The 72,089-nt window shown below is 40.1% G+C and overlaps 3 protein-coding genes and 1 non-coding gene across 4 annotated transcripts; 2 read left to right on the top strand and 2 right to left on the bottom strand.

Moving 5' to 3' along the window:
* Nucleotides 1-21,434: 21,434 nt before the first annotated feature.
* Nucleotides 21,435-21,779, bottom strand: LOC141628170 (uncharacterized). Its single transcript, XM_074441343.1, has one exon. The coding sequence runs from the start codon at nt 21,777-21,779 to the stop codon at nt 21,435-21,437; it is 345 nt and encodes a 114-aa protein (XP_074297444.1).
* A 522-nt stretch (nt 21,780-22,301) lies between these two features.
* Nucleotides 22,302-24,209, bottom strand: LOC141628169 (uncharacterized). Its single transcript, XM_074441342.1, has 2 exons — nt 23,688-24,209; nt 22,302-23,195 (listed from the first exon to the last, which is right to left on the bottom strand). Exons 1-2 carry the CDS (start codon nt 24,207-24,209, stop codon nt 22,302-22,304), a joined length of 1,416 nt encoding a protein of 471 aa, XP_074297443.1.
* A 27,256-nt stretch (nt 24,210-51,465) lies between these two features.
* Nucleotides 51,466-51,574, top strand: LOC141636713 (small nucleolar RNA R71). The gene has a single exon (XR_012541305.1). It is a non-coding gene; the product is annotated as a small nucleolar RNA R71 (small nucleolar RNA).
* Nucleotides 51,575-55,826: 4,252 nt separating this feature from the next.
* Nucleotides 55,827-69,675, top strand: LOC141634190 (putative clathrin assembly protein At2g01600). The gene is made up of 15 exons (XM_074446447.1): nt 55,827-56,165; nt 56,255-56,324; nt 56,415-56,512; nt 57,902-58,040; nt 58,153-58,280; nt 62,249-62,341; nt 62,522-62,572; nt 63,063-63,128; nt 63,228-63,293; nt 65,867-65,947; nt 66,033-66,113; nt 66,218-66,391; nt 67,135-67,207; nt 67,321-67,439; nt 69,089-69,675. Exons 1-15 carry the CDS (start codon nt 56,079-56,081, stop codon nt 69,431-69,433), a joined length of 1,671 nt encoding a protein of 556 aa, XP_074302548.1. The 5' UTR covers nt 55,827-56,078; the 3' UTR covers nt 69,434-69,675.
* Nucleotides 69,676-72,089: the final 2,414 nt, after the last annotated feature.

The following is a 72,089-nucleotide window of genomic DNA, read 5'->3' as shown; positions in this document are numbered from 1 at the left end:
TTGGTATTTGAAGGAATAGTGGATTTGGAATCTTCACCATTCGTTGTTCTCTTTTGAATTTGAAGGGGCGGTTTTTATCGCCGTCTGTTTTGAAGGAAATAGCAAATTTTAAATTTTGCTATCATATTTTTGAGTGACGGTTTATGTGCCGCCGTTGGCATTTAAAGGAAATAGTGAATTTGGAATCTCCACCATTCATTGTTCTCTTTTGAATTTGAAGGGGCGGTTTGATCGCCGTCTATTTTGAAGGAAATAGCAAATTTTAAATTTTGCTATCATGTTTTTGAGTGACGTTTTATGTGCCGCCGTTGGCATTTGAAGGAAATAGTGAATTTGGAATCTCCACTATTAATTGAAGTGACGATTTATGTGCCGCCGTTGACATGTGTAGGAAATAGCGAATTTGGGATCTTCACTATTATTTTTGAAAATGACGATTTTAATTGCCGTCGTTCGAATTTTGAGGGAAAATAGTGAATTTTGATTTCACTATTTGTTGTTGTATTTGAGAAATGACGGTCCTTGATGTCATCATTAAAAATTTGAAGTTTGTTATGGGAAATTGGGTCAAAGCCCAAAATTTCGCTGAAAAAGCAAAGGGAGGCCTGATTGAGGCGCGAGCCACCTTGCCAACCAAAGGGGCTTCCCTATTTTTGTGTAAAAGACGCGAGGTCTGGCTGCATCCCATTCCTCATTCATCTTCAACCTTCGAAAATCCATCAAAAATCGCCATTGTTGGACCTTTGCTCACTTCCATTCGTACTATCAACCGTAATGTCATCTCAAAGTATGTATTTCCTCTTGAATCCATTTGAATTTGTTGGTCTTTAGCTTGATTGAATTAGGGCGAAATTTTACCCTAGAAAATTGATTTGGGCGTTTTTGATTGAGCCCGTTTCGAGTGAAATTGATGATTGCATTAGGCTAAAAACCTGTTTAGAAGTATAGGGGTGCTTTTAGTTTGCATTTTGGTCCCCGTTCCCACCCCCTATGCTCGAAAAACGTGAGTGAGGTGAGAAACCGTCTCATCTCGCAATGCCAAGTTTATTTGCTTGGGTAGTGGGCCCCACTAGGTTGCATTGTAGTCGGGAAAAGATCATATTTGCCATTATGGACCTTTGTTGGGTATTGTGGGCAAAATTGAAATTTTTGCCTTTTGTGACGGTCTTATGTCTGACAAAATAAGCGTCTGTTTGAGCTTGAATTGAGTCAGTTTGCCTTGAAATGGACCTTATTGGTAGTTTAGGTCACCTTGAGGTGTGATAAAATCATGTTTGCCTTTTTTGCGGTCGTCTTTGAATTTTTGACCGGTTTGTGCTCAAATTGGCGTATAAATTGCCTTTCTGAGCCGTAGAAAAATTCCTCACTGCATTGGGAATGTATTTTTGGTTGTTGGCGGACCTTGTGTGGGTCTTGAGATGCCATTTTGGTTTGTTGTTTTGACTCGTCTTTTGCTTGAAAAGAAGGGCGAGTCGTTTTTTGTGGGTTTTTTTGTTTTCTGTGAATTGTTTTTGTTTTGTTTGGTTGGGTTTGGGCGAGGTTGCCCTAGTTTTGCTTTGCAGGTTGTTGTTTTTGTTTTTTTAGATTTGTCCATTTTATGCCGTCATGATGCCGAAATTTCGGTTGACGTTCTTTTGTTTATTCTTTTGATCGCAGGGTACCATTTGGGAGCTATAGGGTCCGTCGTGGAGGCATTGGAGGAGGAGGAGGAGGATGATCCCGGAGGAGCTGCAGTGACCGAGGAGGCTGCCGGATTCAAGGCGGTGGTGGAGGATGCTTCCGTAGAGGAGGAGAGGCGGCTGATGTGGCCGGCTTGTCCTTTTCATTGTGGCTCATAGACAGGATGGCTGATGATTGGGGGTTAGCACCGGGGTGGTGCATCGCATCATGGTTCTTTGCCTCCTTATCATCCGAAGTCTGTCAGACACTGTCTTCATTTTTGTCGTGGAGCAGGAACGAGGTATTACCATAATGGTAATCACCTCTGCTTCTGTTGCTGGTCCTCTATTTCTTGTGTTGCTCCCTTTCTTTTCTGTTTGAGAGGATAGAGAGTGCTTAGTTTGGTAGGTAGCGGATAGCCTCCATTTCGTTGTCTTAGGCCAGTGTCTGTATGATAGATGTCTGTACTGGATCCTATTTGTGCGGTCAGTTGTCCGTATCAAACGTGTGTCGATGTATTTTGCGTGAGGCGGTTTGTATAGATGTGTTTTTGGATTGTAGCTCATTTTGTGATTTTTGGCTTTTTTTGTGTTGTGTTTCGGAGGAGCGTTGTCGGCCGTCGATTCTCCTTTTGCTTTGCACCGGTTCCTGCATCGTTAGTGTAGAAAACAGGCAACAGATAGCACATATGCATAAACGTAAACACGTAAAAGCATTTGAACAAAATTTAACCAAGATGACTCGAAGTTAAAAATTGATTTTTGGAATTTGAAATGAATTTTGAAAATTTTTGCAACAAGTCGTCACTTTTGGATTCCAAAAGGAATTAATTTGAAAATTGAGCAATTAACTCGTGTCTTGAATTAAATTGCATCAAAAATTATTGAAATTGATTTGTGACTCGAAAAATTTCAAACTCAACCCGTCACGGATGAACTTTAGAAGACAAATTTTATGAGTGTATTTGATTTTTGAGGTCAACACTCGAATTTGTGAGTGCTTGAATTTTGAGGAAAATTGATGTCGTGTTATCAATTTTCGATTTTATTTTGATGGAAAATTGTGAAAAAGCCGAAAAATTTTCGGAATTTCGACTGACATGGAAACGATCCGTCGCGGATCGGGGCGACTAGCCCTTCCCCTCTTAAAAAAATAAAGAAAAATCCATATGTTTAAAGCTGCGTCATGGAAACCGTGTCGAATTTCGTAAAACGCGAAAGTAAGGAAATGTGAGTGTGAGGAAACACAAAATGTCCTGGATAATTCCAAAGAGGCGCGAGCGTCCTGGCGGGAGGTTTGAGGTGTCAGGAGAAAACACAAGTTGAAAGAGACAAGTCAACAGCGGGAATCCTGGGGAAGGCCCAAAGAGGCGCGAGCTGCTTGGCGATGGAAGCCAGCTCTCCCTTTTTTCTGAAAAATGCGCTGATCATTTTTGTATAAATAGTGATGTTCGTGCTTCATTGTTTCATCATCCGAAACACAAAAAAACATCTCTACAAAACTTCTTATTCTTCTTCCACAAAAATATTTCCTGAATGCCTTTGAGAATGCATTGCGACAATGGTGTTGGGATTTGTCGCCTCCCGAAAAGTATCAACTCATTTGCATGGGAGTTGGTCAATTGTTAGTGCTCCATCAAGTCAAGGTGAAACCTTCACTTCTTGAAGCATGTTCTCGGTTTTGGGATTCGAAACACCATGTTTTCGTTATCCCGAAAGGTGAAATTTGTCCTCTTGCCGAAGAAGTTGGAGCCATTGGTGGGTGGCCGGGTTGTGTTCCGGTTCTTCCTCCGACTCGGTTGTGCTACAAGGAGAAATTCCGTTCTATGTTGGGTTTGTCGACAAGTCAAGTCAACTTTCTCCTCGCTCCTCATGGTGTGGATATGTTGGCTCTTATCAACATCTTTTCAAACCGATTAGATGCCAATGTCTCGGAGGTGGCTAGGAAAAGGGCTCTTACCTTTTGCCTTGTCCATGTGTACCTCTTTGTTGATGTTTTGAATAAGGAGAGGCCAAAATGCTATGGTAGCATGACCCTTATCCATGTGGTTGAGCAAATGGAGCACGGTAGAGATCCATCGTGGTTGGTGCTTGGAGAAATCATCCAAGCTTTGGACAAGGAATGCTCTTATGGAGAAGCTCCCTCCTTCGGATCCCCAAGGATCCTTCAAGTGTGGATACTGTAGAGGCTAAGGTATGTAGAGCCTCCGGTTGATTCTTCTTCTTATTCCTTCCGCTACCTTACTATGAGGAAGAAGTTGTACTCGGATAGTTTTGCTTCCACCGACGCTTATTGGGCCGCAAGATTGTCGGAGGAGGGTGGTCCTCACATCCGTTGGGTGGTGTCATGGTGGCACTTGAGGTCCTTCACGGGGTTGCCCACTTCGAGTGCTAGTCCTCGGTCCTTGATGGTGGTGGGTTTGAAGGTTGTTTCCTTCATTCGTCCCGAAAGGCTCATGAGGCAAATGGGGCGTCAACAAAAAGTGCCTGCTCAAGATACTCTTGTCCAAGAGAATGTTTTCCGGAACTCCGAGCTTGTGGAGTTCTTCGAGAGATGGTGGGCCACTTGGCCGCTTTGGGAGGTACCAAACCCCGTTGCCACGACATGGGTGACTCCCGCTTATGTCAAGTGGTCACGTGCTCCGTCCTTGGAAGAGAGGTCCAAATTCTGTAAGGACGAGGTTGTCAACTTGAAGTATCGAGAGGTTGGCAAGGCCAAACGTGACTTCTTTGAGGAGTATGTTGATGGAGCTACCCTCAATGTGATAAGACCACCGAAGAGGAGAAGCTCAGGTCCCAAGAACATGGTGGGCCGTGCATTGGATCGTTTTGGGTCGAACATGGGGTCTTGTGCTAGACCGGCGGCCGTCGCCGTTTTAGATCCGTTGAGGATCCGTTCCGAGGAGGAAGTCCATGCTAGGTGGGCCAACAAGAAGAACAAGGGGAAGATGTACCCCGAGGGAAAAGGCAAGGAAAGAATGGAAGAGTGAAGACCGCCATTACCCGTTTTATTATTATGTTGTATTATTGTTGTGAGTTTTTATTATGTCGTACTAGCTAGTTATTGTGTGTTTTGTGCTAGTTTTATTATGTGAGGTGTTTTAGTTGACACCTTAGCTTTGATAAGTTGTAGACTCGTCGAGCTTTATTTGTTGTTGAAATTGTAATCCCTCCCATTATTAATTAAATAAGAGGATTGCTCGTGTCAAAAATTGTGAACGTTTGTTTCTTCCATCCATTTTGTAAGGGAAATTCGACTTGAATCGTCCTAAACGTTTGCACTTGGGAAAGTGGGATTTTTGTAGGAAGGGAGAAAGGCTTATTTTTGTATTTTGTGGAGAAAAGGGAATGTTGTTCCCTTTCTTTTTTTGATGGGGATGTTTTTGTATGTGGGGGTTTTTGTCGTATGGGGATGGTTGCTTTTTTATTGTGGGGATGGTTGTATCCTTATTGTGTAAGAAAGGACTGCCTACGTATTCACCTGAATAGGTGAAATCAAACCATGATCGTAGTTCAAAATGCTTTGTAAATTTTTTATTGGGTTTTGTGGTTGTATCCCTCAGGTATAAGAGGGACTGCCTACATATCCACCTGAAGAGGTGAAATCAAACCATGCTCGTAGTTCAGGGGTTTTTTGTTTTAGTGCAAATGGATGTTGCCTTTGACAGATCAAAGGACATTCGAAACGGGTAAGGTGCTGGAACTCAAACTCGATAAAACATGCAATATCAAATCAGAACGCGTTGAAGAACTTGACTTGAAGAGGGTGCTAGTGGTAGAACTAGGCTTGGGTTGTTGGTTGCTATGGTTCAAGGGTAGTATCTCTTGAGTTGGTCTAGGTTGGTCGGGTTTGTAAAATCCTCCCCATCTAGGTCACTCAGTCTCACTGCGCCTCCCGAAAGCATTTTCTTGACCAGGTATGGCCCGACCCAGTTAGGTTTGAATTTTCCCCTCGTATCGACGGGCAGCGGTGCTCGAACTGACTTGAGGACCAAGTCGCCCTCCTTGATGTTTCTGGGTTTGACCTTCTTGTTGAATGCCTGTTGTATACGTTGTTAGTATAGCTGGACATTATGCAAGGCGTTGAGTCGCCGTTCATCTAGAAGAGTGAGTTGCTCGTACCTTCGACGGGTCCATTCCGCCTTAGGGACTTGACTCTCCAGTAGGATGTGTAGAGAAGGGACCTCTAACTCTACCGGTTGAACCGCCTCCATACCGTATGCTAGGTAGAAGGGTGTGTCGCCTGTCGGTGTTCGAATGGAGTTCGGTATCCCTAGAGTGCGAATGGGAGCTTGCTCGGCCAATCGCGGTAGTTCTCTTCTATTTTTTTGATAATGGTTACAAGAGTTTTGTTAGCGGCCTCCACCGCTTCGTTAGTTTGGGGATGGTAGGTGGATGATCGATGTCGTTTGATCTTGTATTTGTCCAGCAAGGTCTGAGTTTCCGCCCGGAAGTGAGAGCCTTGATCGCTGATGATTTCATGGGGTACCCCATACCAACAGATGATGTTGTTTTGGATGAACTTGGCCACTTGTTTGGCGGTCAAGACTGCATATGACTGTGCCTCTACCCATTTGGTGAAGTAGTCGATGACGACAAGGACGAAACAATGCCCCTTGGTGCCCACCGGGTTGAATTTCCCGATGATGTCGATGCCCCAGGTTGAGAAAGGCCAGGGTGAGGTCATTGTGTATAAAAGAGTTGGTGGTATGTGTTGTATGTTGGCGAAGATTTGGCAATTGTGGCAATGTTTGACGTAGTTACGGCAATCGGCTTTTATGGTGGTCCAGTAGTAACCTAGCCGTGTGATTTTTCGAGTAAGCATCATTGCGCTCATGTGAGGGCCACATTCTCCATCGTGGACCTCTCCTATGACTTTTTTAGCTTTGTGATGGTCAATGCAAAGGAGGAGAATTCCTTGGGGTGTTCTTTTGTAGAGTTGATTTTGGTTTATCAGGAATTGTGATGCGAGTAAAAGGATGGCTCTTTGTCCTCTTTGATCAGAGTTGGGAGGGAATTCGTTTTTGGTTTTGTAGTTGAGGATGGCTTGGTACCAAGGTTCATCATGGCTTTCCTCATCGCCGTTGATGGCACAAATGTGGGCTGGTTCGCTCCTTCTCTCGACACATAGGGGCATTGATGTCATGTCGTCAGGTATGTTGACGAGCGCGGAAAATTTTGCCAGGGCATCAGCAAATTGATTTTCCTCTCGTGGCAAGTGGAAATACTCGATTTGGTCGAAGAACTCGGCCTCTTGATTGATCTTTGCTCGGTAGGGAACTAAACTGTCAAATCGGATTTTCCATGATCCGGACACCTGATTGATGATGAGTGAGGAATCGCCGTGGACCCTCAATCTCTTGATGCCAAGTGTGATGGCTGCTTCTAGGCCGATGAGGCATGCTTCATATTCAGCGGCATTGTTGGGGACGGCGAAGTCTAGTTTGACTGAGATCGGAACATGTTCTCCCTCCGGTGATATTAGAAGGATTCCTACCCCGAAGCCTCTCAGATTAGACGCACCGTCGAAGTATAGGTCCCATGCGTCGGAATCGGCACAAAGGATGTCTTCGTCAGGAAGCGACCATGTATCAGTCGTTGGATCCTCGTTGATGGGATTCTCTGCTAGGAAATTGGCAACTACTCTTCCCTTGATAACCTTGAGGGGTACAAACTTGAGATCAAACTCGGACAGCATGAGCGTCCACCTAGACAGCCTTCCGTTTATTACGGGTTTTTCGAAGATATATTTGACCGGGTCCATCTTGGAGTAGATGTGGACCGTGTAGCTGAGCATATAATGCCTCAGCTTCTTTGTTGACTATACTAGGGCAAGGCATGTCTTTTCCAGTTGGGTGTTGTGACACCCCCATACTCCAAGTGCCTTACCAAGACCACTTAAGGTATAAGAACGTCACCATCCCGGCTACCCGAGGCAATGATAATCAAATGACAATGAAGAAACATAATTTAAATAACAATATAGTTTAAAGTGATTACATAATCAAAACTAAAACTCTTAAACTGAAATACAAGATTCTCAGACAGTCTACTGCTAAAACTATCAAAGCTATAAAACATCGTCTGACACAGCGGAAGACTTCTAACTGCCACGTGATGACTCATCCCAGCTATCCCATACGCGTAATATCATACCTGCTCAATAACTGCTCACCACCCCCAAAATCACCATAGTTTTTAAAACATTTAAATGGGGTCAGTACTAATTACACAATACAAACCAACATGAAGCAAATACCAAGCAGCTCAATCAACACATCAATCCCCAGTCTCTATCATCAATCTCCACACAACTGACTACACACTAAAGTGTGTAGCCCGGCCAGAGTACCCATCACAACAGGTACTCCACACCGCTAGTGGGGGACCGCAGCCGTTTCCACCTAAGCCCCGCTCATCTCATCGAGCGATAAACCCATGTTCCTTAATGTGCACATCCCTCCAGTGGCGGGTTCCACAGGAGGCGAATCAAGGGCGTGAAGCCACTCCCGCAAGTGACTCCACTCAGCCAGGGATGCACCCCGAAGAACACAGACAGATACAACAACAGTCAATGACAATAAACAACAACCGTCACAACACCAACAATTACCAACAACCAATTCATGTACGATAATTACTCAATAACAATAACAATCACCACACAAACAAGTAACTAATACTGAGTAGGGAAACCCTACCTGGAATGCAACACAAACAGCAGACGATCTAGCATCTGTCTCAAAACCTTTCCTCTACGAACCCTCCTCCTATACACATAATCATAGAAAACCCCCAATCCTAAAATTAGGGTTTAAACAACCTTAACCAAATGCTATAAAAAAATGGTACGTAGGACTTACCCTTGACGCAAGGATCACAATGATACAAAGAACGATGAAATCTGACCTCTCTAGCTCCGGGATTTGCCAATAATGCGAATAGGAAGAACAACGTAGTTTGCAATCTCTTTTGAGTGTATTAGGTTTATAAAAAGTGTTTATGAAAGATGACGGTGTAATATAAATACTAATTCACATTATTAACAAAACCCATTGAGATATAACCCGTTAACCGACTTACTCGATCGAGTAACTAACATACTCGATCGAGTGCCACCTACTCGATCGAGTACCAAGGCTACTCGATCGAGTACCCTACAGGCAGAACATTGATTCGTAAATCAAAATATGCTTACTCGACAGAGTAAGCCCCACTCGATAGAGTACCCAGAGACTCATAAAACCGTAGTATTACAGTCTTCCCTCCTTAAAAAGAACTTCCTCCCCGAAATTCAACCCATACTCAAAACAAACACACAAACTCAACCAAGACACAACAACATAGCTAAGAACTCAAACGAAAACACAACCTATAAAACATGAACTCTCAACACCAACTCCACAAACTACGTCTACCTCCACAACATGACTCACGATATCGTATCCACCACATTATACCCTCTCTCGACACTAACTCTATACACTAGCAACTACCATCCATAAACGCTGCTAGCTCCGTTTCACTAACATATTATCCACCTGCAAATCCAAAACCAAGACACCCATAAACATCAAACGGAATGTTACATTAGCTCCGTTCTTCGCCGTCGAATGTTTGTGCTAGCATAGCTCCCATGGCTGTGTTGGTAATAGTCAGATATAGGGATAAAGGAATCCCCGGTTGAGGTGGCATAAGGACAGGAGTTTTGGATAGGATTTCCTTTATCCTATCAAAAGCCTTTTGACAGTCATCATCCTAATTAGTGTGATCGGAGGCGCGAAGCTTCTTGAATATTGGTTCACAAATCATGGTGAGCTTGGCAATGAAGCGGCTGATGTATTGGACCTGACCGAGAAATCCTCGAATCTCCTTCTCGTTCCTAGGCCGAGGCATTTGTTGAAGGGCTTTGATTTCAGTTGGATCAATCTCAATGCCTCTTTTGCTAATGACATGTCCCAAGAGTTTTCCAGAGGTGACCCCGAATGCACACTTCTGAGGATTTAGTCTCATGTTGTATTTCCGCAGACGAGCGAAGAATTTCCGAAGGGCGTTGATGTGGCCGTCCCGTTCTCTTGATTTGACAATCATGTCATCGACATATACCTCTACCTCCTTATGCATCATATCATGTAGGAGAGTGGTAGCGGTTCTTTGATAGGTTGCTCCGACGTTGATGAGACCGAAGGGCATGACTGTGTAGCAATATGTACCCCACTATGTAGTGAAAGCGGTCTTGTGCTTGTCTTCCTCAGCCATTTTAATCTGGTTGTACCCGGCATACCCGTCCATAAATGATAGGAGAGCATGTCTAACAGTGTTGTCTACCAGAATGTCAACATGTGGTAAAGGGAAGTCGTCCTTTGGACTCGCTATGTTCAGATCCTTGAAGTCGACGTAGACTCGAATTCTTCCGTCTTTTTTTGGTACGGGCACAATGTTGGCCACCCAGTCGGAGTATTGAGACACTTTGATGAAACCAACCTTGAACTGTTTATCCACTTCTTCCTTGATTTTTAGGCCCCATTTAGGATGCATCCGGCGTAGCTTTTGTTTCACAGGTTTGCCTCCGGGCTTAATGGGTATCCGGTGCTCTGCAATTTCCCTGTCAATCCCGGGCATATCTCTGTAGGACCAGGCGAATACGTCCTTGTATTCGTGGAGGAGGTCAACGAAATGTTGTCTTTCCGAGGGGTCCAGGGTTGTCCTTATCCTAAGTTCTTGAGGTGTGTTGTCGGTTCCTACGTTAATAGGTTCGGTCTCCTCAATGATGGGGGTTCTGGTTTCCCGTTTGTCAAGTTCTTTGGCTAGGTAAGGTGGGTAGTCACTCAAGTCAAATTCCTCATAGTCATTCAGAATTGCATTGTAGTTAAATTGAGACGAGTCATAAGCAAACTTAGCGTTAATTAAGTTGACACGAGCGAAAACCTCGGAGAGGACAGACATCTCGTGGTCAGTCAGAGGCGACACAGCAGAGGAGGTGGCCCCTGGAACAGGCTCCAGGTTGTCACCTTTTACGGGAGTGGGGGTGACCCTAGTAGACTCAGCCTCTGAATCAGCCACGACCTTATGATAAAATAGTGGAAAGGGGACCTTGACTGGGACATCAGGAGTGTTAGGAGCTATGACAGACTCTGACTCCGACTCCGACTCAGACTCAGATTCAGATTCTTCTCCACTTCCTTTCTTGAACATAAGGACTTCTCCAGTTGTGATCTTGAGAATGCGGCCTTGGCGATCGGTCCATTTGACGGTCTTCCTCCAGCCCTGTGTAGCTTTCTCAAGGTCAGTGTCGGATATCAAGGCGGTTGAGTCGAATTGATTGTCCTTCAGGGCAATGTTGATGATGTCCTCATAGTCGAGATGCTTGATGTTATCTTCTCCAAAAAGGAGAGTGACATCTTGTCCGTCGAGGAATGACGACAGCTTAGACTCGGTATTCAATTTACCGTACTGTCGCTCGACCCATATTCAATTTCTTGCAGACAGATAGGGGCATGACGCTGACGCTGGATCCTAAATCACAAAGAGCCTTATCAATAACTAAATTGCCTATAACAGGTAATAGAGAAGCTACCCGGGTCTTTCATTTTAGGCGGAGCCTTATTTAGAAGTAAATTACTAGACTCTTCCATAAATAAAACCGTCTCAAATTCACTTAGCTTTCTCTTACGCGTCACAATATCTTTCATAAATTTAGCGTAAGTAGGTACCTGGGTAACAAGTTCGGTAAAAGGGACAGTTACCTGGAGGTTCTTCACAACGTCCACAAACTTACCGATCGTCGCCGACCTTCGCGCCCTTCCTTGGACTACTCGGAAGGGTACTGTAGCAATGAGTGGACCCGCGACTTTCTCTTTACCTTTATCGTGCGTGTGGCTCCACAAAGCAGGGGAAGATGACACGGTAGCGGAATTAGATATCAAAATAGGGTCTCCGCTGCTTCTGGTGCTCGATCGAGTACTTTCCTCACTCGATCGAGTGGTTTCATGTTGGCATTTACTCGATCGACCATTTTCTTCACTCGATCGAGTGATTTCTTTTTCAGGCTTACTCGATCGATCACTTTGTTCACTCGATCGAGTGATTTCTCCGACTATTTCACTCGATCGAGTAAGAATATCACTCGATCGACCATCTATAATTTGGGCAATACTCGATCGACCACTTTTGTCACTCGATCGAGTGATTAGATGAAGAATTTCACTCGATCGAGTAGAATGTTTACTCGATCGAGTGTCTGGACAACACGCAGCAAGGATATCGTCTAGAAATTCATCCAAATCATCATTCAGGGTATTATTAGATGTCACAACCCCGTCTTCTGGTATTTTTGGCCCCTCATGAATAAGGCCACTTTGGAGATTCGTTGCATTAACCGGATCGCATGTCAGTAGAAGGTTGGCTTGGTCTCTCACGAGTGTCAATTGCGCGACTTGTTCTCTTAATTCCACAATAACAGTTTCATTCTTGCTACATTTCTCCCCAAACTGTTGTGTTAAGTTCAACATCAAGGATTTCAGTTCGGCAATTTCCTCGTTTGAAGAAGGAGAGACCGGTTGCGGAGCTGGCGTAGGAGTAGAAACATTCTTCATTTCTTCATATAATTGAGAAAAAGGAACTCCTTGCTTGTATTTCTGGTAAGTAAGGACGCGCTCTATACTTGCCAGGCAATCAATAGGGTCATACCCCTCCATGCCACATCTACCACATATCTCCACATGCTCATTAATTGAACAAACCTGTGCGCTCTCACTCACAGCCTCCGTAATCTCCACATTACCTAGACTTTTGCTAGGACTTTCCACTGCAGCTGCTACCAACTCGTTAACTTGCTCACTACCTCGGGGATTTCCATATTCTGCAACATGGATAGCCATCTCTTCAATAAGACACCACTATTGGTCATCTTCCACGTTTTTAGTGAATCTCCCCTTAGCTACACTATCAAAAATAGCTCTTTGGTTTCGATATAACCCATTATAGAACTGGGTACAAAGGAACCAACGCTTGAAACCATGGTGGGGCACAGAACGGACAAGCTTCTTGAACCTCGTCTACGCCCCGTCCAAGTCTTCAGTGGGTAGTTGCTCAAAAGAAGTAGTCTGAGCTATCAAGGCATTAGTGCGTTGCGGTGGGAAATATCGCCTGTAAAAGGTCAAAGCAAGAGAACTCCAGCCGGTTACACCGGCTGCTTCCCTATCTAAATCCCTCAACCATTCCCGGGCATCATCAACTAAAGAAAAGGGAAAGAGAGTTCCCTTCACTTTGTCCTGTGTCACCCCAGCGGCAAGAGGAATGGTAGAACAATACTCTGCAAACAGCTCTATATGCCTGCATGGATCTTCTTCAGGTACCCCCCTAAAGAGATTTCTCTCGACCAGCTGTATGTATGATGGGTGGATTCCAAAGGTTCCGGACTCAGTAGTGGGTAGTAAGAAACCTTTTGGAAGGGAATCCACATTGGGCTTCGAATGGCTGGCTATATTAGGCATCCTGGCAAATAGAGTTTACAAAGCGGAGCAGGTATGACGATGTTCTCTTATAGAACAGATAACCTGCAAAACAAATGAAAAACTTCGCAAAAATGAGATCAGTCTCAAGGAATAAATTCCTTGAGACGAGAGACAAACTCAAATAAAGCAACAAAATTGCGCCACCTCCCCGGTGACGGCGCCAAAATTTGACAGGGCAGTCGTATACCTATCAAAAATAACCAACTGGCTCTAACTAATATAGCTAGGGAAGTCGGGTCGATCTCCACAGGGAGATGGGAAAATGTCAGCTTTGTCTAAGTTCGTCACGGTAACCAAATTGGGGGTTTTAATTGGGTTGTTGTTCTAAACTAATGAGAATGAGAAAGGGAAAAAGGCAGAGAAAAAGGATTAAGCAGATAAAGAAAGCAGCTAAGATAGACGGTTCACCATGATCATTCGGTCAAGTAATCTAGGTCTCGGGTCAATGCAAGTATGGTCCGAGGAGCAGTGAATATCTCCTTCCGGTCTCAATTCGCCCTAAAGCACAAATAGCTTAGCTTCCGCCCTCACTATAGTGCCCTAATGTCCGCTACGAGTCTCACCCTTTCCAACCTTTCGGTCCAGGTCAAGGTTTACTATGATTTAAATGCCTAATTATGTCGACTCAATTAGACATATACAAATAAGTGCAGCGATTAACAACAAGGACTACACAAGCATTAACCTAATAATTCAATCGCTATCCTTTCATAATCATGGATCCCCTAGCCTTAGCAAAAAAGGAATTAGCTACACATTACTACCGAGTTAACAATAATAATATATAGATAACAAGAATTAAACATAATAAAAATAAGAATGAAAGATTAAATAAAACATTAATGGAAGCATGTGAGGAGAAGATAGAAATAAAATGATAAATACGATTAAGAAATAAAAGGAGAAAAAATACCAATTACAAATCCGAATCTGAGTAGCAAAGTATAGAAGAAAGGTAAAAGATGAATAAGCAGTAGAAATCGATCAAGTAGTAGTGAATAGGATGAGGAAGAGTTACGCAGTCTAGTGTATTTTGTAGCATCCCAAAAATCTTCCCCTTAAACCTAATCCTAAACTTAATTACAAAAGCCCATACGAAATTAGGCAGAAAAACTCTATTACTGGCCAAACCACTCGATTGAGTGGTTATAAACCACTCGATCGAGCAACTAAGCGACAAACCCCTCGATCGAGTGGAAATAAACCACTCGATCGAGTAACTCCTTGTAATGTCTTCTCGATTGAATACTGGGACTGCTCGATCGAGTAACCTTCAGTATATAAAGCATTCGATCGACTAGAAAAGTAGTCGATCGAGATATTTTGGCACGTTTAGGCACTAGACACCTTCCGAAACCAGTTCACGCGTCTTCAAAGTGATAGATTCCAAGCTTCGGCTCCTTGTTCTCCATAAATGCATGCAAATGGGATGAGTTTAGGCTCGATTTATCTCCTCTTTGGTTTATTCCTGCAATTTACATAAAATGAACCAAAGTAGAATATTCGGGGGTATTTGTAGCTAGATGCCACGTAAATAGTACAGAAATGCATGTAAAAATGAGGTAAAAACCTTATATAAAATACACGCATCAAGGGGAATGACATTCACCGCGGATCCATCATCCACAAGGACCATGGGCACATTCTTCTTGAGACATTGTACGGTAATGTGCAGGGCAAGGTTATGGTTGGCTCCGAAGGGAGGGATATCTTCGTCGGAGAAGACGTCTGGGTTGTTCAAATCAGGGGCGTCCCTCGTCATGTGCGCCAATATTTCTTCAGGGGAAGAGGTTGAGGGCACGGTAAGTTTCCTCAAGGGTTGCAGCAAAGCATGTCGATGCTCAAAAGATGTCGCGATCAGTTGCCAGATCGAGATCTCGGCTTTTGCCTTCTGAAGCTGTTTGAGGATTAAATTCTCAGGAGCTCTTGGTTGAGTGTCTACGTCTGGGACGACTTAGTCGTTCGTTGTTGGGACGACCGTTGGATTGTTAGGGTTCTGATAGGGGCGTCTGGGCCGGGTAAGATGACCGATCTCTTTCGCACGTTTCTCTTTCTCTGGGACAAGGTAGACATCTTCAACATTATCTCTTCAGATGCTATTGATTTTAGGATCTCGAAGGCACCTTGGAGGGGTATTCCTTGGTGGGCAGTTTTTGTGAGGGATATTTTTGTGAGGGTAGTTTTTGTGAGGGTAGTTTTTGTGGGTTTGATTATTGTGAGGGTGATTATTGTGAGGTGCATGCCAGAATGGTTGCGGGAGTAATCTATCCTAGTGAGGGTAGTTTCAGGCGCTCGGGGTACTCTCCCTCGGGCGTGGTGGCGGAGGATTGAAGATAAGTCGACGGTAGGCATCGTCAAGTCGGGTGATCCTTTCGGAGAGACTGGCCTGGCTATGGCTTCCTCAACCTGTTGGAACATAGTGAGCATAGTGGCGGCACTGAACACGAACACCCCGTCTGATGGATCCTTTTCGAAAGCGTTCACCTCGTCATCAACTGGCAGGATGAGGTGAGAGCAGTCCAGAGTTGGCTCATCGTTGGAGATGGCGTGGATTCCCAGAGTATTTGGTTTGTTGTTTGGCTTAGTCGGCGGGGGTAAAGGTAAATCCCCTTTCTCAATCATGTCTTAGATGATGTGTTTGAGTTTGAAACAGGTTTCTGTATCATGCCCTTTCCCTTGATGGTACTGACAATAGGCATTGGGGTTCCAGAAGCGGGATTTCTTAGCATCGGTCGGATCCGGGGTGGGTCCGATTGGTTGTAGCTTTCCCTGGTCCATGAGCCTTTTCAGGGCACTTGCATAAGTTGACCCTATATTAGTGAACATTCTCTGGGGGCGCTCAACTCTCTTAGCAGATGGTTCAACGAGATTGACCTCACCAATTTTGTTTGTTTGGCCGTAGGGATAGGATCCGGTCGAGGTGGATCCTTGGTAGCCTCTGCCAGTGGTCTTGGCTAGGACACCCTTTCGGAGGTCGTCTTCAATGCGTGTCCCCAGAATTTGTAGATCCTGGAAGGTCTTAATATTTTGGTACCTTAGTAAGTTGGCGTACACTTGGTGGAGATTGTTGACGAACTTTTCCACCAAAGTTGATTCACTCGGCTTACTGACCAACTGAGTACTTACCCTCCTCCAACGGGTTAAGAACTCGGTGAACCCCTCCTTGTCGTTCTGGGTAAGAACCTCGAGAGTACGGGTATTGGCTTGGATTTCAACATTGTCAGCATATTGTTTGGCGAATTCAACTGCGACCTCATCCCAAGTAGTAAGGTTTTTTCGATCAAGGGAGTAGTACCATTGGCGAGGGATCGGTTCCAGCGAGGACGGAAAGATCCGGGTGAAAAGTTCATGTTTGACCCCCTTAATGGCCATGTAGTCTTTGAAGACACGGATATGATTGAGCGGGTCCTCCACTCCTTTGAACTTACGTACGTCAGTCAGGGTAAAGTTGTCAGGTAATTGATCCCCAACAGGTTCGAACCTTCGGTTGTTCTCAAGATGGATATTGTTACCCCGAGCTAGGAATTATTCTTCCAAGAGCTTTAGCCTCTTCTCAGATTCAGTCAGAGGTGGAGCATTATGTTCTCCAGTTTCCTTGTTTTCCATGGCGTCGATACGGGTCTCGACGCGATCCAGGGTGACCTTAAGAGCGGTGAGCAGGCTGGCTAGCTGATCAGTCGTCACATCTCTGTTGTTATCGTTGTTGTTGTTGTTGTTGACAGACGAAGTTGAAGACAAGGCCATGACTCTGAGGCAGAAAAACGGCTCACATTATAACTCAATCCGACACGGTTCAAAGACTGAACGCAGACAACACAAAGGACAAGACAAAGATCAGACTCAACAAGAAGAGGGTGACCGTGTGTGGTTCCTCGGTGCTGACTCGATTTATGACGTGACGGTGTTGACCGAACTTTTGACACAAGTCCAATGTAACGGTGTGACGTCATTGGACGGGTCTCGTGGTGAGACGACTCATAAGTAAAGACCCATAAGTACGTTTGCTTCGACTCGATAGACACGAGGCAGAATTGGAATGGTGGACTGAAATTTTCGAAAATAGAAATTTTCAAAAAGATTCATTTGTCACTTTATGGACGGCTTCTGAAGATAGAGATCTCCGCAAGTCGATCAGTTGAAAGGGTTGTCTTAAGTTTATTTGCAAAAGACGGTTTGAGTTTGAGTCGGCTCGGAAAACAGTGTATCGTCTCCCAAGACGGTTTTTAAAATTCAAAATTGTATGTTTTGAAAATTGAGTTTGAAATGTTTGAAGAGGTCTCGGGGATGGTGCATGGTCCTCGGGATCTCAAAAGTGTTTCGAGAAAAGGGTGTGTACTTTTCTCGGGTTTTGAAAGAGCCATTGTCGGCGGAAAATGGGTTGAAATCCGTGTCTAGATGCGGCGATTATAACGGCGTAAAAAGATGATTCGAAATGGTTGTAGAAAACCGAGTTTGAAAATCGTCATTACGACGGCCTAGAAAGGCGTGTTGAAATGGTTATAAGAACAAAGTTTGAAAATCGTCATTACGACGGCACAAAAGGGTGTTTTTTTGAAAGTTTTGAAAATGACGCGGAAGGACTTATGATCAAGTAGCATATAAGCACTCACAGTTCATTATATTATGCATTATGCTGACACGGGTTTTGGCTTAGAAGGGTGGGTTACACACCAAGCAATCAAACCCCGATTTGCGAGAGGGATACCAATCCAAACAAAATGTGTAAGGAGGGTGCCCTAGCCTCGTGCTCGAATTGAAAGCTCTTTAACGAAACAGAAATGTGTAACGTCAATGGTATGCTTGACTCAATCGGGATTCGAAACGCGGGGATGATAAAACTCACGCCGACGAGATGAGCCAATTGGTCGAAAAGGGTTAGGTTGTGGGCCCGGACAGGGAACCCGACCGTGACCGTAATATCAATTAATGCATTCCAATCAAGACCCCGTTCAAGTCTCACCATCTAAGGATCACAAAGACGTAAGTGTCCTAGTTTTCCCCAGCAGAGTCGCCAATCTGTGGACATAGCCACCTACACGCCAAGTCAATCTGTTGGACGTATAGCGGTCTTTTGAAAGCCACGCTCGGCGGCGTAAAAATGATTTCGACCGGATCGTTTTAGATTGGTCGGTTTCGTCTCGGTAAGGGTCTCGAAACGATTAGAGATGTTCGGAGTCCCCACCAAGCATTTGTGGGATGCTTGGAACCCGTTCGAAATCCACTTTATACCTCGGTCAAATCGAAGCAAAAAGCAGCGTTTGACATAGGTACTAAAGATAAGGAAATCGTCCCTCTTTAGCATCCTATCTCTAGAATGACTCTTGTACGCCCTGGGTAAGGTCGTCCACTATCCAAAGTTTCTGAGTAAGAGGTGAAGGTATGTATTGGGAAGCCCTTTAATCAGACACCCAATCCCGCCCGCGGTAGCGGCCTCTACTGATCGATCTTGATTGGTTGAATGCAAAAGGATAAAACGGTTTAAATGCATGGATGCGCATCCAATAATTTAAACCTAACATGTGAGAGCTTTCTAAGTCGGTTGATTTAATCCAAGTATCAAGTATAAGATGTCGAGTTGGATTTATGGTTGATTTGCATGCAAGACGGAAATTAAACATCCATTTACCAAATTAGGTTTAGGGTGCATAACGTGATCCGTTTGTCTTGGTAAAGCGTTTTGCAAGTATGATTTTGAATAAGCAAATAGTCATCTGATCCGTCCTATATCCGGGCTAACCGGAGTCGGGATCGTCCTAGACGAGTGCTGGAAAGGGAGCAGGTCCTGTACCAGACGGCTACATGAGGCGCGAGCCAGCCGGCGGTACAAGGGGCCTCCCCTGGTTTTGAAAATGAGAAAGAAAAGGCATGCTTGAGGCGCGGGTCAACCTACGGTTATATGCCGTATTCTGGCCATTTAGAAAACGTTATAAAACGTGTTGGAAAATGGGTATTTGAACCCGATTTGACTTGAAAGGGTCGTTTAGACCGCATTTGTTGATTTGAGGAACGAGACTCGAATAATCATCATTTTTTTGATGATATTCGGTGTCGGGTTCGACTTGACAAGCTTGACATGAATAATTTTGAAAACAATTATGAACTAATTGTTTTAAGTTCATTTGGATGTAATTAGTCGATACTCATCATCGTACCCGGATTAAAATCCGGCATGGTATGTAGAACCAAGGATGACTTTGTGTTGGGGACTAATATGTTTGTTTCGAAAATGTAAAGAAGTGATGAAAGGCTTTAAAATACCTCCCAAAAATGTAATAAAAGGCTTTAAAATACCTTTTAAATGTTATTAACCAAATATTATCACCGAAACACGGATTTAACCGTCATGGTATGAGGAACCAAGGGTGAAAAATGTTTTATGGTTAAAACAAATGAAATAAAAAAAAGGGTTTGAAAATATTTGAAACGGTAAAAACCGATTGCAAATACGAAAATGAATTAAATGGGAAAGACGAGAACAAACACGGTTGAGTTCTGACCTGGACACCCCATTTAGGCGCGGGCAAGCCGGCGAACTAAGGGGCTTCTGTATCAGGCAAAAAATCAGTTTTGGCTCGTTTATTCCATGTTTTGGTTCATGTTATGCATGTTTTAGCATGTTGTATTCATGAAACAAATAAAAACATGATAAAAGAAGGATTTTTACACCCTCATACTTACATGTTTGGTTATGGCGAGAAACCGTTTTGGTAAGTAAAAAGAGTGTTTTAAGATTAGTGACGGTGTAGTGGTCGAAGTGATCGGTCAAGTGATTTAATGCACGATGACGGTACCAAACAATGTGTAAGGCTTGTATTTACGATCGGTAGGTCGTAAATACGCGTCGGATTGTGACTTAAGAAGTCGAGTCGAGAATTTTAAGAGAGAAAAGAGGGGGCGGACACTCGCGTAAGTTCTCAAATGGGGGAATTTGAGGGGTATTTATAGGAAAATAAGTGGTTGTGTGAATTTTGAGCGACGTGGCCACCTGGGCTGCTCAAAGAGGCGCGAGCCACGTCGCGGGTCTTCGAGTTGTCTTGTCGCTTTCACACAAGAGCAATCATGATTTGTTCTATCCTAGGATTTGTAGTCATATGTTTGGTACTTGACCATACATAAATCCGGGAAATCTTAGCATAGAAGGTTTTGAAAGTTTTGTTTTTGGTGGTTGACTCGGTTTGACTCGTTGTTGGAGTCGGGATTTGAATTTTTGAGTTGGTTTTTGGTCCGGTGTCGGTTTTGACCCTAGTTAGTGTCATTGTGACCCCGTCGTCGTGCATTAAACACTCCAGGTATTTTTGAAATGTTTTGAAATGTTTTATTTTCGAAATCATTTTAAGTTTTCCGACGTAAAGTTGTACACAAACTATCGATCAAACGCCGCGATTCCAAAGCATGTTATAGTCCGATAATCATCGGGTGTTTGTTGGAGTCTCAGCAGATACTGGGTATCTACAACATCCCAGATTATTGCAACATATTTTTGAGAAGTCTCTACGAGCAACGGCGTACATTTCTCTAAAGCACAAAATTGCACTTAACAAGATCAAGACAACATGGTTTAAAGAGACATGTTTTTTTATTTGGAAGTGTGGCTGCGCTCAAGCTACATGTTCACTCAAGCTGCCTAAGTACCTGTAAAGCAGAAAGTACTTTACAAGATCAAGCCGACGTAGTTCATAAGGAGGGTTGATGTTTGTTTAGAGGTGTGGCTGCACTTGAGCTACATGTTCACCCAGATTGCCTACGTACCTGTAAAGCACGAAGTACTTTACAAGATCAAGCCGACGTAGTTCATAAAGAGAGATGATGTTTGTTTAGAAGTGTGGCTTCACTTGAGCTACATGTTCACCCAAGCTGCCTACGTACCTGTAAAGCACGAAGTACCTTACAAGATCAAGCCGACGTAGTTCATAAGGACGGAAGGATTTTTTTTTTTTTTGGTATGCAGTTTAACCTTTTTCTTAAGAGCTTTGGTGTGCAGTTTACGCTCTTGCTTAGGAGCCTTCACTGTTAGGGTTTAAGAATAGTAACGCTTCAAAAACTTCCCATTGATTAGGCCTATACGAACGTCATCTTCATCCACAATTTTGTAAGCACCATTTGTGTAGACCTCCTGTACCACGTATGGACCATCCCACTTAGAGGTGAATTTACCAATTGGCTTGTGAGAGGTGATGATTGGCCTTCGTACTGCAAGGACGAGGTCTCCTACTTGGAAAGATCGAGGGCACACCTTTTTGTTGAATACGCGTGACAATCTTTATTGATAGCACTGGAGTTTTTGTTGAGCTTCTAATCTTTTTTCATCAGGAGCTTCCAACTCTGCTAATCGCAATTTGTCATTTTCGTCATCCGTGAGTCCTTCCTGAATAGCAATGCGTAAGGAAGGGATCTGCAACTCCAAAGGCAACACGGCCTCAACTCCATACACCAACGCGCACGGGATTGCTTGAGTAGGTGTTTTGCATGTGGTACGATATGCCCACAACGCCTCACCAATTCTTTCATGCCAGTCTCGCTTTGACTTTGCTACTACTTTTCTCAACAAGTTGCAAAGGGTCTTATTGAAGGCTTCAGCCAGACCATTTGCAGAAGCATTGTACATGGATGACTTGTATTGTTTGAACTTGAATTTTTCTCCCAGACTTGTCATCAGATGGTTGAAAAATTGTTTCCCATTGTCAGTTGTGATACGTTGAGGTACACCATATCTGTAGATGATTTGGGTTATAATGAAGTCCACAACATTTTCTTTCTTCACTTCCCGTAGTGTGATGGCTTCTGCCCATTTTGAGAAGTAGTCAGTGGCGGCGAGGATATACTCGTGTCTATTTGAGGCTTTTGGAGTAAGTGGTCCCACAAAATCAAGACCCCAAGCTTCAAAAGTCCATGAAGAAACAGTGGGGTGCAACGGCTCTGGCGGTTGGTGTATGAAATTTGCGTAGAACTGACAAGGTTCACATTTTTTCACGAAGTCCATACAATCTTGCACCATGGTTGGCCAGTAATACCCCATTTTCTTTACACGATCATGAAGTTTAGGCCCAGATTGGTGAGCGCCATAAATACCAGAGTGATCTTCATGCATTGCTTCAGCAGCTTCGTCCTTGCTTAGACATCTCAACCATTAGCCTGAGAAAGAACGTCTGTAGAGTGTCCCTTTATAGTGAATAAACTTTGGAGTACGTCGACGTATCTCAACCTTGTGTCTGGGATCATCAGGTAATTTTTGGTGGTCCAAGAAATCAATGATAGGTTGACGCCAATCATCTTCTTCGGCTGTGTAGACGCATATCATGTTGGTTGTGTCTACATTTTCTTCCCCTTCAAGGAAAGATACTGCCCAACGGTTGCAGACTGGGACTTGCATAGACTCTTCTACCCCCAGTGCCAAAGTGGCTGCAATATTAGCAAGCGCGTCAGCCAACTTATTGGCACTCCTTGGCACATGACCAACATGGATGTCGTCAAGTTGATTCAGCAGTTGTAATGCCTGTTGATGGTAGGGAATCAAGTCTTCCTTTTTCACTTCATATTCACCAAGGACTTGATTGACCACCAGCTTTGAGTCTCCATATATGTCCATATCCCTGACACCTATTTCGATCGCCATTTGAAGGCCGAGTATGAGAGCTTGGTATTCTGCCATATTATTTGTGCACAACTGAGTGAGTGTAAAGGCATATGGCATGAGATGATTTTGTGAAGTTACGAACACAACTCCAGCTCCAGCTCCATCTTGCCTTGTAGCTCTATTAAAGTACATCTGCCATGGAGGTAGAACGTCCATGTAGAAAATTTCTTCTCCTGGGAGGTCATCTGAAATTTCCCACTCTGCTGGCACTGGATGATTAGCAAAGAAGTCGGCGATAGCTTGACCTTTCACAGCCTTTTGAGGCACGAACACCAAGTCATACTGCTTAAGTAACACTGCCCATTTCGCAAGTCTTCCAGACAAGACTGGTCTTGAGAGTATGTACTTTATTGAATCAGCTTTTGAGATCACCCAGAAGTTGAGGCACTACATGCAGACGCATACCATTGCCCCCAGTGAGCGTTCTTGTGCTGCAATGTAGAAGACAAGTGGCTTTCCTGGAATTAGTGCCCCCAGAACTGGCGCATTGGCCAAGTACTTCTTGATGCTATCAAAAGCATTTTTGCATTTTTCATCCCATTGAAATGGAGCATTCTTTTTCATGAGATGGCTGAACAGCTGGCAACGCCCGGCTAAGTTAGAGATGAACCTTCGGATGTATGCCAAACGTCCTTGCAATCCACGCAACTCTTTCAATGTCTTTGGTTCCGGCATTTCGTTGATGGCTTTGGTTTTTGTTTGGTCAATTTTAATGCCTCTATGCCTGACCACAAACCCCAAGAACTTCCGAGATGTGACGCCAAATGCACACTCGAGTGGATTCATCTTGAGTTGACACTTTCTAAGTCTTTCAAAGACGGTTTGAAGGTCTTTGATATGGTCTTCTCTTTTCTTTGATTTGACCACCACGTCATTAACATAACACTCTATTGCATTATGCAGCATGTCATCGAAGATCTTTTGCATTGCGTGTTGGTACGTAGCGCCAGCATTCTTCAATCCAAACGGCATAACCGTGTAGTAGAAGATTCCTTTTGGGGTTCGAAAACTTGTTGCTTCTTGATCTTTAGGTGCCATATATATTTGATTATAACCAGCAGTACAATCCATGAATGAGAGTGCTTCATGACCAGTGGTTGCGTCAATCATCAACTCTGTAACTGGCAAAGGGAAATAATCCTTCGGGCATGCATCATTAAGGTCTCTGAAGTCGACACATATGCGCAATTGTCCATTCTTCTTTCTTACTGGGACAATGTTTGCTATCCAGGTAGAATATTTGACTTCGCGAATGAAACCTGCTTCTATGAGTTTGTTGACTTCCTTTTCTATTTCAGGTGCAAGCTCTGCCCTAAAACGACGTTGAGACTGCTTTTTGGGATTGGTGCCCTTCTTGATTGCTAGGCGATGAACTGCAATTTTTGGGCTGAGTCCAGGCATCTCTTTATAGCTTCAAGCGAAGACATATTTGTACTCGACCAACAACTTGTAGTACTCCTCTTCTTCTTCTTTAGTCAGCAGAGCGCTGACATAAATGGGTCGAGGATCTTCATTAGTTCCCAAGTTTAGTTCCTTGAGTTCATCTACAGTAGATTGTCCCTCGTCTTCAAGTGTTTTAGGGGCCTCGTTGGTCTCAACTTCTTCATTCTTGTCAGGTATCTCTTCTACTGTGATGTGATATGACGACGTTGTAACTTCTAAATCTCTTGGCTTCTTTGGACCAGAGGGACGTGAAGATGAAGGAACAGGCTCTTCAACACTTTTTGACTGGCTTGTTAGAACTAGTACGCGCCTCCTTGCCTTGAGTGGCTCATGCTAGATGATATCCACTACTTGCATACGCTTCATGCGAGATGGTATTGCGCTTCTCAAGTCATCACTTACTCTTACTTCCTCTTCATTTTGTTTTGCAGAAGTTGAGAGAGGACGGCCCTCATCAAAATTATTCTTGGGAGCCCCTAGTCGACTGAAGACCATTTTTGATGGAGTGCCAAAGCGATCATAGATTGTGCATTTCTTGCTTGTGTGCAACGAGGATGTTGATGTTCTGACTTCACTCTCACCTTGATTGCCCAGCTTAGCGAAAGCAGAAGTGTGTTTAATTGAAGCACTTGGCTTTCCCAGCCTTATAAATACATAAGGACGAGACTTTCCTGCAGTCGGACTTATTCGATCAAAGACTGAAGATGAATGTATCTTTTCTTCTTCTTTATTTTCTTAGACCTCTTCAACTGTGATGTGTTGAGAAGATGTAGTAGCCCCTTTTTTACAAGCACCAATCTTCATAGGCGCAGGAGATTCATATCCGAGCCCGACCCTGGTCACCATGAAGCTCCCATCTTGCTTGAATACTTCATGTTGCGCTTTGTTAAGACCGTACGGCTCAACTTCTATAACTTTGCCGAGAGGAGTCGGATTTGTAAAGTCATACCCAGCCTTCGTCAGTAGCTTGTAAGCATTGGAATCAAATATCCTCTTATTTTCCTCACTTGATGATTGACTGGATGAGCAGATGAAACCAGTTGGAAGAGGTCTCACAATTTTCGTTTGAGATGAACTTGGCAGAGGTGTAACAACTTTGGCCACCCATTCCTGCTTGATCACCTGACTTGAATTTTTATCCTTAGGCTCTGTCTTTGGGGTTAGACACTCTGCAAAAGGACTCTCTCCATCTTTGCGGCGAGACTTCGGGATGTAGCGTAGTACAGGTGGTGTAGTTTTCTGCGTCGTCTCTTGCTTCTTGGGTGATGCAACAAGAGTAGGTGTTTTGCTGGCCTTGTCTACATCTTTCTTAACATCATTTTATTTAGCAGGACTTGCAGTTTCATCTTCTTTGACGATGTTCTTTTCCCGCTTACCTCCTTTTCCTGTTGAAGAGATGGTGGTTGGCATGAACTCATTGGAAGTACCATTCTCTTCAAAGAATTTTGTATCAGCGAAGAAAGAGTCGACCTTAGAGAAAGGTTTCGCGTCTCCGTCTATTTTCCTTTCGCCACCACGATAATACTTCAAGCATTGATGGAGAGTTGAGGCGACAACTCCATTCTCGTGCTTCCACGGTCGTCCCAGCAATAGTTTGAACGATGTCTTGCCATCCATGACATGGAACAATGTGTCGGAAGAAAGATCACCCATGGTAAGATTCGCGCGTATCATGCCAACCGCGCGCTCCCCATTCAAGTTGAAACCATGAATCATTGTTCGACTACTGGAGAGTTCATCCATCGTGATCCCTAATTTGTTCATGGTGGCTTTTGGCATGAGATTGACTCCTGATCCTCCATCTATTAAGATGCGTTTGACCTTTTGCCCCCGGATGTACCCGGACACATAAAGTGGCATGTTGTGAGGTTTGGATCCATGAAGTAAATCCTCATCTGAAAAACTCAAGGCTGCATTGCAGGAGACGTGTCCAGTTGATTGCTCAGGAGGATCTATTTTGTCTTTCATCTTGCCCGCATACAACTCAGGTTCCTCAAGTCCTTGAATGATCAGCTGACGCTTCTCTTTAGGTGGATGAAAGATTTGCTTCCACCCCATATTTGTAGGAAGGGCATCAAGAGCAGCCGTTATTTCGTTCTCCTTTTTAGAATGAGACCGTTGTGATTATACCACATCATCTGGGCCTTCTTCCTCTATCTTCTTTTTATCACCACCTTCCGTAGCTGAGACGGTGCACACGGTAACCTTGTTTAAGAACTCTTGTGGAAAGAATTCTTTTAAGGTGACGGGACTTAGTGGTTCTTGCTCAAGTACATCGATAGGCAAGACATGTGGTTTGACCACTGTTTTGGACTTTTTCTTTCCCTTCGTCTTGCGAGGTTTCGTCTTCTTTGATTGTTTTCTTCGACGGTGAACAGGTTGCGCTGTCTGCCTTGTTTGTTTCTTTGACTTCTTGAACGTAACCAAAGTCCAACCTTCATCGTCATCTTCATACTTATTCTCCTCATTCTTATCCCAAGAAGGTAGTTTTTCTTCCAATGACATTGGAGGTAGCGACGGTAATGACCCTTGGATCCGTAATGCCACAGGCTCAAAACTTCTGAACTGCAACATATACACACACTGTTCTTGCCGTATAATTGGCTCGTCAGGTTGGTCCAAGACTACGGTAGTTTGATTTGTGGTTACTGTGTCATCCAAGTCAAGAATGATCTTCCCTTCCTTGGAGAGCTGCATGATCTTCTCCTTGAGTGTGATACACTTTTCAATTGGGTGACTCACCACCGTGATAACGATGATGAATTGGGATCGTTCGTCTTGTTTGCTTGCTCGGGCGCTTGGACTCGCGCCAATTGTATAACCTTCTTCTCTAAGAGGTCATCGAGCATCCCGCATAAGTCGAACTGGGAATGGGTATTTCTTAGCCTGCAACTCTTTCAATGTAGGCCTGTCTCGTTGGTAGTTATAAGAGAATGACTCTTTCTTCTTTTCATACTTAGGCTTTGACGAGATTTTCACAGGTGCACTGCTGGTTTCGATGACCATTGTCTCCTTTATCGATGACTTAGAGCCCTTGTCAGTTTTCTTGAACTCCTTCTTTTCACTTAGCGCCTTGGAAGAAGTTGGTCGAGCACTGCCATGTTCTTTGATTCTGATCTCCATGTCATGGGCACGGGCAGCCAGGTCTTTGAAGCTCTTCGGCATGATCCCTTTCAAGATATAGAGAATGTCCCAGTTCATCCCGTTGACACACATTTCAACTGCAGACGTTTCACTTAAACGATCCTTGCATTCCAGAATCAGCGCACGCCACCTGTTGATGTAATCGACGACAGGCTCGTCTTGCCATTGAGTTGTTTTTATCAACTCGCTCATGCTGACGACGCGCCTAGTGCTGTAGAATCTGTTGAGGAATTCGTCTTCCATGCGACCCCAGCTGTCAATTGACTCAGAGTCCAGATCTGTGTACCAGTCGAACGCGATCCCTTTGAGAGAACGCACAAACTGCTTCACCAAACGATCACCTTCTGTCCCAGCATTGTTGCATGTCTCGACGAAGTGGGCGATGTGTTGCTTTGGGTTCCCATTCCCGTCGAACTGCTGAAATTTTGGAGGCTGATAACCAGATGGCATGCGTAGACTGTCAATCCTCTTAGTATAAGGCTTGATGTAGCGTCCACTGCTTGTTGAGCTATCATCTAACTGACACTTGATCGTCTTGGCTATTAACTCGTGTAGCTTCTCTTCAGTGAAGGCGCTAATATCATTGTTTGGCTTTTCCCTTTCATCCTCACCAACTTCTTTATCACTGTTGACATCCATGTCGGTGTCATCGTGCTCGCTGTCGTCCTTCTTGTCACGGAGTGCCACCACCTCTTTTTGGAGCTCATCAATTTTCTTGTTCTTTTCTTCATTCTCCTTCATCATCTTTTCAAGGAGATCATTCATTTTTTGCATTCGATCCTCAAGAGTATCGCCACTTATCACCATGAATGAAGCAACGTTAGGAGTTGAGGTTTCTTTCTTCTTTGGCGACGCCTTGGATTTGGAAGGGGAAGCCTTTTTGTCAACCTTAACACTTCTAACCTCCTCGCGTGAAGGAGGAGAGGCAGCCAGGAGTGCTGTAGCGGCAGCAGCTATGGAGGCGACGGAGATCTTGCGCGGCCTTGTAGGGACGTGTGCAGAGCGTAGACTGGCAGCAGCAGCATTGACAGCAGCCTTCTTCACCATTCTTCTTGTGGAGATGCCAACTGACTGCGCAACAGAGGAGGTAGCAGCAATGGGAGTACCCTCGAGGATAGCTGCGTAGGTCTTCTTGGAAGCACTGGAGGAGATGCTTTGATTGGTAGACATCTTCTTGTTGTGGTAGACTTGATTAAAACGGCAGTAGAGATGAGAGGTAGAGACTTTCACGTCGGGTTCACCAAAATTTGTAACAGCAAATTTTGTATCGCAAAATAAATGTAATACAAAATAGGAAACAAATGAATTTTATTAATATCAGAAAGTTTATGTGTACAATCTCTAATGTATCCTCTGATTCTAAATGTCGTAGTAGATTACGTAAACACTGTTTGTAGTAGAGGCGCGAACGTTGTATTTGAATGACACCTGTAGAGGTGGTATGCACTCTGTAGGAGGTGTCGATTTGTATTCTTGAGAGGGTCACTGCGAATTGTTCTCTCTTGAATGTTGTAGCTTGAACTTGAATTTCTTGGGCAGGCGGCACAGTTTTGGTGTGCTTGTTGAGTGCTTGCAGAGGTGTCTTGTAGAGAGAATTTATAGAGCTTTTGTGTCTTCTTCTCTCTGAAGTTTATGATTATGATTTCTCTCTCCTTTGAAATGAATGAAAATGGCTCTATTTAGAGTTTTAATTCCCCTTGGTGGACTTTGACATTCACATGCTCATTTATGGGTTTATTAGTGAACTTGGCCCAAATTTAATCTTTTTCGGGTTTAGTAATCCGGATAACCCATTTTGTAATCCGAGTCGACCCGTATTTCATTTAACCGGGGCAAATTAATTAAATCGAGCTAAAATTTAGTATTAACTTAGATTTATTAATTTATTTTATTTATTCGACACATTAATAAATTTTCTGTATCTACACCAAGCTCAGGCTCGGCTCTACTCGTTAACACCCCTATCCCTAAGCCAATGATCTACTCTAATCCTATTATAAAGTTTGTGAAGATCCACGTATTATTCCATCTAACCATGTTGTGGACTTCAATAATTTGATTTCTCATGCTATATACCATTGGCTGGCACCTTGTTCGTTCTTTTTACTTTCAAGGTGACACTTGCACGCTTAGTTCGGATAAATTCTTAATAAAAGGTAACACAATTCTACCGATCCTAATATTATTATTATTGTTCGAGGTTGTGTCAATAACGTGTTAACTGTTATTAATTTATTACTACTTCTTGTGTACCGAACTTTTATTTGAGATGAATTATTATTGATTGTTATTTATACTTGATCATTAATAATTGGTTTAAGTTAATTAATATTTTTATTGTCTTGTGATACGGGTTTAGAATTGATCTATTGGATACCATGAGACAGGGCTGTCTGGGAGATTTAAGTGGCCCTGTGCGAAATCTCGAAAAGGGGCCTTAACTAATACGACTAGTAATACACATACTTTTTTTTTGAAACAATATATATTTTTTTACGATAGTACAATTTTTTTTTTAAGCTTAGACCTTAACCATCACTAAAATACTCGAAATATTGCTCAAAGAGTGAATTGAAAAACCACAATCGATGAAAAATTATCAAAAAACAAAAATATTGCCTATGGTGCATCACTCCAGGGTCTTTCCTAATATTTCGGGATCCTATAAGATATTTATAAAATAGGCCCTTATTATTATACTCTATATTCCTATGAAATAATAAATTAAATTTTAAAATAAGTGCTTGAATTTTTTTAGAAACAACTACCAATATTTTTTTCAAATTTGGTGCAAAACAAAATAGATATATATTGAATAAATAAAGTTTCCATCATCAAATATCATAATAAAGGTGGCAACGTGGGTGTAGTACTTCTAGGTGGACACGGTTTCAAGCCTTGGTAAAGGCCTTTCATTTCACTTTTACAAATTAAAACTACAAAAAGTGTAGCTAATGTGAATCGAACACGAGATGTACAAGGAAGTAATAAGATATCCATACGAGCTGAGATACAAGCTTCCCAATATTATTAAAATACGCTAAATGGTATATATAGGTGAATTAGAATAGTTGCAAGAATAATTGGGTCCTTTGAAATTGAGGGCCCTGTTCCACCGCACGGGTTGAACACCCCTTGGGTCGGCCCTGCCATGAGAGTTTGGGATATGTACAAAGGATGTCTTATGTCAATGGAGTTTGGGTTTAATATAAGATACTGTGAATGCGTTTATTATAGTACTCTTGGTTGTGAGATAGTTTGCAAATAGAATGAATTAGCAAGTGCAACATGAACAAAGGCTTTGTTAAATTTACTACGAGCACCTGTTCTTCGAGTTCTTATACAGCGAATGGAATTGACTTGTAGTTATTGTCGTTTATGGTAAGCTTGGATATTTTCCGATTTATATTTGGTTGGTAGCGTATTTAAATTGTCTTTTTTTTTTTATCTTGACATGAGGGTGAGTAGCTTAGAGTTTTACTCTAAGTGTTGAGCACGGTCCTTTGAACCTTTGATGATATTGAAATTGAGATGGAAATTGGTTATTGGTATTGAGTTAGTTTCGGGGCCTTTGAGCCAAGTTATGTTTACGGTCGAGAGTGACCATGGTTATTGAGTTATATTATTATGAGATTGAAATTGACATTGAGATGGATATATTGTTTAGCGGTTTTATCCGCCAGTTCACTCACCCCTTGTCTTTGTCTTAGGGTCAACGATGAGAATACGATATATGGTTACATTGGATTATTATATTATGAGATAGAGTAATGAGTGAGACGGAGTAATGAGATGAGACTTGGTTAACTATTGGAATAAGAGAGTGTTATATTATGGAATTAGAAGGGAGTTGGTTTGTTATGAGTTATCGGGGACTGTATTTATTATTCTCTCTGTTTATTTCTATTTTTACGTGTCTGTGTTTCCACGCCATGACCAAAAACTATTCTGCTTATATTGAGGTATTATCTGTTACTCAAATTTTCGGCTGACGTGTTTTCTCCCTTCTGGGTAGGGATGTCAATTTCACCCGCATCCATCAAAACCCGATCCACCCGATCCTAAAAGATGGATGAAAACCCGATTTAAATGGATGATGGATGGATGACGGATGAAACGGATGTGGATGACGGATGGGTTGGATGAAGAAATTCCACCCGTCATCCACCCGCCATCCATCCATCACCCGATTTTATTATTTTTTATTTAATTTTTTTTACATATAACACATTATTAAGATATAAAATATTTAAATTTTCATATTTTTCTACTCTCAATATAAATATTTTGTAAGCCTACCCACTAGAAAGTTAAACTAAATTAATTATCTAACTTTATTTTTGTAGAGAAAAAAAAAACATCATTTTTTTAAACTTGAAATTATAAATGCACAACACCCGTTTATCACCCGATCCACCCGTTTCATCCATGGATGATGGATGGATGGATGACGGATGATATGTTTCACGGATGACGGACGGGTTGGATGAGATTTTGAAAAGACGGATGGATGACGGATGAGGCTTCACCCGACCCGAACCCGATCCATTGACATCCCTACTTCTCGGCTACTTGTCATGGGGATAGTTCCTTTCTGTCTTCTGGTTTATTTCAGGTTACTTCCGCTGCAGTTCAAAAGGATTTTATTTCAAGTGAAGATTTTTATTAAAGACTTTATAAAGTTTTGGTTCCATTTTGTATTCTTTTATTTTTAAAAGGATTTGTAATAAGAGACTTTGTATATTAATTATAATATCTCGTATTTTGGCCAGTTTTGTATTTAAACTAGGTAGTATCCCGCGCTTCGCGTGGCCTGTTTTAATATTTTATGATTATAATTGAAGAAAAATTATATAATTTATATATAACCTTCAATATTTTCTCTTATAAATATTTTTTTCTCAAATTTAATATTTTCAGGTTTAACTTCAATGTTTTAAAATAAAATACATAAAAGCTTTAATTAAAACTAATAAGTGATAATTAATTATACATGATCAACGTTTTATAAATAAATTTGTGACTGGTGGAATATCATATTAATCAAAATACAATTTATTCGAATAATACAACAATCAACAATAAGTTCTCAAATTATATCATTTCACGATACTTTATGTCTCAAATTAATTAATATTTATTCAAAATGATGTGAAAATAATTTTATGTAATTTTTATTTTTTTATGTACAACATGTGACATTTATCTATCAAACATATAGATTTCAAACTCAATTTATTCAAATATTTTGATTGTGTCTTGCATGTAATATGTGTCAAACATATCTATGAGAAATTTGCACCTTTTGTTTTTTTAAACAAATATATATAATGATGTTTAAGAGTTTATTACCTGTAAATATAATAGGATTGAACTTTCTCAAATATTATTTTTTGATGTTTATCTTCAAAGACATATAAAATATTTAACTAAAAGTAATATGGAGTATTTGGTTAGTCAATAATCAATATTTTATATTTGACTTATACATATTTAATTAAAGATATTAAAAAAAATGTAACGTATTTTCTATTTTTTCATATCATTTATAATACTATATTACTCAATAATCATTACTTTTGTTTTGATTATTCAAATGTACTCGCGATCACGATGTACATACACACTCGTGCACATACTCGTTATCACACTATTGAAACCTATCAAAATCTCATATGTATTCAATTTGTCCAATATAATTTTTTTTCATTCTCAGACTATAAAAACTTATCTCTTAGTAGTTTTTTAAAGTTGTGTTTTTAATATATACAACGACTCTTCCAAATATATTTTTCTTAATTAATTTAATAGTCTAAGTTTTATAACTTTCTCAAAATGTTTCTTTACGTAAATGTAAAACATTGTGAGACACTAACTTTAATCATCTCTACATATCAAAATAAATATTTTAATAAATATAATGAAAATTATACTCAATTGAAAGCATTTTTCACAATGAACGTAATTATTTACATTTTAGATTTTTTATCAAAATAACTTTTTAGTAAATTTAGAATCAAATCACCGTAATTATTTAATATAAATTTTATAATAAAATTTATTAAACTATAATTAATACTTTGCTGAGATTTATATAGCATTTATTATGTTTGTATTTAATTTCAGCTGTAATTAATACGTGTATTTAAGGTTGGGTTGACACGTGGCGCATCACAACGTTTCAACTCAGTTTTATATATATATATATATATATATATATATATATATATAGAGTAAGGATCAAGTGAGTCCACCTCCAACCTTTGAGTCCCTAAGTCCTCTTTGGAGCCATTAAAAAGATGGGATGAAGGGTTGAGATTGAAGGGGAAAAGTGGGGGATTAAGGCTAAAATTAGTGATTAATGCTAATTTAAGACTCACTCTCTCTCTACCTCACTAATCAACCTAATTAAAAATTAATTCACTATATATCAATTATTTTCACATCAACTTCTCTCTCATCTCACAAATTTCATTACTCTCATCTCTCTAAAAACCCAAATAACTCAAAATCCAAAAAAATAAAAAATCTCACCCAAATAATTCAAAACCCAAATAATTCAAAACTCAATTATTTCCCCCACCATTTCCGCGACTCGACCACCACGGCCACCACTCAACCACCACAACACCACCAGCCACACCCCACGTCTTCTCCAACACCACCGTCAACAAGAACCACCACCATACCCCCAGCCCCGCCGCCACACCCACCACCAACAAAAAAAAACCGCAGCCCCCGCCACCACCACGCGCACCATCACCGTCACGAACAAAAAAAAAAAACAGACCACTACCAAACCGACCACCAGATCTTTCCGCCACCTTGCTCACCACCATACACCAACACCGAATCTACAACCACCAACCCCCGCTTCTTCTCTTACCGCCGCACAAGCCACCAGCAGCCAACCACCTCCAACTTTTTTTTTAAAAAAAAAATTCAGATCTGAAAAAATGACAACACCAACCGACACCACCACCACGAACCACCATGACGCCACCACACATCATCACAACCCGACATCCGCAAACAACCATCTTTCTCACTGCCTCTATCCTCTACTCTTTCTCGCTGCCATCAACAACCACCTTCAACTTTTTTTTTTAAAAAAAAAATCCAGATCTGAAAATAAAAGTTGTTCCAGATCTGGCTTTTTACATACGTTTTATTATGTTTTGTTGTTTAAAATTTGGTCAATGATGTTCGTATGATTTGAAGAAATGAAAAGTTGTTGCTGTTGATGTATACGTTGTGTTTCTTTTTAATTTTCTGTTTTGCTTTTTTTTTTTCTTTTTTTTTTTCACAAACACAAACCCTTGTTGCTGACTTTGTTTTGTTTTGTTTTATAAGAAATTTTAAACGGTGGGGTGGGGCTGGGTGAAGAAATGAAAATTTGGTGATTGTTTTGTTTTGTTTTGTTTTATAAGGGTTTGTGTTTGTGTCACGGTTTTTGTGTTTAATTTTTTTTTTTTTTTTTTTTTTTAATTTGGCAGTTTTCTTTAGCTTAAATATCGTCTTGTTTTAGATTTTAAAATCGTATTATTATGATATTTATTCTTAGATCTAATAAATATATTTATTATACTCATATTTCTTTACCTTTACACTCATATTTCTTTACATTTACACTAATATTTCTTTACATTTACACTCATTTTCAGATTTACACTCGTATTTCTTTACATTTACACTCATTTTTCAGATTTACACTCGTATTTCTTTACATTTACACTTATATTACTTTACATTTACACGCATTTCTCAGATTTACACTCGTATTTCTTTACATTTACACTCGTATTTCTTTACATTTACACTCATATTTCTTTACATTTACACGCATATTTCAGATTTACACCCTTATTTCTTTACATTTACACTCGTATTTCTTTACATTTACACTCATATTTTTTACATTTACACTCGTATATCTTTACATTTACACTCGTTAAAATTATATAGATTTGCACTCATATTTTTGGTGGATATGAGTTGGTGGTGGAGGACGACGGTGGTGGTGTTTTTTGGTAGTCGGACTAAAGTTTTACCCGTAAAGGACAAAAGTTCCACTTATAAAGGACCAAAGTTACACTCAAAGGACCAATTTACTCTTAAAATACTACATTTACACTCGTAAAAGATCACATTTACACTTGTAAAATGTTAAAATTATGTAAATTCAAAATTTCAGTCACAAAAAATCAAATTTACACTCTTAAAAAGTTACATTTACACTCGTAAAACATCACATTTACACTTCTAAAATGTTAAAATTATATAAATTCAAAATTTCCGTCACAAAAAACCAAATTTACACTCTTAAAATGTTACATTTACACTCGTAAAACATCAGATTTACACTTGTAAAATGTTAAAATTATATAAATTTAAAATTTCCGTCACAAAAAATCGAATTTACACTCTAAAAATGTTACATTTACACTCGTAAAACTTCACATTTACACTTGTAAAATGTTAAAATTATATAAATTCAAAATTTCCGTCACAAAAAATCAAATTTACACTCTTAAAATGTTACATTTACACTCGTAAAACTTCACATTTACACTTGTAAAATGTTAAAATTATATAAATTCAAAATTTCCGTCACAAAAAAATCAAATTTACACTCTTAAAATGTTACATTTACACTCGTAAAACTTCACATTTACACTTGTAAAATGTTAAAATTATATAAATTCAAAATTTCCGTCACAAAAAATCAAATTTACACTCTTAAAATGTTACATTTACACTCGTAAAACATCACATTTACACTTGTAAACTGTTAAAATTATATAAATTCAAAATTTCCGTCACAAAAAATAAATTTTACACTTTTAAAATGTTACATTTACACTCGTAAAACATCACATTTACACTTGTAAACTGTTAAAATTATATAAATTCAAAATTTCCGTCACATTTACACTTGTAAAACTCATACAACATTACATTTACACTTCTGAAATCTAAAACTCAAAACTGATTAATTAGGGGCTAGAGAGAGAAAGAAAAATTAATTAGTGTATAGAAATTTGATTAGTGGTAATTTTTTTTGGTAATTTTCAATCTCAACCACCCATCTCAATCCAACCATCCACATTTTTTTCCTTTTCTTTTTAATGGCCTTTAATCAAATTAATCTCAACCATCCATTGAGGCCATCCAATGGCCCTTAGAGGGACTTATGGACTTAAATGAGGTAAGGGACTCATTAGATCTTAACTCTATATATATATATATATATATATATATATATATATATATATATATATATATATATATATATATATATATATATATATATATATATATATATATATATATATATATATATAAGATGTAAGTTTTAAATTTTAAATTTAGCCAAAAACATGGGGTGTTACAGGTAAAGGGGCTCTCTATGATCGATGATGATCATATAAATTAAAATAGCTTTTTATCTTTACCAACTTGATCTTGTTTTCCCCCGGCAACAAACATGTGTTAACCATTTCACTAAGTATGTGTCCGGATAACCCAAAGTCGCGATAGTTCGCTCTCGGCCTTCCGGTTAAAAAACAACGTCGATGAAGACGCGTAGGTGCGCTATTACGCGGTAGAGACTGTAAATTTCCATGAATTTCCCATTTATCACTCAAGGACGAAACTTTGCTTATTTCTTTTTTTGAGGATCGGCGAATCAAATGATATTTTTGTTCCAATTTTTGCCTTTTCTTCTCTCTTTGAATTAAACTTTTCTTTGCCATAATGGTTCAGTTCCTATTAGTATCAATAATACAAGTCGAATCCTGGACGTAAAAGTGTATAAGAAAGGAGGTTCCCTTCTCTATCGAAATAAATGAGATTTTCGCGAAGACAAAACAAAAATTAACCAAATTTGCCCGATGTAGAAGCAATCAAGAAAGCCGCATAGGTGAATATATAACCTACGGGGAAGTGGGTTAATCCAACTAATCTTGCTTGCACAATAGAAAGAGCCACCGGTTTATCTCTCCATCGAATCAAATTGGCCAAAGGTGTCCGTTCATGAGCCCATGCTAAAGTTTCAATCAACTCCTGCCAATATCCACGCCATGAAATTAAGAACATATATGCCGTAGCCCAAACAAGATGCCCGAATAAGAACATCCACGCCCAAACTGATAAACTATTCATTCCAAAAGGGTTATATCCATTGATAAGTTGTGAAGAGTTTAACCATATATAATCTCTTAACCATCCCATCAAATAAGTGGAAGATTAACTAAATTGTGAAACATTACCCTGCCATAATGTGATGTGCTTCCAATGCCAATAAAAAGTAACCCATCCAATAGTATTTAACATCCAAAAAACCGCCAAATAAAAGCGTCCCAAGCCGAAATATCACAAGTACCGCCCCGCCCCGGACCATCGCAAAAAAAACTATAACCAAAATCTTTTTTATCTGGCATTAACTTGGAGCCTCGGGCGCCTAAAGCACCTTTTACTAAGATCAAGGTAGTTGTATGTAAATCTAGAGAAATAACATGATGAACTAAAAGTCTCCCGGCCCTATTGTTAAGAATAAAGAATTACTATTCTCAATAATAGCATTTAACCAGCCAGACAACCATATATTGTGATCTGCATTGAAGGCCGGGCCGCTTATTGTATACCATAAGCTTGTACATACAGTTTAACTTAATAAGCGGCCCGGGACAATTTTAATGTTGCGGAAGCAAATACCATAATCGAGAGGTTGGCCGCTAGTACAAGGAATTATGGGAGGAAGAGTGATCGTAGCTCAAAAAATGTGTCCTCAATTGGTGCTTCATCATCATCTACTCAAAAACTTGAAATTTTTCGGAAAAATTAGGGTTTTGAAATGAAACGATCGAAATTAAGATTGAATCAGAAGGAAATCATGCGTATGCAGAGACAAGATTAAACCTGCTCTGATACCATGTGAAGATGAGTAGGGGATCTTGAACTCATAGCCATGGCGGATCGAAGAATATTGTCGAGATGAATTAGACAGAGTTCTAGAATGTTTTAGAGTGAGAAATATCTAGAGAGATAAGAGTAAATAAAATAATGTGTTTATTAAGTAAAACTGTATGTACAAGCTTATTGTTTATACTAATGAGGATATTTATACTGGAGCTTATAACAACCACCTCCAGCTGGAGCGTATAACAACTGCCTCCCATCACCACATGGTCGCAGGGTTGCTCTGATACCACTTGTAACACCCCGGCTCAAACCAGGTCGGGAGCGGTTACTCACGGTAGATCGCCAAGCTATGTACATGGCCCACATATCAACACAGGTCCTTTATAGCGCATTTTGTCCTCACTCATGCGCATCCCGGGAAACTTTCCAGAAGGCCACTTATCCTAAGACTACTCCCAGCCAAGCACGCTTTACTTTAGAGTTCTTTCGCATGGATGACCATAAAAGAAAGTGCACTTTTGTTGATATAAGTAATACTTTCAATCCCTATAAGCACTAGTCATTTATGTCTATCACTGGACCTCTTCAATTAACGTGGGGTGTTACAATCACCCTCACTTAAAGAACGCAACGTCCTCGTTGCGCCTGGGAGCATAACCGCTAACCCAGAATCATCCCCCGCTAGGTGGGTGATCACAATGGAGCGTATAACAACTGCCTCCCATCACCACATGGTCGCATGGTTGCTCTGATACCACTTGTAACACCCCGGTCCAAACCGGGTCGGGAGCGGTTACTTATGATAGCTCACCAGGCTTTGTACATGGCATCGGATCAACACGGGTCCTTTATAGCGCATTTTGTCTTCACTCATGTACAAAGCCTGGTGAGCTATCATAAATAACTGCTCCCAATCCGGTTTGGACCGGGGTGTTACAAGTGGTATCAGAGCAACCCTGTGACCGTGTGGTGATGGGAGGTAGTTGTTATACGCTCCATTGTGATCACCCACCTAGCGGAGAAGGATTCTGGGTTAGCGGTTATGCTCCCAAGCGCAACGAGGATGTTGCGTTCTTCAAGGTGGGTGATTGTAACACCCCACGTTAATTAAAGAAGTCCAGTGATAGGCTTAAATGACTAGTCCTTAAAGGGATTGGAAGTACTACTCATATCAACAAAAGTGCACTTTATTTTATGGTCATCTATGCAAAAGAACTCTAAAGTTAAGCGTGCTTGGCTGGGAGTAGTCTTAGGATGGGTGACCTCCTGGGAAGGTTCCCGGGATGCGCATGAGTGAGGAAAAATGCGCTATAAAGGACATGTGTTGATCTGTGGGCCATGTACACTGCCTGGTGAGCTATTATAAGTAACTGCTCCCGACCCGGTTTGGGCCGAGGTGTTACAAAAATGGCAAGTTAGACTCTTTTTACTCTTCATGAGCATGAAGATTTTACCAAACATGAGCATGGAGATTTTACCAAGATATTTAGGCTAGGATCAATTCTCATAAAATGAACCCATACAAATAAGAAAAGACATAAAATTTTCCACTTATCATGTGGATCCTTTAACCAAATTCAACACACAACAAGTTTGCTACAACAATCCTAGATAGATAAACCCACTTCTTTAGGATTTGCACTAATTAAGTAAACAACATGCAAGGGTAGCTAAGCCATACATTCATTCACGTAACATATGAGAAATAAACAGAAGAAAAGGGTAATTGATAATTTAGAAAGGATTAAAGAGTCTTGCAATAACCAAAGTTGGGAGCTTTGGAGGAAATTACACCAAGAATTGGAAGATTACCCTTCCATAGTTATCTTACAACCCAAGAAATGAGGAAAGATTAACATTAAACAAGGAAAGATTAAGTCTTTAATTATTACAAGATTAGAATAAAGCATAGGATTTTTGATCTCAAAACAAGTTGGCTTTTTATAAGGTTGCACTCCTTTCTAGATTAAAATGAAACTTGGGCTTTACGTTGCGAAAAAGACGTGCTTTAATTCTTTGTGACCTGTGAAAAACCGCAAGATGCGGTCATGACCGCAAGATGCAGTTTTGGTCTGAATATTTGGCCTTTGAAGCTTGTCTTTGTCATATCCCTATCAACCTTGACTTCGTGGCTTGGGGCTCCAAGTGACCTACCCATCACATTCCCTTGAGCTCGAGTCGGAACTTAGGTAGCTTGACCCGACATTGATGATGATGACCGACCGGAGTTGACTTGTGTTGACTTTGGTTGACTTTGCGTTAATCTCCAACCCTTGCATAATATTGGTTACAACCGGCTAATCACAAGCAAAATAGGAAATGCAACAACCAAGACTAAATTTGTTATAATAGCAACCTCCATTGATAACCCAAAAACCGATGGATTCCTTATTAAACCATTAATTTTATGCTACTTTATTTAATTAATAACACCTAATTGGCTTGACAATATTTGAGATACTATCAGTGAGCATTTTTTACTTAATATAATTCAATATCAGAACGTCATACAAACTATTAGATTGATCAATTGTTACACGTACGTAACAAGCGGTGACTACATTTATATGGTAATTGATGTGGCTAAAGTCGTATCACCAAATCAAAGTAAAACTATCTCAGGACTAACAAGAATAGCTAGCAGTAAGACAGGTATCAAATCCACGGGGAGGCGGTAAAAGCTAAGTCTGTAAATATTTATATTGTCTAAAGGTAACCGTTTTCTGGGGGTTTGTTTTGTTTTGATCTAATCAAATAATTGCAAGTAATTAAAAGGAGGTTTAAACAATAATATTAAAGGTCTAGGACTTCCGGTTCACTATGTCAATTATTTGGGGATTATTAATCAATTGCTAGATCTATCAAGCTGTTTAAGGTCATAAGATCGGTCGACTCAATTATGTCCTTTAGATCGATTCTAACATGCGGTCGCTATAATTAGATACAATCTATTTGATTATCGCAGCCTATATTAATTCTAACCCGGTCGGCGAAAGGATTAATTCGCTACACTAATTAGTAACTCAGGCCTTAAGTTAATTAACTATAAGAAGTACAATAATCAAACAACAACTTATGCGATATCAATAGCAATTAATCAATTTTCCCTTTTAATTAACCTAGATCCCCTTCATCCTAGATGAGGGAATTAGCTACTCATGATTAAAGTAATAACAACAATGATTAAGATTGAAGACATAATTAAAAGCATGAAATAACAAAGATCAATTAACATAAAACAATGAACGATTAATTATTGAGGAAAGATTAGTACCGTAGCAAGGAAAGATTAGGGTTCTAAGAGAGTATTCAGCAGTATGAAGGTGAATAAAAACGTAACCTAACAATAAAGTACGAGTTTCTAATTTATAACAAAAGATAATCTTTTTGGAAAGTCCGGAAAATAATCCGCCATCAAGGTTCCTCGATCGAGCCAGAGGTGACTCGATCGAGGACAGCTGCTCGATCGAGTCCTCCCTGACTCGATCGAGGATCCTGCTTCACAGACGACTTTCCTCCTTTCTTTCACTTCTAGCCTTCGTGCTTCCTCGTTCCTCATGCCATGCTTCATGTATTCTACATTGCCGTCTCCGCCATGCTAATCTTAGCTTGATCATACTCATAACGAGTCATTTCTGCATCAAAACACAAAATAGCGGCAGTATCGACAATTCATTGAAATAAGGCATATAAATGATATAAAGGCACGAAAACGGTATGTAAAATGGTATAAAGGGAGCTATAAAAGTATATATAAAAGTGATACATCAAACTCCCCCAAACCAAACCTTTGCTTGTCCTCAAGCAAAGCAGTCGGGCCAAACAAAGAACAGCAAACATATGGTGAATGAATAACTCAGAGCAAATGTCTAGGCACATACAAATCCCAGCTGTCCACATCTATAACAAGGTAATGACCAAAGTTGTGCCAATAAAACAAATTTAAAAGCATGGGTAATAGACTAACGCAGCTCTTACTCAAGATGTGACATGATACCGAGACTCAGCCAAATGCTTTTCAACCTTGCAAAACAATTTTGTTGGATTCTCGCGGTTTCACTCATGCACTCATAAGGGGTGAGATATATGTAAGGTAGAAAGAATAAAGACTCTCACTCAACTTATGAAATATGCATGCAATCTAATGTGATAAGAGATTCTCCAACTAGTACGCATTCACAAGATAGATCAAGTACATGTATCAAGGACAGAATGGTGGTAAAGTGGCATGGGTATAGAAGTGGCTTGTGCAAAAGCACGTATGGGTATGAGAGGCTCAGACGGTAGTCGCAGCACTAGACCAAAAGCCAAATCTAATAAGAAATAAAACAATCATCCAACTGGAGAAATTATCTCAACTTTGACAACTTATGAGAGAATGAAATTGCTCTCCAAATGTGCATTAGACTCCAGTAATTACCACACACGACCTCCTAACAAAACTCAATGAAGCAAGCATTTTTTCTTCTTTTCTTTTCCTTTTTTTTTTCTTTTTTTTTTTCTCTTCTTCTTTTTTCTGAACTCTTTTTCGAAACTTTTTTTTTTCTTTGCTTCATAATATTTCTCTTTTTCAACATAAGAGGTCACACAATTGCTACAAAAAGATAACTACTACCCACATGACAATAAAAGTCCCAACCCAACCAAAGTAGCTATAACAATAAGGGCTCAAGCAACTGCGACTGTCCCGAAAAAGGTAGGCAAATTCTAGAATGTAGCTAAGAAATAGGATATAAAATGGCTACATGGTTCAAACGGGCTAACAAAAACTGGGTGATGTTTGGCATATTTGAACAAAAAGAACCGCCTTTCCGCATGTACTTAATCATATGAACGCGCAAAAGCTAAGAAACTAATGTCACACTTATGCAGTTTGATATTACATATTCCATAAGGAGACCACACTCATCAGCCTAAATAACAATGAGACCGGTTTATTAATGTTCCCGGCCTAGGAAGCTCTAAAGACCTCAGAAATTTAAGTGGTTTACCAACAAAATAAAGTCAAATCTACTCGGCATAAGGCATATTGTGACGGTCAAGACTTGAGTAAAGAGCTTTGTTCATCATAGCTAACAGGTCAAAACAATGTACATGGACAACTAGATGGGACTCAAATGTAAAGACAAAGCAAATTATCATCATTGCTACACAATTCACCAAGACTCGACTCAAAATCAATAAAAACATGTTTTTGTATTTTATAATTTTTTCAATTTTTTGAATTTTTGAATTTTATTTTCACACAACAATAAATAAAAGCACACAACAGAAATAAACACACTCCCCCAAACCGAAATGTCACAGTGTCCTCATTGTGACGCCTACAGCATAGCAGTCACACAGAAATCCAGTAACCTATAGGACACCACTAATAAAGGGAAGAGGGAAAAAAATGCAATAAAACAAAAACAAGAAAGATAGTACCAGCTGTAATGCAGTAGCCTCCCCCAAACCAGCTGGAAAGAGAGGGATGTAGTGACCAGCTGTCACTACTGGGCTCCATCATCATCATCAAAATCATTAATCTTGGCATACAGGGACATCAGCTCAGGATCAGGAACTGGGGCACTGCGGCCTCTACCACGGCCGGCTCTCCTACGACGGCCTCCACCACGGTGCCTCCTGGAATAGCAGCAGCGGAAGTAGAAGCACTAAACTGACCAAACGGTCCTCTTTGGGAGCAAGGAACACCGACATCCTCAGGAAAAACAGAAGTAGGCTGAGTGGGGTGGACTGGAGTGTAAAAGGGACGGCCCAAGGCACCATAGGCAGTACTAAACTGTCCGAACTCTGTAGGAGTCACTCCATAGAGGTGGAATACACGGCTGTTGTCACCAGAAGCGGTGTAATAGCTAGGCGTCACACCCCGATACTGTCCCCCCGAAGCAAGAGACATGGCCTCCATCTGTTCCCACATCCGCCGCTCTGTCAAGGCAGTGTTGATGCCCTCATGTAATCTCACATCTCGTGCAATAACCGGATCAAAATGGTAGTCCTGAGTAGGATAGGATGTAGGAGGTGGAGGAGGAGTAGGCTGAAATGAGCCAGGCAGATGGGTAGTGGGTCGACGACGTCTCCGGCGCCCGCCGGTAGTGGTAGTAGTACTAGACCCGGGAAAAGTGACCAGAAGGTCCTGAGGAATCAGATAAGTAACGGCCGGGGGTCGCACCACGTTCGTACTCTCCTCGAAGGGGTCTACATCAGGTAAACGGTCACAAGGTAGAAGCATGTAAGACTCGCCCTGGACCTTCCAGTAATGGTCCTTCCCATTCTTGATGTCAATATAAGAGATGTCATAACGGAGGTGGTCATCATCGGCAAGTGGCTCATGGTCATCCATGGGCTCGTAGGGGTCATCACCCCTAAAATCACAAAAAGCCCTAGCTATCTTGGTGACAAGAGCACCACAATCAAGGTCCCCATACCTCCCAATCATCCTGTCAAAAGCCGAGCACACAAGAGCAGGGGGAGAGAACTGGAATGTCTCCTCCCGATAAGGATTCAGATAACTAGCAAGGATCAAGACCTCATTGGTGGAGGTCTTGCTCTTGTTGTGCCGGTCATACAACAAATAGCTCAAATACCGTAAAAATAATCGAAGACAAACATGTTGGACGTCCAACAAAGACATAGCACTGACATCCGCGTCCGCATTACCGGTAAACAATGGAAAGTATCGAATAGCGGACAGCCCACCAACACTATATAAATCACCGTCTGTATGCTTATCTATTCCCAGAATTTCTGACAGACGGTCAAAGGTTAAGGACCGTTCTACGTTAAGCAATCGAAACTTGATAAGGTGGTCACTGGGAAAGTAAGTAAATGAGCTTAGAAACTCGAGGGTTAAGGCCATACATAGTCTCATCAATCTTCAAAGTTCGTAAAATTTTCCTATCCACGCATCGAGTAGCACTCATGGATTTAGTTAACAAATACTCGATCATGTCCTTTTGTGCCTTGTCACGGAATTCAATGAAAGGGTAATCATCCAAGGGAGACAAATCCTCCTCGGAAGACACCACTTCTTCAGGTATCACCTCGGGTTGCTGGACCGGGGCTCTCCTTTCTCGAGTCCTCTTGTTTCCTTGCCTAGAAGTTGACATTTTCTGCAAAAGAGACAAGTATACAATCATACTCCAATCAAAGCACAAAACAGTCCCGTTTTTTGGCAAATATGGGTGAAAAAATCAATTTTTAAGACTCAAAATCACAATTAAATCATCCAAAAAGTTAGGGGAACATGAGTATGTATCAAATAATGAAGATTCCAAGCATAAGAACACAATTTCTAACCAATTTAATGCATAATTTCTACCCCGATTTTGAAGAACCCTAATTCCCAAATTAGCAAATTAGGCATGAATTTCAACAAACAAGGAGCTAGAAAGCAAGGAAATAGCAATTGTATACTAGCAATGGAAGATTCAATGCAATAAACTTAAGTTTTAAGCAAGAAATTTCAGATTTTTCCGGGACAAAATATAACAATTCGGGACATACCTTAGCAAATATAGCAATGAAATTGCGAAAATAAGCACAACAGATTGATGCAAACACGTAATAATCAATTAAACCCAAGTTTTAAGGAAGATTTGATGATGAATGATGATGAATGAAGAAAGAAAGAGCAATAGAGGTGGAATAATGCAGGAAAAGTGTCGAAATAGAAGAAGGGAATTGAAAGAATTAATAACAATGAAGCATAAAACCGGGTTGAAAAATAACGCGGAACCGGGTTTTTTTAGGTGCCTCGATCGAGTCGCGCCTGGCTCGATCGAGGAACCAATTCTCTGACTAGCTGACTTTCATTTTAAGCTTTTTTAATTCCCTCATAGGTGCCTAGATCGAGCAACACTTTCACTCGATTGAGCTCATAGGTTCCTCGATCGAGTCACCTCTGGCTCGATCGAGGAACCACCTGATGGCTCCCTTTTTCGTTCTTCGTCATTCTTAGCTCCAAATTTCGTCAATCCTGCACATAAAACTTGGGGAATACGTGAAATTCCCTCCGCTCATCTCTCAAAATCCAAGAAAAAATGTAAAAGCAATTACAAAAGCTTAAATTGAAATCCTAATTACAAACTAATAAGTTACAAAAGCCGAGCTGCCTCTCGGTAGCGCTGGTTTTTGCGGTCCCGTGCGACCGTAATTCTTCATCAGTGAGAAGAATCAATGGCAAAGAGGTCCACAACCTCTATTACCCCGACATATGCTCCTTCATGGTAGATCTTCAATCATTGCCCATTCACTTTGAAGATTTCTCCTTTGTCGATTCGATTAGGTGTAATCGACCCAAACCTGTTCACATCAGCTACAGTGAACGGTCCAGACCATCTACTCTTCAGCTTACCTGGAAACAAACGCAAACGAGAGTTAAATAAGAGAACATTCTCACTAACATGAAATTCCCTTGGCAAAATATGCTTGTCATGCCACTTCTTCGTTCGCTCCTTATACACACGAGCACTATCATAGGCATGCAGTCGAAACTCATCAAGCTCATTCAACTGCATCAGTCGTTTCTCACCCGCCAGTGAGGGATCCATATTCAGCTCCTTTATGGTCCACATAGCCTTGTACTCGAGCTCCACAGATAAATGACAAGATTTGCCATAGACTAGACGGTACGGTGATGCTCCAATCGGTGTCTTGAATGCAGTACGGTAAGCCCACAAAGTGTCATCGAGCTTCCGACTCCAATCCTTTCTGTTCTTACTTACTACCTTTTCCGAGATTTGTTTCAGCTCTCTGTTGGAAATCTCTACTTGTCCACTGGTTTGAGGATGATATGTCAATCCCCTGCGGTGTGTAACGCCATATTTCTTCAAAAGAGAATTAAGATGACGCTCATTGAAATGCTTGCCTCCATCACTGATCACTGCGCGAGGCACTCCAAACCGTGGAAAGATAATCTTCTAAAACAGCTTAACAACAGATTTAGCATCACAAGTGGGGGTGGCAATTGCCTCCACCCATTTAGAAACATAATCTACAACTTCTAAAATATACTGATTCCCATGAGAAGTAGGGAATGGCCCTTGGTAATCAATGCCCCAAACATCAAAAATCTCCACTTCGAAGATTCCAGTTTGAGACATCTCATGCCTTTGCGAGATATTGTCCGTCCTTTGACATGCATCACAAGAACGGACAAAAGTAGTAGCATCCTTCAAGATAGTAGGCCAATAAAAACCCGATTGCATTACCTTAGCAAATGTCCTAGAAGGACCATGATGACCTCCATAAGAAGAAGAGTGACAATGAGAAAGGATGGCACGTACCTCACCCTCTCGGAATACATCGTCCGTAGATACCGTCTACGCACTCCCGGGAACAGATATGGGTCGTCCCGTAAATATCGCTTCACGTCATGCAAAAACCTCTTCTTCTATCGATAGGATAGATCGGGAGGAAGCATACCTCCTACCAAATAATTGGCATAATCTGCAAACCATGGAGTATTTGCCTACAAACTAACAGATTGGTCATCCGGAAAAGAGTCATCAATGGGCAAGATCTCTCTTCCGCAAATCTCGGCCTAGACAAATGATCTCGCAACAACATTTTCAAAGACGGACTTATCACGGATTTCTAAATCAAATTCCTGTAACAGTAAAATACATCTAATAAGTCTAGGTTTAGCCTCTTGTTTGGTTAAAAGATATTTCAAAGCTGCATGGTCAGTATGAACAATAACTTTAGAACCAACAAGATAAGCCCTAAATTTGTCTAAAGAATAGACAACTGTAAGAAGCTCCTTCTCCGTAGTAGAATAGTTAATTTGTGCATCATCAAGAGTCTTGCTTGCATAGTAAATGGCATGTAACACCTTGTCCTTTCGCTACCCCAAAACAGCTCCAACTGCATAATCACTGGCGTCGCACATAATCTCAAAAAGAAGGCTCCAATCCGGAGATCGGATAAGGGGAGCTGAGATAAGAGCATGTTTAATCCTGTCAAAGGACTCAACACACTTGTCAGTAAACACAAAAGGTGTATCTTTATGGAGTAGCCGGGTTAAAGGTTGAGAAATTTTAGAAAAATCCTTAATAAAGCGGCGATAGAACCCTGCATGACCAAGAAAACTACGCACACTTTTAACATTAACCGGGTACGGGAGTTGCTCAATTACCTCAACCTTAGCTTTGTCCACTTGAATACCCTTACCTGACACCAAGTGACCGAGTACCACCCCTTCAGTAACCATAAAGTGGCACTTCTCCCAGTTGAGAACAAGGTTGCTCTCCTCACAGCGCTGCAAAACCTTAGTCAAGCTTCTCAAACAAATATCAAAATCAGTACCATATACACTGAAATCATCCATAAAGACTTCCATGATAGACTCTATGTAATCAGAAAATATGGCCATCATACAACGTTGAAAGGTAGCAGGAGCGTTACATAAACCAAAGGGCATCCTCCTATAAGCAAATACACCATATGGACATGTGAAAGTGGTCTTTTCCTGATCGTCATGATGTATGGGTATCTGAAAGAAACCGGAGTAGCCATCTAGGTAACAGAAATAACTATGACACGCTAATCTCTCTAACATTTGGTCAATGTAAGGAAGTGGGAAATGGTCCTTTTTAGTGGCCGTGTTCAACTTCCTATAGTCAATGCACATCCTCCACCCTGTAATAAGTCTAGTAGCAATCAATTCGTTCTTATCATTTTTTACTACTGTAGTACCTCCCTTCTTAGGTACAACTTGGACAGGACTGACCCATTTAGAATCGATATAGAGAAAATTATACCAAGCATCAAGTAATTTCGTACCTCTTTTCTTACCACCTCCTGCATTGGTGGATTTAGTCGTCTCTGACCCTGTGCACTAGGCTTGTGGCCTTATTCCAGATGAATTCGGTGCATGCAAAAATCAGGACTAATACCTTTCAGATCATCAATGCTATACCCAATTGCCTTTTTATGAGTTCTCAAAACAGTCAACAAAGCAGATAGTTGACCTTCAGTTAGGCTAGCATTGACAATCACTGGGTTCATTTCACAATCATCAAGAAATTCATACTAAGATGAGAGGGAAGAGGTTTTAATTCAGGTTTCTTTACCTCAGTTACCTTAGGCGTAGTACCCAAACTATATACCCTTTGATGTGGGCATTCCTCTCTAGTTAGAAGCCTCTCAATCCGATGAACTTCTGGACTCTATGAACCCGTCTGATCGGATGGATCCGAAACCATGGCAATCTCCAGAGGATCCTTGTCCAAACACATATGAAGACACTCATCAATAGTAAAATCAACAATATCTATACTATGACAAGTTTCTTCTATCATGGGATGTTTTAATGCTTTTTCCAAGTTAAAAACAATCGTATCATCCCCTACAGCTATCTAGAGTCAATCTCCCTTGCCTAACATCTATAACCGCCCCCGCAGTGTGAAGGAATGGTCTGCCCAAAATGATAGGGATTTGGTTGTCCTCAGCCATATCTAAGACAACAAAATCAACAGGGATGAAAAATTTTCCAATACGAACGGGAACATCCTCCAACACCCCCAATGGGTGTTTAACTGATCTATCGGCCATCTGTAATGTCATATTAGTAACTGTCAACGGACCCATATTTAATTTCTTACAGACAGAATACGGCATAACGCTGACACTAGCTCCTAAATCGCAAAGAGCCTTACTAATAGCAAGGTGACCAATATGACAAGGGATAGGAAAACTTCCTGGATCCTTTAATTTAGGTGGTGAATTGATTGGCAACATGGCACTGCACTTCTGAGTGTAAGAAATAGTTTCCACCGCGTCAAAGGATCTCTTCCTTGTCAAAATCTCCTTCATGAATTTCGCATAAGCCGGCACTTGAGTAATTAATTCGTAAAAGGGACACTTACCTTGTAGATTCTTCACGACCTCCATAAACTTACCAAACTGCTTATCCAGCTTGGATTTTTGTTGTCGATGAGGAAAAGGCAGTGCAATAGTTATGAGCTCGGCTTGCTTGACCTTAGAAACAACTTCTGAAACACCGTCAGCTGTCGAAGACGTGCCTCGATCGAGTCGAGGGGTGACTCGATCGAGCTGGCCGGTTCCTCGATCGAGTCGGGGCTGACTCGATCGAGGATCCTTTGCAGGTTCAGCTCCTTCGTCGTTTTTGCTTTTATCGTCAGCTCGTGTTTCAACTTCGTCAAGTTCTTTTTCAACATCACTAAGCTCCAAGTTACCCAATCCTTTGGGATGCATATAAGGGACCTCATCAACAGTAATGGGCACGTCATTCTCAAGGCTTTGCAGGTCGGGATTCGCATAAGAAGTACCGCTCCTCAGCTGAATAACATTAGCTTGCTCATGAGCTTGTTTACCTTGAGGAGGAAGACATACGGCCTTTTTTGATGGGTTTTGAAGTGCCATCTGAGCCACTTGATTATCTAGCATCTTGTTATGGGCAATTAGCTCAGAAATTTGAGCCGCCTGCTTCTGCTGCATCGACAAAGTTTATTGCAAAAGATTGCGCAACTCTACCATCTCATTGTTTGGAGCTTGTTGAGGAATTTGTTGAGGAGTTTTGCTGAGGAGGCTGTTGATATTGATTGTTAAACTGCTGGCCTCCTTGATTTTGCCTCTGATATCCCCCTAGTGGTTGATTACCACGATTGTTGGAAGGGACATAAACATTTTTCTGTGGCTGCTGCGGGTTTTGTACATTCTGACTGGACCATTGAAGGAATGGGTGTTCCTTCATTCTTTCATTGTAAAAATTGGAGAAGGATGTACCTTGTGCACCCTGTCTATAGTCCTGAAAAGCATTAACCTGCTCCAATGTACTCATGCAATCAGCTGCACCATGACCGTCTAAACCACATCTAGCACAAGACTCCTCTACTTGCTGACTCATGACATGAACTCTCTCCTTACTACCCAATGATTGGGTAGTCTTTATCTCAAAGAACCGGCGTAAATAGTCTCCAGCTGTGCCGCCAGGGCACTATCAACACCAGTACCTCGCGTGCTTCCTCTAGGATTTCTATACCTGGCGGTATGGGTAGCAATCTGATCAATTAACTTCCACGCGTCACCATCATTGGTGTTATTCTGAAACATCCCATTAGTAGAAGAATCCAAAAGGACACGATGATCGTCATACAACTGGTTGCAAAGAAACCACTTTGGGAAACCATGATGGGGAACTGATCGGACTAAACGTTTGAAGCGAGTCCAAGCTTCATTCAAATCTTCAGTAGCTTCTTGCTTGAAACTGGTAATTTGATTTCTCAAAGCATTAGTCTTTTGAGGTGGGAAGTACCTCTTGTAGAAAGCAAGAGCCAAGGAATTCCAAACAGAACTCCTTCAAGATCCATATCCGGATCTCTCAACCACTCGGCCAGCTCCATCTTTCGAGAGAAAGGGAAGAGCACCTTAACTCGATCTTGTGTCACTCCACCGTTGTTAATGGAATAGAACAAAGAAGAGGTGACAAATTTCTCCATATGTGTTGCAGATCCTCGAACTGTCCCTTCAAACATATTTCGTTCCACCAAATTGATGTAAGATGGCCGAATCTCAAAAGTTCCATTGGTAGTAGTGGGTAGCTTAAATCCTTGTGGGATAGAAGCTAAGGTCGACTCGGAGTGACTGGCTAGAGTAGGCATGATGGTAGTTTCGGGAATATCAGTCGTGACTGGAATTTCAGGAATAGGAATGTCGTCCTCTTCCTCTTCGTAGGACCAATCGACTAACTCTGTTGAGCTCGCCGTCTCGACGTCAAGTATACTCAAGTCTTCTACTTGACCCACTTCTTGATTAAATTTTCGTCTGTAGCGAAAAGTCTTCTAGTTCAGATCAAAAGGGATAATCTCGGACCTATTAGACCGGGCATACATTTTAACTAACAAGAGAAGTGTGAGAACGGTCTCAAGGAACGGGTTCCCCGAGACAAAAAGACAAAATAAACACAAACAGACTAAACAATTGTTGCCTCCCAAGAACGGCGCCAAATTTGATGTGGCTAAAGTCGTATTACCAAATCAAAGTAAAACTATCTCAGGACTAACAAGAATAGCTAGCAGTAAGACAGGTATCGAATCCACAGGGAGGCGGTAAAAGTTAAGTCTGTAAATATTTAAATTTTCTAAAGGTAACCGTTTTATGCGGGGGGGGGGGGGGTTGTTTTGTTTTGATCTAATCAACTAATTGCAAGTAATTAAAAGGAGGTTTAAACAATAATATTAAAGGTCTAGGACTTCCGGTTCACTAGGTCAATTATTTGGGGATTATTAATCAATTGCTAGATCTATCAAGCTCTTTAAGGTCATAAGATCGGTCGACTCAATTATGTCCTTTAGATCGATTCTAACATGCGGTCGCTATAATTAGATACAATCTATTTGATTATCGCAGCCTATATTAATTCTAACCCGGTCGGCGAAAGGATTAATTCGCTACTCTAATTAATAACTCAGGCCTTAAGTTAATTAACTAGAAGAAGTACAATAATCAAACAACTTATGCGATATCAATAGCAATTAATCAATTTTCCCTTTTAATTAACCTAGATCTCCTTCATCCTAGATGAGGGAATTAGCTACTCATGATTAAAGTAATAACAACAATGATTAAGATTGAAGACAAAATTAAAAGCATGAAATAACAAAGATGAATTAACATAAAACAATGAACGATTAATTATTGAGGAAAGATTAGTACCGTAGCAAGGAAAGATTAGGGTTCTAAGAGAGTATTCAGCAATATGAAGGTGAATAAAAACGTAACCTAACAATAAAGTACGAGTTTCTAATTATAACAAAAGATAATCGTTTTTGGAAAGTCCGGAAAATAATCCGCCATCAAGGTTCCTCGATCGATCTAGAGGTGACTCGATCGAGGACAGCTGCTCGATCGAGTCCTCCCTGACTCGATCGAGGATCCTGCTTCACAGACGACTTTCCTCCTTTCTTTCACTTCTAGCCTTCGTGCTTCCTCGTTCCTCGTGCCATGCTTCGTGTATTCTACATTGCCGTCTCCGCCACGCTAATCTTAGCTTGATCATACTCATAACGAGTCATTTCTGCATCAAAACACAAAATAGCGGCAGTATCGACAATTCATTGAAATAAGGCATATAAATGATATAAAGTCACGAAAACGGTATGTAAAATGGTATAAAGGGAGCTATAAAAGTATATATAAAAGTGATACATCAGTAATCATTTCAGTAATTAGTCACGTGTTAATACTATGCTTTAAAATAAATATAAAATATACCCTCTGTCCCGGTCATTTGTTGTCCTGTTCTATTTTGGGGTGTCTTAGTCAATTGTTGTCCTTTTTATTTTAAGAATGAACTTGATGAGCAATTTGATCATTCACACTCAGTTTGGTCCACTTGTCATTTCGGAATTGGCTCCTTATTATTTCCTTAATCTTTGTGCCAAAACCAAAGGACAACAATTGACCTGGCCGAAGTGAGTATTTTTTTCCAAAAATTTTTAAGCTGAAATTATTTTTACCATTCTATATTAGTTTTATTTGCCTTAAATAGAAAACTATAATAAATTTACCTTTTTTTGGGTCAGGTCACGAGTTTAGTGGGTCTTGACCCTAAATGTGCGGGTTATTATTGGGTCGGGTCGTCTTTGGATTCGGGTTAAAAAAAAGGGTTATTTCAAGTTTATTTTCAAGCGAGTTTCGGTCGGTTTTTCGAATCGGGTCATCTTTTGACCGCTCTAATCATAGGTAATAAAAACTCGATGTGAGTAAGGGTGGGCATAATCCGGTCCGGACCGGAAAAATGTACCGGTTCGGACCAGAATCTATTGTAATACTACGGTTTTCTATGTCTTTGGGTACTCTATCGAGTGGGGCTTACTCTGTCGAGTAAGTATGTTTGGTTTACGAAACAGTGTTCTGCTGATGGGTACTCGATCGAGTAAGTTACTTACTCGATCGAGTAAGTTACTTTTTACGGGTTATTTGCCAGGGTTTGATAGCAACGCGAGAAGATTATAAAAATATATTTCGTCATTTCTTTTTCACTCTTACTCATTCTAAACTTTTCACAAGAGAACACAAGTTACGTAGCTTTCCCTTCTCACATTGCTATGAAATCCTAAGGGCTAGAATCGTCGGATCGTTGAGTTCTTTACGCCGTTGAGACCGTCGCATTGTAGGTAAGATCCTTGTACAGTTTTTATGTCGTTTCATTGAGTTTGGTTGAAACCCTAATTGGGTATCTTTTTTTTTTTTTTTTTTTTTGGGGGGGGGGGGGGGGGGGTGAAAGTATGATGTGTATTAGATAGTGATGATTATAGGAGGTGATTGCGTTGAAGAACGGTTTTGATTAGCTGATTGTGACAATCTTGATGTTTGCCTTTCCAGGTAGAGTTTTCCTACTCGGTTATTGATTACATAGTGTTGTTGATGGTTGTTTATTGCTGTTGGTTCATATCGTGATGGAATTGGTGATTGGTAATTGTTGTTGTATAATGTGGTTGGTTGTGATTGTTTGTCTGTGGTTCTCGAGGTGCGTTCTCGGTTGAGTGGAGTCACTTGCGGGAGTGACTTCACGCCCTTGATTTGCCCTCTATGGAAACCGCCACAGGAGGGGATGTGCACATTAAGGAACATGGGTTATCGCTCGGATGAGATGATCGGGGCTTAGGTGGGAACGGCTGCGGTCCCCCACTGACGGTGTGGAATACTTGTTGCGATGAGTATTCTGGCAGGACTGCACACTTTAGTGTGTAGTCAGGTGTGTGGAGTTATGATGGAGATTGGATGATGGTGTATTGTTTCTGTTGCATTGTTTTTGTGTGTAATCAGTAACTGATCCCGTTTAAATGTTTTGAAAATTGTGGTGATCCATTCGGAGGTGGTGAACAGTTATTGAGCAGGTATGAGATGAAGCGCATGGGATAGCTGGGTTGAGTCACCACGAGATGTCTAGAAGTCTTCCGTTGTGTTTTGAACATTTATTTACTTTATTTGAGTAAGCATTTTGGAACAATTGTATTTCCTTTTAACAGTTTTGGTTTGGACATGTATCACTTTAAATTTATTTATTAAAGTACGTTTCGTTATTGTCTATCAGATATACATTGCCTCGGGAAACCGAGATGGTAGCATTCCATGCTTTAAGTGGTCCTGGTAAGGCACTTGGAGTATTGGGGTGTTACATCTATCGGACCAGAACCGGAATTAAAAATTCCGGTCCGGTCCCTGGTCCAACATTTTTAAAGATTCCGATTTCCGGTCTGGTCCAGTCTTGGACCGGAAAGACCGGAATTATTGTATTTTTTATGTTTTTAAAAAATATTATTATATAAAAAAACAAGTGTACGCCTATTTAATCCGGTCCAACCGGTCCGATTTTTTAGACTGGAATTTGAAAAGAAGGGATGTAAAATTAATTCCGGTCCAACCGGTTCGACCCGTTCTTGACCGGAAATTTTCCGGTCCGGTCTCCGGTCCATAATTTTTTTGGATTCCAGTTCCGGTCCGGTCCGGACATGTGCCCAGCCATGTGAGGAGCGTAGCGACCAAAAGGGGGCCGCCAAGAAATCCAGCGAGGTCGGAGATGAGATTGACGCCAACTCAAAAGCGCACCCTTCTGCAAACTGTTGAACTTGAATGAAACACTTTATTCGTCGTGCTATTCCCCTAAAATTTCACCAAACACATACACTTTCTCTCTCTTTCTCTTCCCCTTCATTTCGTTTACCTTAATCACGAATATATCTCAATTGATAAATCCGCGATCTACCCGGCGAAGCAGTGAGTGAAGAAGTGATGTCGACTTTGACGTGGAGAAAGGCTTACGGCGCCATTAAAGACCAGACCAAAGTCGGCCTTGCCCAAATTAACAGTGACTACAAGGTTCTCCTTTTTTAAATTTAAATTCCCCTCTTTTTATGTTTTATTTATTCATTTAACTAAACAATAATTATACTGTTGTCTATTTTAAGGATTTGGATGTGGCGATTGTTAAGGCAACTAATCACGTCGAGGTTCCACCAAAAGACCGCCATTTGAGGAGTCAGTTTCTTGCTTCATTATTTTAATTCTTATAAATAATTAGTCATTTTTAGGTTGTTCTATATTCATGCTTTCAGTCTCATCTTGTAGAATTACTGCTCGCTACATCTGCAATCCGGCCTCGGGCTGATGTTGCTTATTGTATCCATGCTCTTGCTCGTCGTTTAGCAAAGACTCGTAATTGGACGGTATGCTTTTCACTTCATTGTTTCATTCATTTCTGATTATCAGTTCCACTTTATTATTGTTTATTACTCCTACTGTTTTTTGTAAGGACATTTTACGCGTCAGTGATTTGTACAAGATCTGCTGACTCTGTCAAATTATTGGAGGGGGTTGGGATTGTTGACTTCTTGCTACTAAAGTATTGATGTTCTTGATTTGCCAGCACTGCCTGGTTAGACTTGTGAATTTTTAAGCGCACTTTGCATGTTACCCTTGTACAAAGCAACTTATTGATGGTACTCATTATTTTTTTAAATTGCTCAGCAACAATGGTGACTTCTGTAATATTGAAGCTCGTAAACTAGAATTGTAAATGCCAGATTATGACCGCATTGTTAATAAAAGTTTGCAGTAAATGTGAGACATTGTCAAATGTTGGAAAGGACAATGTAGCACTTTGTTGTATGTCGATGCCGGATCTAGGATATCAGGAGTTCAAGTTCAAAAATAAAACAGAATTTCTAACTTAATCGCCTATGCAATCCTCAGCACATTTTCTGTTTGTGGTGATGTTGTACGGATTCCCTGTATGTCTCTTCTTTATCCTTGTTCTTGCAAGTAAAGCAGGAGGATTATATTGTGGAAGCGAGTGGAACACAATGGCTATCATTGTTGTCGATTGTTGACCCATGCCTTGAGCTTTACCCGTCGTACTCAATACTCAACTCCTCATCCTCATTTACATGATTCCTAATCTCACAAATCTTGGGGTCCTGAGAACATTGCGTTGTTCTTTTTACGTAGTGTTGGTGTTAAGACTTAACATTGTCTCATACTGATTGTTGCGACAACTAATTTTTCGAACGGCTGCCATATTTATCTTGGCAGCTATTGTCCCTCAAAAGTTAACACACATATTTTCAATTTTGTTTGGAATTGTGAATGCAGTGTTGAAATACAGATTTAACATACTACCTTAGTCCGAAAAGGTAAACCACTTTCAATGAGGTCTCATTTATTGGACCAATACCTTAAACTTAAAGACCCTCTATTATCAAACGTAAATTTATTTTTTCTGTTTGATTATCTCAGATTGTTTCCTTCAATACAAAGTAATTTTTTTGGGAATTGAACCATTTTATCTCAGAAAGTGTAAAAATTGACTAATATTTCTTAGGGGAACTCCATGCAACTGCTTATGTTGAGGGGAAAAGGAGAGGGGGGGGGGGGGTATAATACTTAATGATTCGGGCATGTTAGTGTTGATGAGTGCACTCTTTAAGGACATCTTCCTTCTTTATTTGCTCTCTAAGTGATGAAATAAGCCATTTTCCCGTGGCGTAATATATTTTTTATAGATGTGGTATGTTAGTGTTGGCTTGACATGATACTTGTATCTTTTTATTTAACAGGTAGCACTTAAGACACTCATAGTTGTTCATAGGTTATTGAGGGAAGGTGATACTACTCTCCGGGATGAACTTCTCAATATTTCTCAACGTGTCCGTGTACTTCAGATGTCCAATTTCAAGGACGATTCTAGCCCAATTGGTTGGTATTCCAACCTTTCCTCTTTTGATTGTTACGCTCTCTCACGTGTGCGATGCTCTTCTTTCCTTGCACTTTATCTGGGTATAATACATGCAAATCAATATGTTTGCAGCTTGGGACTGTTCTGCATGGGTTCGTACTTATGCACTTTTCTTGGAGGAAAGACTTGAATGTTCCAAGGCTTTGAGATATGACATTGAAGCTGAGCGTTTACCGAAGCTTGCCCAAGGGCAGGAGAAGGTTTGTGTCTGATCTATCTACAAATTGTTGTTTGAGAAAATGTATTCTTTTTTTTTTTTCCCTGCCTGATTACTACTTTCAAGCAACACCATTGTTTGTAGTTGGTGTTTCAAGACTTATGTGTCTTGTCATGTGTTGTGTTTTGCTGAAGAAGTTTAGGTTGAAATGAGCGTCTCTTGTTTGGCCTGTGGGATGGCCAGTTTGTTCTATGTTTTTTAGTCATAAGTATGTGTTTTTAGAAATGACCCACCGTTATCCAGCTCAAAAGGAGCTACCTTGTGAAAGATTCCGATGTTAAGTCCACGCTAACTCGCTAAATCTATGTTACAGAGAATAATAATGTTTTATGCCCAATTTATTTAAGCTAAACAATTGTTGTTTGCCTCCCTCCCTCCCAAACATTCTTATTTTTTGGTTGGGGGTGGGGTGTATTTAGTGGAGGTCTGGAGGAGGGGCCTGTGATTCTGTGAAGTATGAAGAAAGGAAAGGGGGGGGGGGGTTCTAGGCTTTAGCTTTAGACTCTAGGCTTTGTTTGATATCCCTTGGTTAGTAACTGGGATTGGACGAAAATGGATGGTCAACTTTCCTCCCTCCAAGTCAAATTAAAGCCCGTGTAGCATAGGCAGTATTATGTGCAGAAAAATAGTGGTAGATCCATTTCCTTTCCCTTCTTTCTGCCTCTTCCCCACCTTCCTGTCCTCCCCTTCCCTCCTCTTTTTTGTATCCAAACAAATAGTTGAAATTATTATATACAATCAGGACATGAGTTCTTGCTTTTGGATTTAATGGGCTGTCGGTTGACTTCCCCATCACTTGCTGGACAATGGACTGCAAGCAATGACAATACCAAGTACCTTAAAGGCTTGACTATGGTAGGGTTAAGTGGCTTAAATGTATGTAGTCTCAACTATAGTTACTCTGACACGGTATATCTTCTGCGTGTCGCCACGGCACCTGGCACGCCTCTAATACGCTGGAATGGGACACGACTCCGATGCATGTAGTATTCATCAGCGACGTTACTTACCTGAAAAAAATCTAAGGGAGGGAGGAGAATCCACGGCAAGAAAGTTTGTAAAGGAGAGAGAGAGAAAACAAGGGAAAAAATGAGTGCAGAGAGGCGACAGACTAATGAGCCTTTTGTTTTTCCATGTCTCAATTCATGACTATTAAGCCTTTTTATATTTTCAAAGTAGAGTTATTTTATTCCCCTGAGGGCCATCCCCAATTAAAATGGATGTTGTACTCCAATTTGTTTGTGGGATTAAAAGTCTAAAAAAAAAAGCAAAAAAATAATAATATTCTCTTAACATAATTGTTTATTGAGTAGATAATTTCTACATGAGACGTGTCCTGTTCGTGTCTGGTCAAGACACTTATATGACCGTATCCCCGTATCATTTTAATCTCAAAATTACGTGTCTGATGACACTTCTTCGCCGTGTCTGGGTAACATAGGTCTCAAATATGTGCTCAACTCACAAAGAGGTTGTTTCCGAATGAATGTTGATGAAATTTGTGTCGCTAATTGCGTCAAACAATAAAATAACCTAAAAGCTAAACAAGTTTAGTGAGCCATTTTTGGTGTCTTCTATCATATCTGAAAGCCAAATAATACTGGTTGTTTAAATTCGTTGCGAGCATCATATTCTAGTTAATTTTGTTCTGTAGTCATGCACTCATGTTTGATCACGAGGTTAATACTCTAATACAGGTTTGAGTTACTCAGTATAGACCTTGCAAGTCCATTTATGCTTGGCTGTTCAGGTTGTGATACGATGGTAGTGAATGAAATTTTTTGAGTGCTGCCTTTTAGTGTCTGACCTAGGAGTAGGTGTGGCCATACTGGCTTTCCTTTGTTCCATGTATTTTGGTTTCAATCTTTTACACCATCTCTATTTGATTTTGCTATTTTATCTTATCTGTATTAATGCTCTTATTTTCAATGACAATTCTCGAAGATTAATTGTAGTTTAGTCATGTATATACCTGACTGCATCACTAAGGTCAGTAATATATTGTTTGATAGACACTTAATAGCCCTTCTTTTGTATTCTGATAATTCTCGTTAATATGATCGTGTCCATGGATAGGCAACTAATGTAGTTTTTTAATATCTTCCGGTGATAATTTGTGTGTTATGTTGCATCTTGTTCATTTACGCTTTTGAACTGGAACAAAAGCTAATTTCAAAGTGTGACGGACTCTTTCAGATAGCGAGAAAACTCTCTATGTTATGGTTGCAAATCAGATGTGGTGTTATCCACCAATCATAATTGAGTTTTCTTGTTAGTTCCATTTTTACAACTTCCAAAAGTGGTTATTTTATGGATATAAAATAAAAATGACGAAGGCTAATAAAAATGATATTCTAGGGAGGATTTTTCAATAATCCAAAATTTTCCAAGTAATATCTATAATGGATTTGATATCCGGAAATTTCGTTTACAGATGTTCGATCTGATTTTTTTTCTGGTTGGATATCTATTGGAGGTGATGAAGTTGCTGAGGGAGAGAGCAAATGTATTATGAAAGGATTATTCTGTTTGCATATGGCAAGGATTGATATTGATCTTGGAGTTTTTAACGATATGAGTGAATAGTATTCCTCTTTCTACTTTCTGAAATTAGAGGACATTGGTTGATATTGACCATGGAGTTTTTACCGATTTGAGTGAATCCAAAGTTCCCGTCCTTCTACTTTCTAAGGTTAGAGGACATGTCTACCCGTTCTAATTTGGGTTATCAGGGTAGGAATGGATTAGGATAATTTGGTAAAAAGAAACCAAACAATAAATGGATTATGATGATTTGGTGAAAAGACACCAAACAACATGCTAAAAAGGGAAAGATAGAGATAAGTGGGAAGATGAAAAACTGCTCAAAAGGGATATGGGAAGAAAACAGAAAAACAGAGGCCAAAATACAAAGATGAGATTCAGATTTTCTTTTTTCAAGTAAAGCAAAAGAAATTGGGTGTATGCAACTGCGCATTTTACTCATCTCAGTAGTCTACTGACTATTTTACTCTCTCATTTCATAAGCTTGTACTACATAGAAAAGAATAAGAAAAAAACCTCAAAAAATAAACCCACACACCACCACGTTGACCACTCACCCCCACCGCCCCTCCCCTTCACGCGACCATCCTTCCCCTTCCCACCACCGGCGACCACCGATCTGCTGACAACAATTTCCCACCAACTTGCTACTCTCTCACTGTCCCTGCCCCCACCTGAACTCTCGTCGCCAGCGACACCTCCGCCCCCCTACAAGACACCTGCATCCACCACCGCCAGTCATCTTTTATGCTCCCTCCCTCTTCGATCACCCATTTCCTCTAATTTCCCCTAACCCACGACCCCCTGCCATCCTCCGCCTGCACCGCCCTTCCCCTGCCGTCCTCCACCACGCCGCCGTCCCTCCACAATCAAACAGCCAATGAACAATGGTTTGTAATTAACATGAACCCTAATTTTAAAAAGGTCTAAAAAAATGAAAGAAACAAATTAATTTGATTCTTAATTATGTAATTAACAAATTTAAAATCTGTTTAACACTCAAATTACATCCTTAGTAGAAGAAATCGGTTTAATTTAAGAGATTGTAGGGTTAGTAATTGAGAGAATTAAGTTGGTTGCTTTTTTAGTTAGGGGTATGCAAATGGAAAATATTTGGTAAAATGTTCTGAGATGAGTAAAAAATGTACTGCGAAAATAAACTCTGAAATTCTGAAAAATTATAGACATCAAAACATAAAGTTGAATACAATCATCCACATGAATTCTTTTCCACTGCTCCATCCTTTAATTCCCATTTTGTGGAGTTATCCATTAAAATTTATTGGTACTTTATGCTAGATAAAAGGTTTATGTATTTGGTGTCTTGATTGTGATAGGATGCTTGAAGTATTAATGCTCGTGCCATTTCTGGCACAGAATTAAACTTTATTCTACTGTTTTGGACAGGGTTATAGCAGAACTAGGGATTTGGATTCTGAGGATCTACTAGAGCACCTGCCGGCCTTGCAGCAGTTACTGTATCGTCTAATTGGATGCCGGGTACTTTATATTGCATACTAGCGTGCCAGCCGCTTTATTGTTGTCGTGTCGTCATCATTGTCTTCGTCTTTATTGTTGTCATCATCATTGCATATGATCTCATGAACATTCATCATTGCATATGATCTCATGAACTATCCTTAAGGTTTGAATTTAAGATGCTTTCTTTGCTTCTGACAGCCAGAAGGAGCAGCTCTTGAAAATTACGTCATACAGTATGCAGTTGCACTGGTATGTCCATTCCTGATTAGCGCTGTATTTTATATGACCGTTCTCCTATAGATGCTTAGTCAATACAGTGTACAAAAATTCAGATTCTTTTAACATATTTGTTCATTATCATTTGAATGTATAAAGGTTAGTAGAAAACATTTAATACTGTCAGTGCTAAAGTGAAAACTATCAGTAATGAATACTTTTGTATGAAAAGTGGTTATTGGAAACAATTCATAGGAATACGCTGCACAATTACAATAGTTACACCACACCAGTATAGAAACCCGAGGTTTTGTCCCAGGAACATTCCTTAACCTTGCAGATAAAAGCTAAGCATTCCCTTTCTTACTCTTTTGATGCTTCATAGTCCTTACAACCTGTTTGTCTTATAACGAAGTAGTAGCATGTACTAATTTGTGATATGTTAACGATGTACTAACCGTAACAATCTAAAGGTATTAATTATCTTATTGAGAGTAACTATTGGATCTTATTCTGCTTGCAGGTTCTGAAGGAGAGTTTTAAAATATACTGTGCAATTAATGATGGAATAATTAATCTAATTGATAAGGTAACTATGATAAATGATCCTACTATCATTAGCCATCTTTTAGAGACTATCACATTTTAGCGTATTTACTCTTGTTAATTCATGTTTCTCTTGTGGTAGTTCTTTGAAATGCCAAGACATGAAGCCATAAAGGCTTTGGAGATATATAAACGAGCTGGCCAACAGGTGATGCTAATGTATATCTTCACAATATTTTGCTGTAGAGTTTGGGCAGAGCTGTATAATGGTTTTGGTATGCTAAAGCTGATAAGTGCAAAAACTCCTTACGTTTTCTTGTTGTTTAGGCTTCTTGCTGCATTAGATCTTTATTACATTATCAATTTCTTCCTCCTTAAAGAAACTGCATGCATTGCCCTTTCTTGGCTTAAAGATTATCTTTCCTGATGAAATGGTTGGGCTATCACATTTTCATGGAGTTGGTGATTTGATCCTATGGTACCCAGTCTCGCAGACAAACGGTGTCCAGTTTATGACACCACTCTTTTAGAATTAATTGATGCCTGGACCTGGGTAGTGGATGGTGGATACTGGCAAACAAGCGTCTTGACCAATTATGTAGACATTGGCACAACTTGTTTTTTAAAACTAAAATTATCCCCCGGCTTACGAACATTTCTATAGCATAAGGAAAATTGATAACTACTACTTTCTATAAACACACTTTTGAAAACTGCTACCTTTTTAAAAAAAACTTAAAAACTATTCTTACGTAATCAGGTATAAAAATGCTACCTACGCCCAATTATCCGGTGACTTGATGAGAAATAGACGTTTTTACCCTTCCTTTATATTACCCTCTTATTATTCCCTGGATTTCACATAAACCCCTATGCTTTACTCTTATCTTCAACACGAAATAATCCTTCTCTTCTCTTCTAATTGAGATTATCTATCAACTGAAGTTCAACAATTGGAAAGTGAGTAAAAACGAATTTTAACCTGAGTAAGTAAATGAGGTAGTAGTTTCTTTAGAAAGGTACTAGTTTTCAAAAGTGGGTTTATAGTAGGTAGTAGCTATCAATTTTCCCAAAATCTATAATGCTTCTCTTACATATTTAGACTACTCTAATCTCTGTCTCAGTTTATAACGGTGTTTGCAGTTTGATCTTACTAAATGCGCCTGATATCGCTTTAAAATGCTGTAAATGTGATTATGGTGTTTTTCAATCCTATCCAAAACGGTCGTGTGGAGTTCCTAATAGGAATATTTATAATAGTTGGGCCTCAACCATCACCTTAAGGTTGTGGTTGAGTTGGTTCATCTATCAGTTCCTACCTCAAAACCAGTCCGTGCCTTAAAAAAAGAGGAAGTATCACGTCAGTCTCCAGACATGTTGGACACGAGTAGACCTGGCAAACATATCGTGTCGTGGGTTCGTGTTACATGTAAATGGGTCACGAGCCCTTCAACCCAAACTCAACCCAATTAAATCTCGTGTCGACCCACTTACATAAATGGGTCATCAAGCCTCAATCCTAACTAGTTAATTTCGTGTTGGATTCGTGTCGTTTTTTCGTCTCATGTCAATATTTAGAAAGTGTAAATATATCTATGTGATGGACGATCAAGAAATAGTAGGATTAATTTAGTAAATAGGTCATTCGTGTCGGGTTTGTGTTTAGAGAGCTCAACCTAAACCCGACCCAATTTCATGTTCATGTCGATCCACTTACATAAATGGGTCATTAAGCCTCCACCCAAACCCGTTAATAATTTCGTGTCGTGTGTTCCTCTGATGCTCAGACTCTTCACTTACTTCTTCACTTACTCCTGTGGATCGGTGGACACGACCCGGACGCGGATCCTGACCGAGATCCTGGTGTCGGACCCGGCAGTGAGAATCGGACCCTGTTGTTTGGTTCCATAGGATTCAAAACCATAAACCAGGGGCGGTAGAAGATGAAGATGAATCGCAGAGAATAGAGTATACAGTAAAAATGGATGCTTTAAAGTATGGAATAGTAAAAGAAATTAAATATTCATTTTAGAAGAAGGTAGAAGATGAAGAATAGCTTAGGAATTGAAAATGAAGGCTTCCCAATGTTTGCATAGGAAATAGTAAAAAGGAGAGGGAGGTGTTATCTAATTATTTAAGGAAGGTATTAGTGTTATCTAATTATGAGGTGTTACCTACCAAAAAAATTCAGTAAATATGTATAAATATTTTTTTTAAAAAAAATTCCGAGTCCAATTGGAACTCATGGATCCTCGTATCCGAGTCCGAGCATCACAGGTGTGTTCGTGTCGTGTCATTGTTTGCCAGCTCTAGACATAAGACACGATGGCTATATGAAATGTCAAAGTAACAAAGATTTGATGAACACGATTTACATTATCTAAATATATAAATTTTAACATTGAACTTATATTTAACAATAGATCGTTTAACTAAAGAATGTGAACTAATATGCAACATTGTGAATGTTATTATTGGCATTTCTCCAATACTATATAAATTTGTCAATGTGGGATAATATAAATGGAATGGTTGGAGTACTATCTAATAATATTCTCTCATTGTTTGTAAACAATGCGACAACCTAACGAGGACAATTTTCATAAGCGTGAGAGCGAGCTAATGTTCATGAAGATGTGAGTACTGAGTGAGGCTCAAATTTGTACATGAAGGTTATGTGGAATGTCTTACCTATGATGGAATGGAAAAGTTCTTATTTGGAAATGTAATTGTGAAGATGCTTGTAAATGCTGTGGAAGTTGATTTAAAATGTTGATTCAGGCTGGGAGTCTGTCTAGCTTTTATGAAGTTTGCAAAGGATTGGAACTTGCACGGAATTTTCAGTTCCCTGTGTTGAGAGAGGTATTTCTTACACATGGATGAATTTCTTACTCCACCTATATATTTTCACTGATGAAGAGCTATTATGCTGGTCTATCTTCTACAGCCACCACAATCTTTTCTTGCCACTATGGAAGAGTACATTAGAGAGGCACCTAGTGTTGTATTGGTGCCAAGCCAACAGCTGGTTAGTTCACTTTTCTTAGTCACAATAGAATATCACATGGTAAGTCAGTTTGCAATGTTTTTTGGCTTCAGTTATGTCAATTTAGCTCCACTGTTTTCAACTAGGAATTTCCAGAGAGACTTCAACTGACATACAAACCTGAAGAAGATTATTCCGAGGAAGATGGTAATGTATCCATTGATGAGCCACAACCTATGAATTCAGATGATTTATCTTCCACTGTGGAAATTGCTCTAGTTTTGCAACCTGCTGAGATTATTGACTCGGGAGATTTTTTGGTATGTTCTTTTGCTCCTATATTTAGCTAATAAGGCTAATTAAAAAGGGGAGAGGGGTTGAAAATACTTACATGCTTAAATTTGTGAAATGTTATTTTCACCAATTAAACAGTTTTTAAAATCAAATTAAGTGGGTGTTTGGTTGGCGCTTTTGGAATGGATTCAATCCATCCTAGTGTTTGGTTGGAGGCTTTTGGAATGGAGTTAGATGGCCAATGGATTCTAACTCCATGCCGATCCCTTGGAATCCTATACCCATGCATACACCCAAGTTTCTAACTCCATTCCACCCTATTACTATTACTTTTTCCATTCCCGGATTGAACCAAATAGTTGCAAACAAGTATGGGGTTCTAACTCCATACCTCTTTGGTATCACAATCTATTCCGATACTTTGAACCAGACGACCACTAAATACATGCATTCTCAGCATCGGTTTAGGTCTAAGTGTTTCGGAGGAAACAAACTTGGGATGCAGATGAGTGCAAAAAACTGATTTTGATTTACTTCAATGGATTTTTTCAGTCCCATGGCAAAACATGATTGTCAAATTACATAAATTATTACCAGCATAATCCAATAAGATGCTTGGGGAATTGTTCCCCTTCAACCTTTGCTGCGGAATCATGGGCAATCACGCAAATTAAGCTTTATAAGAGGGGGGATATGGAGTGATTAAGTATTATTAACCACATTACATCAGTATCACAATTTTTTATATCATGTTGTCTGTTGTCTTTAGGGTTTGAATATGACAACTGACGCATCAGCCATTGAGGAAAGTAATGCATTGGCTTTGGCTATAGTACAATCAGGTAGATGTACACACTTATCTGGACTCTGGTAACTGGCTTTTGCTCTGTGAGATGTGCATCTTTTGCTGACTATTGGGAAACAAATGGCTTCCTCATTTGACATTGGTTTGTAGATTCCTCAGCCTCAAATTCTGGCACTGCTACAAGTAAAGAATTTGATCCTACTGGTTGGGAACTTGCATTGGTTACAACCCCCAGCACCGACATTTCTTCTTACACCGAGAGACAACTGGTAGGTGGTTTATCGTATATCATTTTGTGATCTCTACATCTCAACCTTGTATCATTTGTGATCTATCTATATCTTAAATTTTAGATGTTCTTCAGTTAGTAGTCCTATTTAAAATTTTGAAAGTCAAGCGAGATGCTGGATTTTCATCTTTAGCTTCTTGGCGAGTGGACTAGCTTGCCTCAGCCCCCACATAACGAAAATAAAATCAAAAAAAATCTACAGGCAAGGACAATAAAGAAATGGAAGGCAGACATATCTCTTCTGACGTCTATCGGACATAGAAAGCCCATGTAGGAGTGTTTTAAAGTAGGCGTACGTAACGTAGTATAGGGTTAGAATTGGTTAAATGAAAGAACCTTGGACACATGTAGGAGTGTTTGTTCTGAATTTCTAAAGTGATGACCACCTCCAATTCAAAAACCTTACACAAATTCTTGTTTACAACTGTTGCAAACAAGAATAATTTACAACGGAGGAATAAATCCGTCCACACACTTTTTTAGAGAGGGGGGGGGGGGGGGTGTTACGGTGCTTTCCACCCTTTCGTTGTAACTTATAACGGTTGTAAGCAAGACTTACTGAAAACCTTAATTACAGTGGAATATTTGCTGAGTGGTGTTGTGTTTTGCTCGTTTTGTTCCTGTTTTTGTTTTGCTTGGTTAACTCTCATCTGTGCAAATCTGATCACATTACTTTCAAGATCTGTCTAGTTTTGAAATTGTGACTGCTTTGTGGTGAAATCCTGTGTTACTCAGACACGCCGACACGGCTATTTGGGGTGAATTTTCCTGTTTTGTGGTCTAAATTGAAGTGTCGTGTCGTGTCGTGTCGGTGACCGACACGTGTCTGACACCGACACGTGTCTGACACGCGACACGGCACTTAAGTGAAGTGTCGGAGTACCAGAGGTGAAATCTGATCCACCGAGGATTATCACTGTTTAGCATCTCCTTTAGGCAACATCTTTTCCCTCCATCCCAAATATATTGTCCCATTTTCCTTTTTTGGTCCTTTCCAAATTAATTGTCCCCACTCTAAATATAGTAAATAAAATAGTGAAGATCCCACATTACCCCTAGTTAAGTAAGCACTAACATTTCATCCCCAATCATTTTGGGATTAAGGCTCTGATGTTGTTGTTGTTGTGTCTTCTTAGTTAATGGGTGATATTATTATTCGTCACTATTTCTAAAATCCAACCTTAAAGTAATATTTTACTCATTTTCATGATATAGCTAGTGCCTAGTGCGGTAGTGCCTCACTAAACTAATTACTGAAATATGTTTTGCCTATACTTTGACACTTTGCAGCTGAAATTAGTTTTAAGGTGCCACTCTAATCTGTTTATTACTTTTATTGAGGCGACTGCTTGTCTATGACTTTGGTTCTCTTTGTCATGGTTTACTCCTAGTATGCCTTGTGCTACTGGTTATTTTTGTCCAGTGGGGTCCAGTCTCATTTCTCTCTTAACCATTGAGACATTAGATGAATCTTCAGTCATTTTCGTTTGGAGGAGGTTTGGATTTAATTACATCTAAGTTCTAATTCTCTGTTTCAGATTAAATGATGGTGGTGAAAGGGCAAAGCTGATGTTGCCTGTGGCACACCTGTTCTGATGATATTGTTTTTTTTCTTGCTCTTATGGACAGGCTGGAGGATTGGATTCACTGACCCTGAGTAGTTTGTATGACGAAGCGGCTTATAGAACAAACCAGCATCCAATATATGGAGCACCAGCTCTGAATGCTTTTGAAGTTCAAGATCCATTTGCAATGTCTAACAACATTGCTCCTCCCCCTGGAGTTCAGATGAGTGCTATGGCCCAACAATCATCTCACAATCCTTTTGGTTCCTATCAGCCTTCCTTTCAAGCACAGCCTCATGCAGGCCTTAGTGGGCCAAACCCTTTCACCGACAATGGTTTCGGTCCATATCCTGCTGCTCCTCTTCATCCACAACATGCTAATCCTTTTGGAAACACAGGATTGCTGTAATATCAGCCTTTGATTGCTTTCGGTAAACTTGAGTTGAGTACGCGTGCGATGTGGTTAGGTCTTCTGGTAGGTTTCAGGCTTGAGATGTTAATTTGATGCAGATCATTTTCTGCATACAGTGCTTTTGTAAACTACTCGGTAAGAAATTTATTGTTCTTGTGATTGCAATATAATAATATGTTCTATGTATGTTTGTAATCGCCTGGGCTTTTGTATAAAGTATAAATATGGATCATGTGTCATTGTGTATAATCTTATTTTGTTATGCTGTGCCATGCTGCCTGTTTACATCTGATTTAATTTACAATGGGCCACTTTGCAAAGCCTTTGCTGAACCTCCCAGATTACACTATTTATTTGTTCATGGTGAGCTTGTTAATTTTCCATGCCACCATGTGTTACTTGAAATTTTCTGTAAAATAATGCTTGAAAAAAAAATGATGTTTTGGTTCGGTCTTAAATATATGTCAAAGTGGTGTCTATGTAGGATTGGAAAATGTTGGACCTTAAACATGGGTGCCAAATTACTGCCAATGTGCCATGCCATTCCAGATAGTGTGTTCTGTGTTGAAGATGAAAAGAGCTCATCTATGATATAAATGTTGCATGTGAGATCTCCCACATTGAAAGAACAAGAGAGGGATGTTAATACTCCCTCCTATTCTACATAATTGTTCCATTGTTCAAATGACACAAGATTTACGAAAATGAGTTAAATAATGTAAAGTATTATGGTGGGGTGAGGTAATTGGAGGGAGGGAAGGTATTGTGGGTGTAGTGATTAAATAAAGTATTGTTGTGGGATGAAGTGATTAAAATAAGTATTGTTGTGGGGTGAAGTGATTAAAATAAGTTATGGGTTGAAGTGATAAAAATAATTATAAAAGTTTGCCAAAAACGGACAATGGGACATTATTGTGAATAGACGGAAATGGAAACTGGGATAGTTATTTAGGTGTCGTTTGGTTGTCATGGCAGAATTAATCTCCCGTTAATTTCAAAAACACGTGAATTGTGTAATTCATGTGAATTACTCAAAAGACGTTTGGTTGACATGTAGAAATTGAATGGACACAGGAATTTCAAACCACCTAGGGGAGCTAGGTAATCAAACTCCTCCATTATGGAGGAGTTTGCAATTCCTAGGAAAAAGTAAATCATGGGATTTTGGGTAACCAAACATCTTCATTTTTTCTAATTCATGGGATTTTCCAATTCTCCCACATTTCTAGTAGCAACCAAACAATGCCTTAGAATAGGAAGGAGTATTTGGGTTTGACTTTCTCTCCTCTATATAGGTGGGACCCATGCTTGATAACCTAAACTTAACCTTGTATCAGAGCTTATGGTTAAGAAAAAACCTGGACATGGAAAAAAAAAAGGAAAATTGGGCTAGAAAAGTGAGTGGACAAAAAAAAAAAAAAAAAATAAAAAAAAATCCTTGATTACTCTGGTCTGCCGGAGAAAGGGGTTCACATGTGAGGACTGAGGGGTGAAGATGAAAAAAGCTCACCCGCTCCCTTAGTTTACAATTGTTTGTCTAATATTTCATTTTTAGTTGTTCGTAATTATTTATCAACTAGTCTTAAACCCTCGTACTACGCGGGGCTGTTTTAAAATTTGTCAAATTAAATTAGTTATTAATAATTATGACAAAATTATGGAGTACTTTGAAGTAGACCTATCGAAATTGTCTCGACTCGACTAATCTCACTCGTACCTTACCCGATACTCGAACTTGATCTGAACCCAAATTGACTCAACCCAAATGGTTGTTGTTGCAAACTGACCATTATCTTTAAATAACTGACCAGAAAATAACTCGAACTCAAAATGACTCGACATCCAATTCTTGCAAACCCGAACTGGCCGGCCTGAACTAATCCGACCCGAACCCAACCCGGGTGAGCCATTTGCCCGTTTTACTTTGAAGTAGACCGGTCAAAACTCTACTTGGCCCGACAACCCATTTTAATAAGTTTTACGCCTGTAAATCTTCACCGCAACCCTTAGTTAAAAAAAAATCATACTCGAAATGATCCTGTAATTATAGTTAAAACTGACACAACCTGTTATTGAGTAAAAAGATAAATTTATGTTGAATATATTTTCAAATAAAAAATACTATAAAAAGACCTACTGAAAATAAATGTTTTACACAAATTTCAAAAGTTTTAAATAATATTCCCTCCGTACCAGACCAAAGGTAACACTTACTATAAACGGACGTACCACACCAAAGGTAACATTCCTTATTTGGCCCACAACATTACCAAATTATCCTTATACCCATTTGATATTTACACAAAATGCCATTACATACCTCACCTACTAACTCACAATTAAACCCACAATTACATACCTCACCTATTTTTTCCCTCTTTACCCTTACTTTTTCCACATTTTCTTAAATACTCCACTTTTCCCTACGTTATCTTTGGTGTGGTACGGAGGGAGTATTAAAATATTACGGAAAAATATTTGTATATTAATGTGAAATAATGAATATGATTAAATATCAATTTCAAACACGATTTAATCTTAAACGAAGAGTGTCATAAGCTATTTAAACTTCTACATATAATGAGACGATTTGTGCTGGATCTGTGCCTTGAATTTGTTAGTCGCCACTTCGAACGACTATGACAGGGGTCTC

Source organism: Silene latifolia, chromosome Y (assembly GCF_048544455.1).
Source record: "Silene latifolia isolate original U9 population chromosome Y, ASM4854445v1, whole genome shotgun sequence".
Taxonomy (NCBI): domain Eukaryota; kingdom Viridiplantae; phylum Streptophyta; class Magnoliopsida; order Caryophyllales; family Caryophyllaceae; genus Silene; species Silene latifolia.
This window is presented reverse-complemented; position numbering and strand designations above follow the sequence as displayed.

What these genes read in the sequence shown, in the direction of transcription:
- LOC141634190 (XM_074446447.1), top strand. Translation starts at nt 56,079, where the DNA reads ATGTCGACTTTGACGTGGAGAAAGGCTTACGGCGCCATTAAAGACCAG. An exon ending in TTGACTCGGGAGATTTTTTG is followed by an intron (nt 66,392 to 67,134) that starts GTATGTTCTTTT and finishes TGTTGTCTTTAG; the next exon opens with GGTTTGAATATGACAACTGA. An exon ending in TTTGGCTATAGTACAATCAG is followed by an intron (nt 67,208 to 67,320) that starts GTAGATGTACAC and finishes ATTGGTTTGTAG; the next exon opens with ATTCCTCAGCCTCAAATTCT.
- LOC141628170 (XM_074441343.1), bottom strand. Translation starts at nt 21,779, where the DNA reads ATGTACAATGCTTCTGCAAATGGTCTGGCTGAAGCCTTCAATAAGACC.
- LOC141628169 (XM_074441342.1), bottom strand. Translation starts at nt 24,209, where the DNA reads ATGCCTGGACTCAGCCCAAAAATTGCAGTTCATCGCCTAGCAATCAAG. An exon ending in ATAATGCAATAGAGTGTTAT is followed by an intron (nt 23,196 to 23,687) that starts GTTAATGACGTG and finishes GTCTGCATGTAG; the next exon opens with TGCCTCAACTTCTGGGTGAT.